The sequence below is a fragment of the Hyperoodon ampullatus genome, assembly GCF_949752795.1.
Source record: "Hyperoodon ampullatus genome assembly, chromosome: 3".
In the NCBI taxonomy this organism is placed as follows: Eukaryota; Metazoa; Chordata; class Mammalia; order Artiodactyla; family Ziphiidae; genus Hyperoodon; species Hyperoodon ampullatus.
Genome location: NC_136916.1, coordinates 25,962,992 through 26,035,080, shown reverse-complemented (window position 1 = coordinate 26,035,080; position 72,089 = coordinate 25,962,992). Strand labels below are relative to the sequence as shown.

The following is a 72,089-nucleotide window of genomic DNA, read 5'->3' as shown; positions in this document are numbered from 1 at the left end:
TTTGCTATTGTTTCCTTCATTTCTTTTTCATTTATTTCTGATCTGATCTTTGTGATTTCTTTCCTTCTGTTAACTTTGGGGTTTTTTTGTTCTTCTTTCTCTAACTGCTTTAGGTGTAAGGTTAGGTTGTTTTTTTGAGATGTTTCTTGTTTCTTGAGGTAGAATTGTATTGTTATAAACTTCTCTCTTAGAACTGCTTTTGCTGCATCCCATAGGTTTTGGGTCGTCATGTTTACATTGTCATTTGTTTCCAGGTATTTTTTTGATTTCCTCTTTGATTTCTTCAGGGATCTCTTGGTTATTTAGTAGTGTATTGTTTAGCCTCCATGTGTTCATATTTTTTACAGGTTTTTTCCTGTAATTGCTATCTAGTCTCATCGCATTGTGGTCAGAAAGGATACTTGATACGATTTCAATTTTCTTAAATTTACCAAAGCTTGATTTGTGACCCAAGATATGATCTATCCTGGAGAATGTTCCATGAGCACTTGAGAAGAAAGGGTAATCTTTTTTTTTGGATGGAATGTCCTATATATATCAATTAAGTCTATCTTGTTTAATGTATCATTTAAAGCTTGTGTTTCCTTATTTAGTTTCATTTTGGATGATCTGTCCATTGGTGAAAGTGGGGTATTAAAGTCCCCTACTCTGATTGTATTACTGTCAATTTCCCCTTTTATGGCTGTTAGCATTTGCCTTAAGTATTGAAAAGATCCTATGTTGGATGCATAAATATTTATAATTTTTATATCTTCTTGGATTGATCCCTTGATCATTATGTATTGTCTTTCTTTGTCTTTTGTAATAGTCTTTATCTTAAAGTCTATTTTGTCTGATATGAGAATTGCTACTCCAGCTTTCTTTTGATTTCCATTTGCATGGAATATCTTTTTCCATCCCCTCACTTTCAGTCTGTATGTGTCCCTAGGTCTGAAGTGGGTCTCTTTGTAGACAGCATATATACAGGTCTTGTTTTTTTATCCATTCAGCCAGTCTCTGTCTTTTGTTGGAGCATTTAATCCATTTACATTTAAGGTAATTATCGATATGTATGTTCCTATTACCATTTTCTTAACTGTTTTGGGTTTGTTAGTGTAGGTCTTTTCCTTCTCTTGTGTTTCCTGCCTGGAGAAGTTCCTTTAGCATTTGTTGTAAAGTTGGTTTGGTGGTGCTGAATTCTCTTAGCTTTTGCTTGTCTGTAAAGGTTTTAATTTCTCCATCAAATCTGAATGAGATCCTTGCTGGTTAGAGTAATCTTGGTTGTAGGTTTTTCCTTTTCATCACTTTAAATGTGTCCTGCCACTCCCTTCTGGTTTGCAGAGTTTCTGCTGACAGATCAGCTGTTAACCTGATCGGGATTCCCTTATGTTATTTGTAGTTTTTCCCTTGCTGCTTTTAATATTTTTTCTTTGTATTTAATTTTTGATAGTTGGATTAATATGTGTCTTGGCATGTTTCTCCTTGGATTTATCCTGTATGGGACTCTCTGTGCTTCCTGGGCTTGATTAACTATTTCCTTTCCCATATTAGGGAAGTTTTCAACTATAATCTCTTCAAATATTTTCTCAGTCCCCTTCTCTTTCTCTTCTTCTTCTTCTGGGACCCCTATAATTCAAATGTTGGTGTGTTTAATGTTGTCCCAGAGGTCTCTAAGACTTTCCTCAATGCTTTTCATTCTTTTTTCTTTATTCTGCTCTGCAGTAGTTACCTCCACTATTTTATCTTCCAGGTCACTTATCCATTCTTCTGCCTCAGTTATTCTGCTATTGATTCCTTCTAAAGAATTTTTAATTTCATTTATTGTGTTGTTCATCATTGTTTGTTTGCTCTTTAGTTCTTCTAGTTCCTTGTAAAACGTTTCTTGTATTTTCTCCATTCTATTTCCAAGATTTTGGATCATCTTTACTATCATTACTCTGAATTCTTTTTCAGGGAGACTGCCTATTTCCTCTTCATTTGTTAGGTCTGGTGGGTTTTTACCTTGCTCCTCCATCTGCTGTGTGTTTCTCTGTCTTCTCATTTTGCTTAACTTACTGTGCTTGGGGTCTCCTTTTCTCAGGCTGCAGGTTCGTAGTTCCTGTTGTTTTTGGTGTCTGCCCCCAGTGGGTAAGGTTGGTTCAGTGGGTTGTGTAGGCTTCCTGGTGGAGGGGACTAGTGCCTGTGTTCTGGTGGATGAGGCTGGATCTTGTCTTTCTGGTGAGCAGGACTGCGTCTGATGGTGTGTTTTAGGGTGTCTGTGACCTTATTATGATTTTAGGCATCCTCTCTGCTAATGAGTGTGGTTGTGTTCCTGTCTTGCTAGTTGTTTGGCATAGGGTGTCCAGCACTGTAGCTTGCTGGTCATTGAGTGGAGCTGGGTCTTACCACTGAGATGGAGATCTCTGGGAGACCTTTTTCTACTTGATATTACATGGAGCCGGGAGGTCTCTGGCGGCCCAATGTGCTGAACTCGGCTCTCCCACCTCAGAGGCACAGGCCTGACACCCTGCCGTAGCACCAAGACCCTGTCAGCCACACGGCTTGAGCATCAGGTTCCTCCTCCAGCTGACCTGGGAGTAGAGATTTTACTGCACAAAGCTCTGATTCCTAACCATACATTTTAATCCAATCCAAAAGTTGTTGAATTCAAGCACAGGATATGGATCTTAAAGGTAAGAAATAATTAATAATTTATAAGGATCATCTTTTACTAAAAATTCTTGGTGTTTCTTTACTGTTTAAAGTTAACATATTTTGTTGATTTTAAAGATATTGATATATTTTATTTAAGAACAACTGTGGTGTTAGCAATTTAAAAATACAGTTTTCAGCTCAAAATATTACTTTTATACTTAGGGTAGATATTCAAATATGTTTCTTTTTTCCTGAGCTATTTAACAAAAATATAAACATCATGTAAATTTTCAAATAGTGTGTCACAATCAGTTTCACTCCTAAGAAGTACTGTGGTTGCATAAAACAGATAGTAGTGAGTATATGTCCAAGGTATGTTTAACCCTTGAAACTGGAAACATAATTTTAAGCCATAGAAATTTGGAATAAAAAATTCTATAAGAGTATTTGTGGAACTTCAAAAATACCCAGTATTCTACTCATCTGAAAGACTATTTACAGGGAACACTTTGGTCAGTATTTTACTACATTTCCATTGCTGAATAAAGTCCAGTTTTTATTCAGGCTGGAAAATGCCATGTCATGTTATCACATGAAAGGCGCTTAATTGTAAATCAACATCTTTGTTTCCAAGCATTTGCCCTTTTGATCATCAAAATAAAGCTTGTATACAAAGACACTATCAGAGGTCAAGGTTGACTTGTCCAAGACTCTCCCGTTCGATCTGGCATCTCAAAGAGAAGCCTGGCCTCCCACAGACCTCTGCTGATTGTGGGTTACAGCCCAGGGTCTAAGGCAGTAAATTCTGATCCACCCTAAAAGAATGCCATCAGGGCTGATGCCTTCCCAAACACGAACACTGATGGGCACTCCTCCTGCAAGTTTGCCATGTCATACAACCACAATAGCAAGACTTGGACCCCAGCCCCCAAGTGCCTCCTCACCAGTCACACCAGGTGAGGGTCCTGGGCCCTCTCCACTCACTGAAGCTTAGCTGGCAGGCTTGGACAGGAGTCAAGGCTCTGGGAGGTGTCTGTGCTTCTCCATCCACATTTTAAATGCTTTGTAGCCCGAGGACGTAGATTATTGTCCAGTTTTCCCCAGTGATGCTCCCTCAGCAGGCCTGGTGGGGGCACTGCCTGTCCAGGTGTCAATGTGACACCTTCTCTTCATAGTCTCAGTGTTGCTCCTGCTGAGTAAGGATGGCAGTCTCTCCTGATAAGTGGGCTCTGCAGGTCCACTTGGACCACAGATTGAGCTGCCCTGAGGGAAGATAAGGATATTCTACTTCTTTGAAGACCATCCCCCAGTTCTCTATTCAGGACTCCCCTAAGGAAATTCTAGCTATGTCATATAGTCCAACCCCCAAACCTCACCTTTCCAGCGTATGACAGTCCTTCATCAGTGTTACTTTTCTGGGATAGGACGCCATCTTTTTAAGCTCTCTCCCTGCATCCCTTTAAGAGTGGAATGTGGAAGTCTCTGTTCGCCATATGGCCTATATTCTAAGACAGATCATTCCAAACATACTCTACATAGTTGGTGGAAATATGCCAATTTTTCAATGATTTGATTCCAAACAAACTAAAATTTGTGAGCTTTACTGATTTCTCTTATCTTTTCTATTTGCTTTGTCCTTGGGGCTGGTTTTAAGAATACAAATGTAACACGGTCCCACAAGGCTCAGGTTCTAGAATTAGAAAACTTGAGTTAGGATCTTCTTTCTGTTTTACATCCTAGTCTATGTGAGCTTGGGAGCATTCTTCTATCTGTTTATATAAAGCACACACATATGTTTTATTTATATTTATATAACTAATATATACATATATAAAATAATGTTTAAACAAATAAAATTTATTTTAACTGTTAAAAAGTTATTTTAATAATAACAAAACCTATCACCATTGACTAAGGTCTCTCCTCTCTTGTTTTCCTGGACTGAATAAGACATTTATAATGCAAAGGATGACAGGGAATCTTAAAAATGACAGAAAAAATGATAGCACTATAAATTTTATATAGGAAGAATCAAAATAGGGTGGGTTAATTATGGCTGTTATTTAATTAAAGGGATTCTAAAAGGTCAGTCTTATACCAAATATTCCATATCCATATTGTGTCATAAATCTTCTGCACTATTATTAAAGCAGTATATCTGAGCAGGTCACTGTTAAATTGTATGTTACCTGGAGGCAAAATGCCATCTGCATCTATTATTATATTCATACAAACCACTTCCTTGCATCAGTTGCCTGAGTCACTTCTCAGAGCTGTGCTCAGATCATATGAGCTTTTTTTTATTGGATGGGATCAGGGAAGAGCCACAGAACAGAGTACTGTTAGAGCAGGCCGTTTTTGAATGGAGCATCTCAAGAGCATTGAATTCATGATGGATTTGCATGGGGGTTCAGGTTGAAAATGAAGTTGAAAAAGGGAAGTAAGATAGGCCAAAGAGAAGGAAAGTTATGAAGCAAGACAAAAAAGAACTCGGACCATTTTACAATTGCTAGAACTGCAAAGGGGTTTTGCTGTGGCCAAAAAAGCAATCTGGAAGGACAATGAAATGCAAATTTCCTAAAATCTTAGAGCTCATAACTTCTGGCAGATGGAGAAGGGGATTGGGGGAGAGAGAGAGAGAGAAGTCTTTTCTCTTTCCAGTTCTCCCATTTTATGGTTGATTTTCTATCTTTCCCAATCACTGAGTCATCACCAAAGTCTGGCTAGAATTCCGTCCTGTTGTCATGGAATACATTTTGATCTTTTGACTTAGATCATTAATTCCTTCAGTCACAGCAGAGCAAAGTGGTCCTGATATTGAGGGGAAAGCAGGGCTAGATATTCCACAGGCATGGACCAATTCCAAGTAAGAAATGTATCATCCTCAGTTCAGAGATAAAATGATGTTTCAGTTCACCAGCAGTGTTGATTTTAGTTACCTTTATTATCATTTTTGGCAAAAAGAATAGCATTTTTGATGTCATATACATTTTGCAGATTTTTATATACAACCTACTTATTTGTCAATGTGTTTCCAAGTGGTCTTAAGTTATTCAAATGCTTTAAATTTTCTTTATATTTTTAAGCCAGCACCCTTCAAAGGAGGTTCCTAATATTTATCAAAGAACAATCACTCTGAATGCCAAAATAAAATAAATTAAAATGTATGCTGTTGTTTATTATTTCTTTTTTATTGAAAAAATAGATTTGAAAAAATTTAAGTTGCTTCAACAAATAGTTATTGAGAACAAATTTGGAAATTAATCCTGTTGAATAGATCAGAAAACTAAGTGAGCTGCTTACACACTAATAGGATTTTTAAAAAATTAACTCCAGATGTTACTGACATGTTTTACAAGCAACCCTTTATATGGATGTGTAGATTTTTGTTAATCCACACATTACACTTTTCAGTTGTCTATATCCATGTGCCCAATAGAAATAAAATGAGGGCACATAGGTAATTTTAAATTGTCTAGGAGCCACATTAAAAAAATAAAAACAGGCTATATTAACTTTACTATTTATTATTTAAACCAATATATTCATGAAGTATCACTTCAATGTGCAATCAATATAAAAATTATGAATGAAATATGTTGCATTCTTTTATTCCTACTATGTCCTTGAAATCTGGTGTGTATTTTACTTTTGAAGTGTATCTCAAATAGGATTAGCCACATTGTAAGTGCTCAGAGTCACAGGAAGCTAGTGGCTACCATATTGGGCGGCCAAAGTCTAAATCACAATCATTATTCAGTTCAAGTTCAGTATGACTCAGCGTCTGTCCTAAAAGCATTAAGATTTACTTCCTTACTTTCTGTATTTTTCGCATTGCTTATTGCTTATAAATGCTGATCCCACTAATCGATCTGTACAGGAATGAGAGGAATAATTGAGTCATTTGGCCAATAGTGCCAGGAAATTACTTCAAGTGTACTGATTGTTAAAATTGCTTCTAATGGCATAACCAACTGATATTGTTTCTCAGTTTTGTACTTCTTTAGGTGATTTAGAGATATTTCAGATTTTTCTTAAGTACTGGTTTGAAGTTTCCATTGTACATGCTATTACAAAGCTCATATGTCGCAGGAATAGTGAAAAAATTATTTATCAACTTAGGGAATTTAAAAAAATATGATGTCTGCCTTCATGAAACTAACTGACCAATAGATCACAATATTAAGTGTCTTAAATGGATTGACCTTGACTGTATTTTTATAAACCATATGGATCAATATTGAAAATAGAAGTGATAAAATATCCGCAGTACAATATTATTGTAAAGACAGTGTAATTTTTTTTTTTTTTTTCGGTACACGGGCCTCTCACTGTTGTGGCCTCTCCCGTTGCGGAGCACAGGCGCCGGACGCACAGGCTCAGCGGCCGTGGCTCACGGGCCCAGCCGCTCCGCGGCATGTGGGATCCTCCCGGACCGGGGCACGAACCCGTGTCCCCTGCATCGGCAGGCGGACTCTCAACCACTGCACCATCAGGGAAGCCCGACAGTGTAATTTTGAACACTAAAATAATTTTGAGGGAATGCTTCCTTGTACCCATTAATAAGAATCAGTACTAAATACAGATACAATTCAGGAGCTGCCCTGTCCTGACAGTGGCAAATGGCATTGTTCAGGGTTAGACTTTCATGACACAAAAACAGTATACTTAATAGACATAAGTTTATTTGGTTGCCCCTGTATGTCAGTACCTTGCAAAGTCAATGGCACTTAGATGACAGTCAGTAAATATTTGCTTAAACAAATGGAAAAATAGCCGTTTGAAGATGCTTATTATTTTCTCAGCCCTGTAAGTAACAGCACACATCTTTGGACACAAAATTACATGCTAAGGTTGTCCTGGAATGTTAGAAAGAAGAACAATCTATTTTGTTTCTTTGCTATCTTTGGAGTAACAGTCTATATTTAAAAGCATTTTTGTTTATTAACCATAATTATAGACTAAATGTTATTACTAGATCAATACTGTTGTGGAGATATTTGATATCTTTTCAGGGATGTAGATTTCCAATTAGGGTGTAGTTAGTGTATAACTGTGTAGTTGGTATACCTGTGTAGTTGGTATATAACAATATGAGAAAAAAAATTTTTAAGTTTAGATTAATAGGTGGATGTTTTAAAATTTTTAATTAGAAGTGGTTTCGCAAGGGAAAAAAATTAGTATCACGGCATGATACTCAAACTTTTAAAGTCTGCACATAAACATACTTTTGCCATTTGGAAAGATAAAAGGAAAGAAAAATCAGTCATTTTTCATATATAACGAGTCTTCCAGATAATCATAAAACAAAGTGAAAGTGTAAAACACGAGAAGTACTTCACATTTTAAACCCACATGAATTTTTTTTTATGTTTAAGGGAGAAATTTCAACAATTGTCTTGCCTTTGCTGTATATAATCATAAATTTAAATCTTTATTACAGTCACAATATTAGCAATCATAGCATGACTACCACATCCTGGCATGAGTCAGCTTGTTGAGATTTCTTAGAGTTGCTGTGTTTTTTTAGAGTGATATCAATATTTACGTATTAATGATATAAGTGAACAGTTTGTATTAAGTATTAGAAAGAAAAACACTTTTTTATTGAAATAAAACCATGTCCACATAATTAAAGGATTTTGGAAAATTTTATGCCAATCATTTTGAAGAATGACAGGCTTATCACACAAATATTTGGGATTTCTTTCATTTGGGTTGAAAAAAACTAAATAAGATATTCCAGAGTAAAAATGACAACACTGGGATTCAAATATTATATTCTCACCAAAAAAGACTAATAGTGCCTCAGGACGGATTGAACCACTAAGTATATCATGGGGCCTGTTGACCTCTATACTTTATAACAATGGTTCTGAAACTTAGACTCAGGATTCCTTTACAGTTTTATGAATTTTAGAGAATCCCAAAGACCTTTGGATTGTGTGGGTTATATCTATAAATCTTTAGCATACTCAAAATTAAAATTTTGAGTATGCTAAAGGTGGAAGAGGAGAGGACCCCTTCCTGCTACGTGTACCTTATAAACCACGTGAAAAATGTTGCATCCCATTCCCATGATGCAGGGCTCAGTGGGTTTGCAGGTCCGAGTGACAGAGGGCACAACTCTTATCTAATGACCCTTTTCTACATGAGCCTGTTTCTGGGCTGCAGCAAACCACCTTTAGGTCCGAGGGTGGTGAGAACTTCCTGAGATTCTTAGCCTCTGCATGTTTCTACATCTCTTGTTTGCTTCCCTCAACTTTGCCTAGACCTTTGCAAGGTTTCCATTTACTGACAGCTTTTCAGTCACTTTGTGAGGGTGACACCACATGATGCCAAGTACAGGTTGTGAGGATGATGATACTATTTAAAGAGCAGGGAAAACAGTGCATTGTGTCTGCAGTGTTTCTGATATCTTTGAATGACATTTTACTACTAAATAATGGAAAGTTACTGTTTCCAGATAGAATTATGTTCTATCTATGGACTTTAAAAGGTTATTGTATTTCTGGATTTTTTTTTGTCACTGTCATAAATATTGTGGCTGTAAGTATTATGGACTTTCACCTAACGTACTCTTGTTCACAGTATTAGTGCCAAATTTAAAACTTCTTTTACTTCCTTTCTTGACTCACCGATCATAAATATACACTTTCCTTCAGAAATCACCTTGATGTTTTCTAAATTTCATTTTCTTTAGAAAATAACACCCAAGATAAAGACTATTCTATTAACTTCTGTGGCCCCAACCACCTAACTTTGTACCTAAAAACCATTCATATAAATAAATGGATTAATAAATGAAGTGACTCCCATAGCTGAAGTTCATGGCTTTAAATTTTAGCACAGTCTGTGGGTCTCTGAGTCCTTTGATCTGTTTGGACTTCCCTCTTTAATATCGCGCATGCATGCACACACACATGCATACCTGCATCAACCTCAAAATAATATGGAAAATCCAATATAGACTATCATGAATATAATCATGGTCATCTTTGTCTCCATTGATTTTTGTTGTTGTTGTTGTTAATTTCTTATATTGTGGCCCATCACACCCCTTTGTAACAAGTAAACCCAAACATAAGATACAGCAACTTATTATAATTTCCCACAAACCAAAAACATGAGGCTGTTGCATGCTGCATAATTTTACTAAAATTTGTATCATAAAACGGCTTACTCCATGGCACAACTGTCAACTTAAACTTGTTTATTATTTGGCCCCGTACCTAAACTCTTAGGTCATTTCACAGCATTTCTTGCTGATGAACTTTCTTCCTCAGGAAGCAAAGCCTTTTCTCTATTTGGGGGCCCTTCACTCCTTACTATTCCTCAAATGTCATCTTTCAACTTTTACACCCCTCCATCCCTTCTTCTGACGTGGCTACAATAACTGAAATTTTTCTCTTGCTTTATTATTATTTAAAGTAATTTAGGAGGCAGGTGGTCGGATAAAATTCCAAAATCAAAAGTAGAAAATTTTCCAACAAAAAGCCACCTTCCGTATAGAAATTGTGACCTTACTCTGGTCATCAAAATCAGCTGAAATCAGTTTTTGTTCAAAATAACATTTTTTCCTGGGATACAAATAGTTTTGAACATCGTTTTGTATGGCATACTATCTTGAACTTCCTTCCTCTCCTCCATTTCTGCCAAGGACTGCGGTGGGGAAGACAAAGGATACATTTGAATCATGGTCTCGGATCAGGAGCCGAGACAGAAGAGGGGGTGTCCCGGGCTTGAACGTCTGCAGTGTGTCTGCAGGACACGTGTGCATGTGTGTTGTATGTATGCATGTTAAGTAAGAAAGATACTTCAAGTGGATAGTAGGGCATCTTCAAACAGTTGTGTCTCAGTCACATTGTAATGTGTAATGCCCTTAAATATTTGCTTTCTTCTCCTCCACCTTTCTCTGATTTATCTATGACCTTCCATTCAGAAAATGCTATTCACCGCTACTATCACCTTATAATCTTAAATTCAGTCAGGTTCACTACTGACAGTATTTCCTGGCTAAGCAAGCAGTAAAAACATGCATTGGGCTGTGATGCTTTCGGGATGAATTCTAACCAGTAACGTGAGATTGATACACTTCAGAAAATGATGTAAGGTCATATAGATGCAGCTACTGTGTGTTTGCCGATTTTCTTTGCATAAAAGTTTTACTTTTTCATGATCCGATTTAACCTGTTACTAAAAATTGCTAGTTTGTATGAGCCACACACATATATATAATAGAGATTTGGAATGGCACCATGAAATCTGTTTTCTATGGGAAACTGAAAATAGCCACAGCACCTGAGTTTTTGATTCAGTTCATGAAGATACTTATTTTGTTAGTGAATTGGTATAAGGACCTAAATCTGTGAATTGGAGAGAATCATATCTCTATCTATGTGGAAAGGTCGTTATAAGCATTAGTAAAAATACATGTGTATTATCAGTATATATCCTTATAATAAATATGGTTTCATACTACCTGACTATAATAATGATTAACTGTAATTGTATCAACATATTAGTCATTCTGATATATGAATGAAGATATCTATAACCATTCAATCAAGATAGAGTCAGTGTTGACCACGTGCTCCTGGGGTTTTTATTGCTTAAATTTGGTTTGAGTTTGAGTTTCCCTTTTTGCCAGGACATCTCACTGGTTTAAAACCTAAACTGCCTCCTGATAGGAATCTTGATATAACAGCCCTCCCGGCCTGTGTGCATAACCAAGTCAGATTAAAGATCTCGTTTTATTTTAAGAGGGTCCCATGACTCTCATTCAAATAAAGTGTTTGATTAGAAAAGATTAAATATGACTAATGAAATAAAAACTATTAACTATAATTTATAACCCAGAATAGGTCTTCATAATGATGCAAATATATACAAGTCATTCCAGATGTACTCTGTGTTTTTCTAAGAAAAAGTTCCCTTGGAACAAATTAAGAACTGCATGTGTGGCTTATTTTGCTGTTTGTTTTTTTTGTTGTTGTTGTTGTTTTTAATGAAATAAGAAAGCTTTCTGGGTCTATATACAGATTATACAATTACTTCTTTTTTAGTAGAATTTTAAGTTAAATTTAAATTAAAAATAAAATTGAGTTAAAATATTTACACACACAGGTTTTTATTTGCCTGTATTATTCTTCCCTCTGCCCTGCTTATCCTAAGACTGCCTACCTCCTAAATTTATTTCCAAGTAATCATCTTTATCTTGTTTTTTTGAACAAAGAAATATGCATATGATATTTCCAAGCTAAGTGTAGCATCACAGCCTTCTACTCTATTTTTAAATAAAGAGCAATTGTTCTATAAGTGACATTTATTTTGCTCACATGTTCTTACCTCTTCCTTCTTAGTAATAATAAGCCCACTCATGGATTGAGCTCTGTAAAAAGACTAGACTGACTCCTCATTCAGAAATATTTCAGTTTAAAACTCAACTTAAAGGAAAGCAAATTCCTCTCCTCCTTCTCTTTCTTTTTCTCACCCTCCTTCTCCTCAAAACTTCAATCATACTGATCTTTTCTCTCTTAACAATACATAATGAACAATTTTCCATAAATTCAATATTTTCTACAATCATATTTTCACTGGTATGTCATATTCTACTACATGAATGAATCTAATTTATTTAACTCTTTCCAATTTTTAAATCTGCCCTTCAGTTTTCAAAGATGATGAGGTTGAATTTATCTAGATGAATAGTGGAACTAAAAATTAGACATTTTTCCCATAGTTGCTACATTTATGTTATCCTTAGAGCTACCATGAGCTTATTTCAAAATGTCTGCTTCTATTTGATATCACCATGAACTTCAGAAAAGCTTTGCATTAAAAGCCACACCATTTTTTGATTGATGTGTTATGAATATATATCTCTGCCGCTGTTCCATCAGCATCTCACAATTATGCTTTATGGCTACATAGACCTACTCAGTTATTCAAATGCAGGGATGGTTTCATCACTAGTCACACCCAAACTCATGCATATGCAGACACTATATACTGGTCTATGGATTTTCTTCTGCCTTCTAGTCTTACTATTCAGTCATCAAAGTTTACAGAGTACTCGTATGACCAACACTGTGCAAGGCATGATGCCAAAGATATGATATGAAGTCCCTGGAATTAAGGGTACCAATAACAATAACAATAAAATACTAATGATGATAGGGAACGTTATATAACACACATATCAGAAACTGTCCTACATGAGGAAACAACCTAAACGTCCATCAACGGGAGAATGGATAAAGAAGATGTGGTACATATATACAATGGAATACTACTCAGCCATTAAAAAGAATGAAATAATGCCATTTGCAGCAACATGGATAGACCTAGAGATGGTCAAACTAAGTGAAGTAAGTCAGAAAGAGAAAGATAAATGCCATGTGATGTCACTTATATATAGAATCTAAAATGCGACACAAATGGACTTATCTATGAAACAGAAACAGACTCACAGACATGGAGAGCAGACTTGTGGTTGCCAAGTGGGAAGGGGTGGGGGAGGGAAGGATTGGGAGTTTGGGATTAGCAGATGCAAACTATTATATATAGGATGGATAAGCAACAAGGTCCTATTGTATAGCACAGGGAATTATGTTCAATATCTTATGATAAAACATAATGGAAAAGAAAATGAAAAAGAATGTATACATATGTATAACTGAATCACTTTTCTATACAGCAGAAATGAACATAACATTGTAAATCAACAATACTTGAATAAAATAAAAAAAAGAAACTGTCCTACATATTTTTTGTACATTTATTATTTAATCCTCACAACAGCCTATAAGCTGTACTGTTTATCATTGTTCCCACTTTGCATGAAGAAAACTGAGGCACGAAAATGTCTAAGTGATTTTCCCAAGGTTACCAACACTTTTAAGTGAAAGACCCAAGATTGGATCTCAGGCAGTTTGGAATATGGACTTAATCTTTATAATATGATTGGCGGGGATAAGTAGCATATTCAAGAAAATTTAGAGAACAAAATAGTTCATTATCAAGTGTTAAATTACAAGGTAAAAATAATTGGTACATTAGCTACCGTATAAAGAAGTGTTAATTGTATGGCATGGAAAAAGGAGCTTGAAAATTAGGTCTTCTTAGATAAGAGTGATTAAGGAATTCTCCACGGAGAGGCGGTAGGTATGTGAAGACAGACAAAGCCTTCCTCAGATTGGGGGTGAAGGAGAAGGACAAATCCATTCCTCCTATCACCAAGGTCAGTCTTATATTTTTGCATTGCCAATGAGTAACCAGTTTGGGTGTTGATATTGTGTATTTGGCAGGGGAAGAATGTGAAAAAAACAAAGTGTGGTATTTTGTATGTGATCATTTTAAGTCAGTTTGTAAGAATGAGTTCTCATTGAAATTTGCTTTGCTTAAGACTTGCCAGTAATGGTGAAAATTTACATAACAGTAAGTATTTCCAGGATGCTTGTTTTTCACTTGCACAATGTGCTATTTGGAAAACTTGAACAGACTGAAGATTCCACTTTAGAAAAATGATTCTAGCTCATTATTTAGTACATTAGTAATTTATCACTAATTGTAGCAATTTAACAAGAAAAATGAACAACAAAATCTTATGTGTTGTGTATCCAACCCTATGACCTTGAGTTATTTATGGCCATATCTACTAGTATAATTAATTTTTGGAAAGTGTTATAACTATAATTCATGTTTGCTAGAAAAAATGGAAAATCTTGTATAGAGATGAATCTTTAGTAGTTTTGAATAACTGTGATAAAACTATTTTTTTAAAGGCCTTGCTAAAGGCATCAGCATCCCTTTCAAAGCAAGGTCAGATGTGCACTTTCTAATAGAGAGTGAGGAAAGTTCATGTCTTCTGACCTTCCCAAATAAAACAACACATTCAAATCTGGCCTTAGCAAAGGTAAGTTCTGACTGTGTTCAATACATGCTCCCATTCCCCCTCCATTCTAAATAGAAACTCCTTAATGGATCCAGACCACATTTCAATTGGTTTATAGTAATATCTTCACTCAGTTAATGCAAGGGCTTGCTTTTTGAATTTTTGGAAACATCTACAATTGAATTCATTTTTATTTTGGTAAAACAGTTAAGGAGTAAATAGGACATATTTATCACTGTTAATTTATTGATTTCCCCTGTGCTTTGATGATCAGCTATCTAATTTCATTAATGCTTTCATATTGGTCATATATACCACTGTTTTTGCCATGGGTTTGTTCTAAATGCTAATGTTTGCTTCTAGATCAGCTTGGGTAGGCTGGACACCTTCCACATTTTCCTGTAGAATGGAAGATGTCTCTCTTCCAGAGATGGATGGTACTTCTACAAACCTGTCAGATCCCACCTGTCTTTTCAGTTTTTCATGCATGCATATAATGACTAGCTCTTAATTTAAGAACTTCATTATAATAATTAAGTATGAATCATTGCTCTTCCCGTTATTCTGGATGCAATTCTTGTTATGCTTCTCTCTCAACAAGATAAAGCTGCTGATTTAAGTGTTGGCATATGAGTAAAACTCCTGCAATGACTCCAGCTGGAAGAGAAGAAGGAAGAAAAACATAATGTCTGTTTGGCTTTAATATTTGCACTTACAAAATTACAGAGCCAGGGTGGACAGAAATATTGTAACTTGAAAGTGTAGGAAATCCATAAGGTCCGTAAATAGTCTAGTGATTATGTTTTAAGTGTTTAGTACCACATATAACAGTTAATCAATGGAATTCTACGGTCCTGCCAATTTGTCAGTATGTCACTGCCCCTCTGCTAGCAGTGAATGGATTTCCTGAAATGTGCAAAGGAATAAGTCCCAATCCACAAGGATGCTTCCTGCCAGGGAAGAAAGCCGTTCTTCCAGTAGGACCACAGAATGACTGGGAAGACACCCGAAGTCCTGATTCCAATTGTCCTGCAGAGGAATAGAATTATTTTTTGCTTCCCTTTCTTCTCTGCCTCTTACTTTATCCCTGACTATAATTCCATTCCATCCTTGCTTCTGGTGACTCCCCATTTCATGGGAAGAAATTTATTTTTTCTCGGTCATTAAATATATATTCAGGGAATATCTCACACAGTTATATTTACATTATAAAGGTCTCATCTGAAATGCCAGAGGCAATTGAAATATTTCATTTTAAAGAAATATGAAAAATCATGGATTTTTATTCTGATAATAATTTCAGTGTAATTAAGGAGAACAGATTAGTACCACAAATGTACAAGCTCGAGTATTAAGAAGGGCAGTAAGATTCCTGAAGCAACCTCATGTTTTGCCTTCAGCTAAGGTATGTTTTTCTAAGCAGGTCAGTTATGAGGACCCTGGAAGTCAGCTTGTCTATTTTCATGAGCATCACATGGATGCTTGGATACCTGAGGGTTACATTATGCAGGCTCTTATGGACTTATCCACTGGACTGAGAGCTTCCCACTCCTGGAAAGCATTTCTCAGTCATTCACGCAGTCATCAGAGGGCGGCGGAGGAAAGCAGAAATCCTTCTGTCTCCTTTTCCTTCAATGAGACCAACAGCAAGGAGATGTGAGTCTAAAGCTTGAGATGTAGGCATCACCTGTCCTGATGAGGACATGTGGTTTGTGAGCAGAGAAGGACATTTGTAATCCCCCCCTTTCTTTTTTTAGTTTACTGTACTTCTTTCCCAGCTTATGCCAGCCCAAATTATCTCCTGCTTTTGTTTTTCTGGTGATGTTTCCTCTTCCATTGCTAATAATTCTTTTTTCACCACGGATCACCACAAAAGACTTGATTAGATTGACTATCTCTAGAAAACAAGAAAAGAAAGCATCACCGAATTTATAGTCAAAAGACAGTTTGGGTCATCTAGTTTAGTGGAAATTTTTGCCTACTTAACACCCAGAAGAATCTTGAAAAACTATATATCCTTTCACACAATGTTAGGTGGTCACTAAAAAATTTTGTCATAAGTTGATATAGTTGTAAAGAGTATAATTTCCAGATCAACAAATTTTGGAGTTTTAAAAATAAGTCAACTAGAATTTAGATACATGTTTGTAAATTTACCTAATGAAATCTAAAAAATGTAATGATTTTATATCTTGGATCAGCCATGGAAAGGTACACATGAACAAGCTCAAGTAACAGTTGGCTATTTTACATGACTTTTCTTTCTTGAATGTAAATTTCACTCCATTTCTCCCTTTGAGTTTTGTTAGTGTAAATGTTTTTATTCCTGAAAATGCTTTGTTGATCATCATATTTTTTCACTCTGATAAAAATGTGGGCAAAAATTTCTGTGCCCATAAGACTCTAGAGGTTAAAATTTTCTTCCAGATGGATTTTTCATTATGATTATTCATTGATACAGAAAGAATCGAGCAACATAAATTCATAAATACAGAATTTTTTATCAAGCAATAGAAATACAAGTGCAGCATAAATACCAGAATTAATCAAACAGCAGAAATACTAATGTATGGGACCTCTGAACCTGGGGTCGTCCATGACCCTTCAGAGATGTCCCCCGTGGACACAGGGCTGCTTTATTTGGCCACGGGCAATTCCTGGAGACAGACTCGGCAGTGTTCCGTCAAAATCCATACTCTTGACAATCGTGTAAATGAGTGTCACAGTCCTAGAGGGAGAATTTGACAGTGGGGCACAGATTACTACATATAACAGTTCTTCAGTTAATGCATAAAAGCATTTAGGACAGTGCTCAACGTACCACATTTGATAAATTATTAAGAAATTATTATACCATTTATAAGCTCTGTGTTTTGATAAAATATTATTCACATTTCTAAACTAAATAGAATATTTTATTAAATTACAAGTAAGACCTCTAGCATTAGTAAAGTCTAAAGATTACAATATTGGACACATAGGGAAAAAAGAACCTAAATATTTGCCAAATGCATTTGAATAGCCAAAATAATATTCTTCTGCTCTCGAAAAAATAAAAATCAATTTCCTAGGTTTCATTATTTGTTAATTATTTGAGTAATTGCACACGTTCTGTAAAAGAACTTTTTTTTTCAATTTGGGAGTAAAGTTAAGATCACTTCTCTTCCCGAGAGAGCACTTTTGTGTCTCTCACTAAATGGTCGCTTCCCTCCAAGTTCTACATTCCCTCACTTTTATTCTGCTCCTCTCCAAAAACACAGATCCTATGAGTTTCAATTTCATTTAAGCCAAAGCATATGAGAAAAGTCTTTCCAAATTCTACTTAACCATTCCTAATATTTATGTAAAAAGACATGAAAATGGCAAACATACTCTTTAGATGAGTACATATGAGTTGTTAAGGAAAGTATTTCATATTAAAATTTTTGTCTTTGAATTACATGGAATCTCTCTTGAAAATGAGTCAAAGATGTTGAAATCCACTATTGTTTGTTAAATGTGTTTGCATAAATCTGCCTTTTACTCTGAGAAGATAAATATAGGATTTGAATGATTGAACTGTTGCTTGTATAAAGTAAATAGCATACCTTATTTTAAACACATTTTTAAACATATTTCAGAACTGCTGGCTTATACTATAAAAACTACCAGTACAAAGAAAAAAATGTTATCTGAGCTAAGAGGCATTTTTCAGCTAGCCTAAGAATAAGTCTTAGTCTAAGAAGATTATGTGGAAACAACAAGAAATCTATCTCAGAATAATAATTACATAAAATTTCTTTTCTTAGAAGGGGAAGGTATAAATACTAATGGAGATAGCTAATTTTTTAGAAATATTTAAGCATTAGTAAAATAGTCATACAATTTACTTCTAAACTCTACAGATTGGTTTAGAACTTTTATTTTCAGCAGGAGTTGTAAAACTCAACTGGACTTGACATTTCTAATTTAAAATATTCAGGATATAAAGAAATGGAGAGTATAAATTACTATTTTCTAAACACTTGAAAATCTAAGGTATGATTTCTGTATTTTAAGGAACAAAGCTAAATCTACTTCCCACATTTTATTATGTGCAAATATATCAAGTTCATTTTGGTATTCTAATTTTGAAATAAATTTTAAAATAAAGACCTTAAATAAAAATAAAATAAAATAAAATAAAGGCCTTAGTGTTTAAACTACAACTATCTTCCCTTTCAAAAAAATTTTAAATAAGAACTACTCCATACCCTCCTCTACCAAAATTATTCTAAGTCCTGAAAAAGGATTAAAAGAGTAAAACCAATCTTACTGATCTGTTCACAGATGTTCACATTTTAGTGTACTGGATCAGGTTTCCCTGACTAATTAATGGAATTGGCATTAATTGGTATTTCCCAAAGCCTTACTTGGTCAGTTTTCAAGATGTCATTCCTTCCAGGTTTCAAGTTGTTGATCAAACAGCTGCATTGAAGAGAGACAACCCTGAGTTCTCTACCTTTCCAACATAGAAACAAAGTGAAGAGGATTAAACACCTTGTGAGGGAGGAAGTATTATTTTCCTTTTGCAGATAAGGAAAGTGACATTATGCTAGGAATCCTGCCCAAGGTCACCATCTATGGAAGCATGAGCATCATGTCTTCCCAGCATCGCTCAGCTGCAGGTGGGAGCCCCCCTACTCCCTCCTCTGATCACGAGATCAAAGCGACAGGAAGGAAGTACCATTTGGGACCCTGTATGTATGTGAGTCCTGGGATAGAAGCCAAGGTATAGGAATAACATTTTTGCCAGTGATTTCCTTGGAGCTGGAGGTGGTGAAGTTCACGCCCAAGGGTGAAGCAATGTTGGCCATTCCCCAGGGCATATTATTTATAAGACAGATCTTTTTAAGTTGGGGGTAAACCCTTGTTTCAGCTCGCTGGCTCTCTTTTTGGGAGTGTCTCATAGACATTTCAACATAAGAGGCAATTTTGTGTCAAGAGTGATCTCCCTGGGTAGGTGTGTATATAACTTGCTGCTTACTGAAATCAGGAGCAGTAAAAAGAGCTGAATATAGCCAAGAGGGGAGTAACCCTGGTGGATATGAGAAGCTGTATATATTTTGCAGAGTGGATAAACTGTTAGTGGTTCAATGATTTTTGAAAACGACTTGCCAAGCTGCTGCAGGGGACGGATAAGTAAATGTTGATTGATTCATTGCAGGGTGCAGGCCCCCCAGCTGCAGTCAATGACTGGAAATATGCACTCTGGAGCTCTCTTTCTTGTTGCACACCTAATTTGCTGCTCCCGAGGCGAGCTCTTTCAATTCAACATGGCTCCGATTCCTCCCTATATGGATTTCACCTCATTTTTCTTTAAATGTAGATTTGCAGACCCTGCTCAGACCTATTGAATCAAATCTCTGGAAGGAGGGGCCTGGGCTTTGTTTCTTAATAAGTCTATCAGGTGATTCCCCCTCCTTCATATTGTTAAATGTTATTTGATACCTATAAATATTATATGTGAGATATATATATATATATATATATATGCATGTAGTGATATGTCTTTTCAAAAATAAAGCACAATAAAGTGTACCTTCATGAACCTATCACCCAGCCCAAAAGCTGGATCATTAACAATAATTTGTTTATTTTTATATTTATCTATGTGCTTCTCTCTTATGCCTTCCCTCTGCCTCCCTACGAGAGGTAACATTTTACATTTTGGATTTCACCTCATTTGTTAGTGAGGTTGAAGCTGGCTTGAAGCACAGCCTACACCAGAACAAGGTGATATTGGAAAGTGGGCGGACAATTTTGACAAAAATTTCAAGTGAACAACAACGATAAAGGCTGGAGGTGTGTCGCCTGAACTGCTCTGATTTGCAGATTTATAGCCATCGCTGCTCTCTGAAAGCCACATTCATGTTCACAGCCATGAAAGTCTGAGTGTCTGTGGGAAGACCTTCCTCCAGGATCAAGGTCCTTCTCACCCTGATGATCCATGAATAAACATTTTCAGAGGGCAGCCCTCTTCTTTTATTTTATTAGGAGAAGATCACAAAGGTCAAGTTTTAGTATCCTGATCAGCAGAATCAAATTTCTTCTCACTAAAGCACCATATGCTTATCTGGGGTCTGAGTCAGATTTTGGATAGTTTATTCCTCTCTTATTCACTTTCTCAGGGTTCCTAAGTTGTCAGGGGAAGATGTAACTTCAAAGGATGTGAATAACCTGGACAATAGGATATGATAAACAACTTGAAGTGAAAATAACAATGACAAATTTATACTTAAGAATATATTTCATGAAACATATTCTACTCAGTCCTTTGAAATACAGACAGATTCTCTTTGCTAATATTTTATTTAGAGTTACTGCTTTTATCATAATAAGCCAAACTGGCTTGCAGTTTTGTATTTTGCTTCTATTTTTATCAAATCTGGGCATGAAAATTATGTTGACATCATTGAGGAGCTTTATATATATTTCAATGGCTTATCTTAAACAATATGGGAATTTTCTCTTCTTTAGAGTCCAGGTAAAACTCAGTTGTGAAGCCATATGGTCCTGTTGTCTTTTTAAATGATAGATTCTTGACCGTCTTATGGATTATTGGGTAGCTGATTGATTAAAATTGTCTACTTCTTGTTTTTTTTAAACATGAATCCAAGAATAATAGAGTGCTTAATATCAGGAAATGTATCCATTTAATCCAGTATAGCAAAAATAGTGAAAGATAAAAGCCCAAGTTGATTATAAAAGGCATTTGAAAAAATTCAATAGTCAGTCCTAATTAAAAATAGCACTAGAAAGAAACTATTTAAATCAATAAAAATAATTTTCCAAAAACTAGCAGCAAATTCTAAAATCAGAACCAAAGATAATCCATTTCACGTTAATTTTAACACTGTTACAGGTATTATAGTAAATACTAAAAGAAAATGAAATAACTGGCAAAAAACATGGGAAAAAAGAAAAACTATTACTTTTGCTGATTACATGACTGTACACTAGTATACAAAGAAAACTCAAGACATTCTAATACAAAAAACTCTAAAACTAATAAAATAATTTATTCTAATTTCTGGATAATTTATTCTAATTTCTAATTTTTGGAAGGAAATTCTGGCATAGGATATAACATTAGTAAACCTGGAAGATCTTATGCTACGTGAAATAAGCCAGACACAAAAGGACAAATACTATATGATTCCAAGTATGTGAGGTACTTTGAAAAGTCAATTCATAGACTGAAAGTAGAATAGTGGTAACCAGGGGCTGGGGGATGAGGGAATGAGGAATTGTTGTTTAATGGGTTCAGAGTTTCCGTTGGGGAAGATGAAAAGAGCTATGGAGATGGATGGTGGTGATGGTGTCACAACAATATGAATGTACTTAATGCCACTGAACTGGACACCCAAGAATGGTTAAAATGTTACATTTTGTGTTATGTCTATTTTACCACAACAATAAAAATAGAAAAGAAAATTTTATTTATTTCTTTATTTCAGACAACGTAAACTTCCTAAGACTACATATAAAGCAAAGATTCAACTACTGTATGGAGAAAACACAAGTTAGGAAAGAAGTTTATAAAATTTTTTTAGGTATACTTATCCAAATTCTCGGTCCTGCCGCAAGGAAAATGTGAAACAAATTTTTACATGAAAGTGACTTAACTAGAGCTTTATGTAAGCTTCAAGACATTTCTGTCTCTTCCTGACTTGGGGTGAAGAAGAAAGGAGACAGAATGGCAGAGTGGTAGGACTTTCTACTGTCTCTCAGAGGTCGTCCCCACACATGGGTTTTTCTGTGTGTTTTATCTAAAGTCATAAGAATTCATCCAGTATAAACAAAGTCATTTTCTTTCTTTTTTTTTTAAATTTATTTATTTATTTATGGCTGCGTTGGGTCTTCGTTGCTGCACATGGGCTTTCTCTAGTTGCGGTGAGCGGGGGCTACTCCTCTTTGCTGTGTGCAGGCTTCTCGTTGCAGTGGCTTCTCTTGTTGCGGAGCATGGGCTCTACGCATGTGGGCTTCAGTATTTGTGGCGTGCAGGCTCAGTAGTTGTGGCTCACGGGCTCTAGAGCACAGGCTCAGTATTTATGGCTTGAGGGCTCTAGAGCGCAGGCTCAGTAGCTGTGGTGCACGGGCTTAGTTGCTCTGCGGCATGTGGGATCTTCCTGGACCAGGGCTCGAACCCGTGTCCCCTGCATTGTCAGGTGGATTCTTAACCACTGCGCCACCAGGGAAGTCCTAAACAAAGTCATTTTCGGTGTTCAGTACATTTGACTGCAGCAAGCAGTGAACGGTCACATTTGTTGAGAACCCTTTGGGGGGTATGTGTTGTATGCCCAATTTATCAGATTGTCCCTGATGGTTCCTACAGACACTGAAAGTCAGAGATAACTCATTCCTGTTCTCAGGAACCAGGGAGTTCTAGAAGGTGAACATGCATGAATGTCCAAGGACACGAACTCCTGAATGCCACTAGTCATACAAAGTACATTAAAACAATACATTTTCCTAATGAAAATTAGGAGTCATCAACAAAGATAAGAGAAAAGAAAAAAAGGATGGTTTGGTATATTCAGACTGGAGGAGAAGTGAACAAAATAAGAGAGGTTGAGAAAAAGGAGAAAAAAGAAAAGCAGTTCAAAGATGAGGATGTAGACATAGGGGCACAGGCCAGAAAAGGCTCAGACATAGGGATCTCGGAGGGCGCTGTGGTTTGCAAGCTCTCCTGCAGCATGGATGCTGGCACTGCTTGGGATTTATGATGGTGGAAAACTTAGAACAGGTTGTTGAAGAAGGTGGTGGACCACAGAGGGCATAGACCAGGACAAGACTTTGCCACGTTGGATTAATGAACTATTCATTACCAGCAACCAGCGTAAGAAGAAAGTGATGATCCAAACAAAATTCCGCTTAAAAGTCCTTAGAGACATAAAAGTGTAAAACGTCTGTCCTCGGATGTGTCTATTTAGACTAAAAGATTGGTAAATATTTAGTAATTCTCTACTCATCATTTAGAGAATCCTTTGAATGCAGAGGGTTGTCTGAGTTCAAAGCACCTTATGATTGTATGAAGGTATCTTAAGATGAGATTAGGGGTGGAGCTGAAGTCTCCTGGTCCCCAAGGAAAGCTGAAGACCACACCCACCCACCCAACTAGCTGAAGAAGAAGAAGGAGAGAGTCTCAGACTTCTGTGTCTCTGCTGGATACTGTCACCCAAGCCTCCACCCTATCTGATCCTATAAAAGGCCAAATTCAATGGATGGGGTTGAGCAGAATTCTCAGTAAGGAAGAATGTGGAGCCACTGGAGCATTTCAGTGCCTTGTTGATGTCTCATCTACCTCTGAATGTACAGTAGGAATTAAAGTGTCACATGCCTGTGCTCCCAACCCCATAAGGGCCAAGGGGCTTTTCCCCATCAGGAAGAGCTCCAGGTAGAGAAGCACCACTGGGCTAAACTCCCCAGTCATTTGCTACCAGACAGTATGTATATCCTCTGAGCTGCTGTGGCTGTTCCAGCTCAGCTCCACCCAAACAGAGGTTATGATGTTTGTGGTCACTGCTCAGTGGGCTGAACACAAAGCCATTCTCATAGCTGTGTCCAAAACTCCTGTTGATGTGCCTTGTTAATCTCTTCTGCCCCTTGGGCTGTTGCCAGCGGTCCCACTGTTTGTCTCAGGTGAGGGAGGCCACTGTGCAGGGGGTATGGCCCCTGCTGCTCCTGGCAGATTGACTATATCCGATGCCGAAGCTCCTTTCAGGCTATCACTTGTGTCTCATCGCACTTGACATTTCATCAGATGCAGTCCAATCAGCCGACTCTGGCCACACCACTGGGGCCTTGAACGTAATCTGGGCCATGGTTTCCATTTGCGATCTGACAGTGGTGTGCCTTCTACAGCAAAAACCACCCAACCATGGGCTGATAGTCAAGATGGCCCCTCCGTGCTGCCTACCAACCACAGTCATTCGGTATCATTGAATGTTAGAACAGCCTCCTGAAAAAAATGACTCAAAAATTTTCTAACTCTACCTCCCTCACCTCTTTCTGGTCTTCAGCCTTAGCAAGGTACTTTGGTCACTGAACACCACTGTTCCAAAAAGGGACCATCCCTTCTTGCCCATCTCCTCAGTAATGATCAGGATGAAAGAGGTGGCAAAGACTTAACCTGAATATCTAAGATTCTACTCTGAGAATTCCTGGCATGATGTGTCTTTCTCTCCTACACTGGACCAGTCTGGTTGGTACACCTTTGGGTGGTAGCCTGGCCAAAAGGGGCCTGGGGAATTCAAACTTGCTTCTGGCTAGCCATCTGGATTCTCTGGATGGATTGGCATGTCCTATGGACTGCGGTCCTGTTGGTAGAAGCCTAAATTAAACGTCATGGGAGACAAGTTGAACAGACTGCTGCTGCTTCTGTTGGTCAGATTAATCATAGTGCCCAACAGAGTGTGTACTCCTGGGAAATCTCACCATATTATTGAAAGATCATTCTCCATGTGTCTCTGGGATTTGGGTACATCTTTCCAGCAGAGGGAAATCTGAACAGCAAATAGGGTATTTGAATGGCAATCAGCATGGAAGATACAGTGTCTCCTTCTAGAACAAAGGGAAGACATTCTTACTGTTCTTAGATCAGGCTCTCCAAATTCAAGGTTCCTGTCCACTGCGCACACACACACCTCCCTGTGGGATTTGGGGGACAAGCAGTGCAAACTCAGCAAATGTTTGCTCAAGCTGCCTGCTGCACCATGAGTCATAAAGTCCTTGTCTCTGACCCGGGAGTCTCATGTCTTCTGATTACCATCCATGAAACTGGCAACCTAACTTGTTGTTTCCAAGTTGGGTGAAATCTTAAGTGCTTCACAACTCTTGACAGTTCCGATAGGAAGCTACGCTGTATCTGTGTCTTCAGAGCAGTCACATAGCTGGATATAAATCAAACTGAAATTAACCATGGGCTTTGGGAACCTCAGAGGAACATCTTTATAAAAATGTAAAATGATATTATGCATTTAGGTGCTGTGTATATTAGAAATTCTTCATTTTAAAAATCAGTTATCGGGCTTCCCTGGTGGCGCAGTGGTTGAGAGTCCGCCTGCCGATGCAGGGGACACGGGTTCGTGCCCTGGTCCGGGAGGATCCCACATGCCGCGGAGCTGCTGGGCCCGTGGGCCATGGCCGCTGGGCCTGCGCATCCGGAGCCTGTGCTCCGCAACAGGAGAGGCCACAACAGTGAGAGGCCCGCATACCGCAAAAAAAGAAAAATTAGTTATCTACATGTTCTAAATGAAAAATCACCCTAATGACCCAAAAGGCACTTCAGGGAGTATTCAAAATATGGGAATAATATTCACATCATAATTTTGTTTTATTGTGATATGTGATATAGATATTAATAATCCATGGATGGGAGAGAGAGAATATATATATTCTGAATAGAGGAAGTTGACAGCAGGGCAAGAGCAGGCCATTAACTTTAGTCACTGCAGAGATTTTCTTTCCTTTCAATAACCTCAAATGCAGTTATTCTTCCATTTAATATCATTATTTTGATTCTGAGAGGACTGTTCATCTTATAAATCAATTAGTTTGACTAATGGTTAATTTTCATAGCTAGTATTTGATTTTGTTCAAGTGACTCAGAAGTTCATGGGCCTATCTCTCTTTTCAATCTTTCTATTCTTTCACCTTTCTTCCTATTCATCATTTTCTCAGTAACTTCCCTGGGACCTGCTAAGCAAATTATCTGCTTAACGTACTTCATTAGAGCAGAACTTTGCATGGAAAGGGAATGTTTTCTTTAAGATTTGAACTTCGTGTTTGTTCCTAGAGCCGATTTTGCTGTTTGACTGCAGCAAGAAAGTTAACGTTAGCTGCTTGATGAAATGAAAGGAACCTAACGCAGTAAGGCACCCACCCTACGCAGCATGTCCTGATTCCAAAGCCACTCCAATAAAGGAATAATCTAAGGAAAGCCCAGGAGTTTCCTATGCAAATGCAGCTTCGTTACAAGTCTCCTGGACTCTCCATCCATAAAGTTATCCTTTTAAATCTCTCCCTTCTAGAAATTCTGGAACTACCACTGGAACTCCCTCCTACTGGAGACTGAATGGAGAAAAGGACAGCAGCTAGACTGTCTATGACAGCAGAACTCCGACCTACAACCACAGCAGCAGCCAGACGGGGAAGCCAAACCACAGCCCCTGAAGCCATTGGCCCCAAATGGCCAGGACTAGGTCAGTAACTGCCAGCTTCTCTCATGTTGGCCCCTGCCCTCCTTTCTAACACAACTGACCAGAGGAAGTCTCCTAGGAGCCCCATGGTAATGTTAGCCTGCCTACAGCTTTCCCCGAGCTGACAGCCTCCACCTGGGCACCCCTGAAGCCTTCCCTTTTGTCCATGATGAAGCTTTCCAACTCCCCTGACTGCCTTGGAGTCTCCTGCCAAAAGCAAGTGAGGATGGCTGACTGCCTTCGCTCTAGCAAGCTCAGAATAAATAGCCTTTGCCTGTTCTCATTTGGATGGTCTTCATTTATCTCCAGGTAATGTAGTAAGAAGAGTCTGTGAAATGCCAATGGTTCCATGATAAAATCCTTCAATTCCTGAATTGCAAAATTACTAAAAGTTAGGGTTTTTTTTTTTTTCAGTTAATTTGTATGTTTGTGTTGCCACCAAAAAAAAAGCACAAAAGTAAAGATAGTGAAATTTATATGGAAGGAAGGAAATAAATACCGATGGAAATGTCCCACCCTCACCCCAAGCACACGCCCTCCCAAGCGTGGAGACGCGTGTCTCTCACATCTTATCTCTTCCCCTGCTGCTGCGGGAAGAGTTAGCGCAAGTTTTATGCTCTCTGTGTTTGTATTTAATTAGTAGGCTTCACATGTGTCCAGGTTCACAATATCTTAACTGCAATTCAAAATCCAAAATGCAGTAAAAAACAAACAAACAAACTTCATAATTCCTCTAATCTCAACAAGTGGCCTGAGTGGAGGAGAAGTTATTTACAGTCCCTACAGTGTTTACCTCCAGAATCCTTAATATGCTTGCTGTGTGGAGCTGCCCCAGAGCTTGATGGGGAGACTGTATAATGCACTGTATTCGCCATGTATTTCCTTTCTAAAATCCAAAAGGAAAAACCAAATCTGAATTTTGAAACACATCAGACCCAGGGTATTTGGGGTAAGGCCCTGGGACCCTGCCCCACTGGCTGCTTGGACACTGGACTTTTTCACCATCCCTATGAGCTCCAGCAGGACCACTCTACATCTAGACCTGGGAAAAGAGCCCACCTCTCGTTCATCCCAACTCCTTCTGTGCTGAATGGGGAAACTAAGGCCCAAGGTGGTTCACACAACTAGCTTTCACATATGTTTATGTATCTCAATCCATAAATTTGAAAATTTTGGCAACATTTAGCAAGGGCCGGTACTAAAAGAAAAAAGATAATAATTAGAAAGCAATATTTTGTCATAGTTACTACTAGGTTCAAATTACTTTCTTGGTTCATATAATGAAAATCATCAGTAGATTTTCTACTTGTTAAGCTTCTATTCACTTAAAAAGAAAAAAGGCTAAGTTAAACATTAACCTAAGGAAAACAGGTGATATGCAAAATAGTATAAATTTGTATATGAAGGTATCCAAATTGTCAGAACTTTTAAATAATGCAGACCTTGCTCCCAAGAGAATATTTTGCCAGCATTGAGTCCAGGATATTTTCTAATGAATAAGCATCGGGGAAGTCATGTCCTCAGAGATCATCTCCAATTCAAATAGGTATTACAAATAAAATGTCTTTTACCAAATTTTCCCATAACATTGTCAAGTTATTATACACAGCTGTTCATACAGAGCTCTCACAGTAAAATCAGAGAGGTTTCCTTGTCTCCTTTATTTGGAATAAGATGGTAAAAATCACCAAATGTTAAACCTTGGAAGTCTCCAAAACAACATCTGATTAGGCCATTTACTTTTATAAGTAAAAGGACATTCAGTTCGTTGCTAAAAAGCCTTCTGCTCAAAAGTTGCTTATGCTGAAAATTGGATGGTCATTTTGCTGCATTGTAATGGAAATTTTAAAAAAAATTGTAACAAGTTATTTCAGCCAGGCAAAGGGCAAAGTGCTTTATCTGCATTTACTCATTTAATCTTGCTTCTAAAATATATGTTCCAATGGAGAACCTTTGTCAAATTGAAACTTAGTCAAATGTGTAATGATCTGGGCGATTTGATTTTCAGATACTTTCAAAAGGAAACCATATTTTTAAATAATATTTTGAAGAATTCTGTAAAGCCTTCCAATCAGATATTTGATTGAAGTTTTAGTTACCTTGTATTGTCTATAACACATTGAAAATCATTTTATTGTTAAAGTACTATCACATTTTCAATGGTTGAGAGAAAGTATTACCTGTTGATAAAAAAAATATATATATATATATATGGACAGACCTTGTAGTATATCTTGCTTTTCCAAAAATTCTGTCTTTCCTCACCTTTTCAACAAAAGTCTCTAATATATAATTTTCAACATCAATCATATATGGTCCTTCAGACAGTTTTCAAGCCCCTTGGCAATATGAACAAGAAGAAATAATGTAAATTACAAAATAAATTTTCAAAATATTAAAGTCCACGACTGTCATATCAATTTTCTGTCCTTTTCATTTTCAGGTCAGATGATTATTTGGGGAGCATTGTGTTCTTTTTGAACTCAAGCTTTCATTACTCTCCTTCTTCTGGAGTTAACAATGCAGCTTTATGTCAACTTCCACTTTTTGAATAGCAGCATCATTTCCATGAGAATCCTGGCAACAGAACCTAAGCCAGGTCTCCTTACTCATTCCTGTTACATGATATTTGTTGATGCTGTAGGAAGTATCTTCTCGGAATAAACCAAATGTGTGAAAAATCCCTTCCCTTCTATTGCAGAAAGAGCCAGAGGCTGGAGAGGCAGCATTTGGTAAAATGGCATTGCTGGGTCACAGATGGAAACAGAGGTGCTTTAGAAAATGCTATAAAGGTGACAGGATGGCAGGTTCTCCCTGAAAATGCCATTTCTCTGAATATATGAATGTTCTTACAAAAGAATTGAGGAGACTTTACAGATAAACATCAGCTGAAAAATATTCTTAACTTCAGTGATCCCATATCCCTCCCCACTCCCCCATCTGTGGTTATTGGGCTAAAAATGCTATTTGGCTGAGGAACAGTGTTGCTGAATCAGAGTCCTGGACCCAGTGATGCGACCAGAATTCTCATCAAAACTCTCCCCTTGAATTTTAACTTCAAAATTAAGAACCTCAGTCTCCCTGGCCTTAAACAGAGAAATTGAACCCAAAAGGTCTAGGGTCCCTTTTAGTTCCAAAAGTCAGATATTATGTATAATAATCCTATCATTACTCTTATACAATTATTACAGCTTCTGTGGTTTTAGTTCCAAATGTCATTGTCAATAAAGTCATTATAGGACTTCCCTCATGGCGCAATAGTTAAGAATCCGCCTGCCAATGCAGGGAACACGGGTTCCAGCCCTGGTCCGGGAAGATCCCACATGCCACGGAGCAACTAAGCCCGTGCGCCACAACTACTGAGCCTGCGCTCTAGAGCCTGCAAGCCACAACTACTGAGTCCGCGCCTAGAGCCCGTGCTCCACAGCAAGAGCAGTGAGAAGCCCGCGCACCGCAACAAAGAGTAGCACCCGCTTACGGCAGCTAGAGAAAGCCCACGCACAGCAACAAAGACCCAACGCAGCCCAAAATAAAATATAAATAAATTTATATAAATAAACAAATAAAGTCATTATATTTTTAGTACACTAAGAATTAATAAGCAAAGAGAGAAAATACCATTTTAGGTTGTTTTCTGATCACGAAATTCTTCCTACTGATTATACAATAGGCTGTTGTGCCCTCTGCTGGTAGTTCTGAGGTTGCCTCTCAGGTGACTGCAATGCCTTTGCTGTTTTAGGGGTACCTGTCCTTTCTGCCCCTGTTGCCCCTAAAAGCCTTCAAAATTGTTTTCTGATTTTCACATAAGGTAAATAGAAACGCCAAGATAGTTATGATGGTCTGAAAGTAAAGTTGTGAGCATTTAGCCATACATTTTTACATGTTTCTCCAAAGAAGCACTGATATGTACATTTTTAAATGAGATGTCTAGATTGAATTTGCTAAGTGGAACATTTGAACTCTAACAACCTAGTGTTTTAAGTCAAATTCCCTCCTCATTTCTGGACTCCCCCCAGGAAGCTAAAGGTTGCGAAATAAAGTGGGCTCTGTGGCTACACAACCTAACTGTTTCTTCCCACACGTAGAGTAAAAGGACTTTCCTAAAATGACACTGTGAGATGTCACACATATGCATGACCCCACTGTGCCCAGGAAAGTGAAATAGCACGGGCAGCTCTGGAAAGGGGTAATTGGATTCCAAGTTATGATGAATAACGATTTGTTAATGAACAAAGAACAAAGAAAATGTCTTCTTGGGGAGAAAATGCAATTTAGGTAGAATTATCAAAGGAATAAATAAAGGAATCCTCTATTATTCATCACTTGAAAGTTCCCGAAATTATATCTCTTTCAGCAGCCTAGAGGGCCTTTGAAGATGTTCTAATTAAGTTTCTAGAGAGGGCTGAATATTTGATCCTTTTAGCATAAACAAAAAGTAATATTGTTTCAGTGACTTTTTTATGGTTCTTGTATTCAGAAAATAAACTGTGTTCTTCCATCACCCTTCATATAAGGCGGGCTTGCAGAACCTCTTCTAGAAAAGTCTCCCGTTTAGGTGGATTATAGAAACTACACAAGTGCTACCCCAGGACCTGTCAGTCCTGTCAGCACACACTGAGGGTGATAAGCGAGAAGGATTTTTTAAATCCTGAAATAACTCTTTGAATGGAGGACGGGATGGATTCCAAATTTTATAAATGTTGTATGATCATATTGTAGCGCTTGAAAGTGAGCAAGCAGCTAATTACTGGAATCACTGATAATTATGATTGTACTAAGAGCACATGACGTGCAAAACAAGAGTGTTTTTAAATGGAATCCACGTTTAGTTTAGCTCATGAAGGGCCGGTAATATTGACGTCCGTGGCTGAGTTCTGCTGAAAGATTCAGGGGCTTCCACTGGAACACCAGCCTCACTGCCCTGAACTTTTCAAATCCGTGACAGTCTGTGATTTAATCACAACACAGGTGAGGTAGAATGTACTCAGGAAATGCAAGCTAATTTTTTCATGTGCCTGTAAAACATTATCAGTCAGGTTATGCAATTCGGATTGGCTACATCAAGATTTTCTGTGATTTGCTTTATCTTTTCCTTCATTCCTTCCACCTCACCTCTGCCTGGGGACAGTGGGCAAACTGCAACAAGGCTATGTCAACTGAAAAAAATATGTACAACTAAAAGTTGAGAGAGATGTTTTATTCGGTGAACAAAACTGAGGACTTGAGCCCGGGAGGCAGCCTCTCAGATAGCTCTGACGGACTGTTCCAAAGAGGTAGGGAAGGAGCCAGGGTATATAGGAGTTTTTGCAACAAAGACCAGGTAGTTGGAACATCAAAAGATTACTGTTAATGAAAGAAAATCAGACATCTCAAGTTAAGGAATTTAGTGCTTTTCTATGTAGGGGAAGATTCAAGAATCAGGGCTCGCTGAAATCATTCCTTTGATATGCACCTCAGCTATCTGAGGCCAGTATACTGTGTTTTCTCACCCTGAGTTTCCTCAGGGTGCATTTTTGGGGGTGGCTGCAGTGTGATGTCTTGATGGCTACAATATCCTTTGTTTACTATTATGGCAGGCAACATTTTTTCACTGACAGCTATGCAACTAAGAGATAGATCAAGAAAAGAGAGAAATTCATCAAGGGGTCCCTTAGGCTCAAAGTGGCTTCCTTCCTAGAACTGCCTTCCATGCTTCCTGAATGAATAAAAGACACTTATAGGACTTCCCTGGTGAGGCAGTGGTTAAGAATCCACCTGCCAGTGCAGGGGACATGGGTTCGAGCCCTGGTCGGGGAAGATCCCACATGCCGTGAAGCAACTAAGCCCGTGTGCCACAATTACTGAGGTCGCATGCCATAACTACTTAAGCCCACATGCCTAGAGTCCATGCTCCGCAACAAAAGAAGCCACTACAGTGAGAAGCCCGCTCGCCGCAACTAGAGAAAGCCCGTGCGCAGCAACAAAGACCCAACGCAGCCAAAAATAAATAAATAAATAAATAAAATTTATTTTTAAAAAAAGACACTTCTATGACTGAACAATCAAGTAAAATCTGCATTTCTTTGTCTCAATCTATAGTTGAGTCAGCAGATTTGAATGTGTCTTTCTTGATTGTTTGGGGGCTTTAATAAATTTTATGGGAGAATATTTGGTTGACTTTGATATAGCCAAGGTGGTGGGGTCTGGAGCAGGGGTAGGGGGAACAAATATTTAAATCTGATCCGCAGTGATGCTTTCAAAGGAAAATTATCCTGGTGCCAGACCTCATCTTGCCTGACATATTAGGCCTGGGCAGTCAAATGAATGAAAATGTCAGGAAGGGACATAATTGAATCCAACTAGTGACTGCACAAGCCAAGCCTTATTAAATAAGGTAACAGCCAAGAGGACCCTGGAAACCCATTACCCTAACTCAGTTACTCCTTTTGCTCTCAGAAAGGCCTAAGCCAGGGGAGAATTGGAAACAACAGATCTGAGCGTGACCAATGAAAACACCTAGCCTGTAAGAAGGTATATTCAAATTATTTTCCCCTTTTTTTTAGAAATTATCTTTTTTTCAGCTTTATTGAGATGTAATTGACATATAACATTGTATAAGTCAAAGGCATACAATGTGATGACTTGGTACACTTGTAGATTGCAAAATGATTACTTCCTTCACATCACATAGTTACCATTGTGTGTGTGTGTGAGTGTGTGTGTGTGTTTATGGTGAGAACATTTAAGATTTATTCTCTTAGCAACTTTCAAGTACACAATACAGTATGAGTAACTATCATCGCCATGCTGTACATTGGATCCCAGAACTTATCTTTTAACTGGAAATGTGTACCCTTTGACCAATATCTCCCCATTTCTTCCACCCCTGTGTCCCCCACGGCAAGTCCCTGGTATCCATTTTAAAACGTAAATATACTATTGCTATCTATGCAAAGATAATGTCTTCAACGATCTTTACAAATCTCTGTCAATCGGCATGCTTTCAATGTTTTGGAATCCAGTCTAATACTTACAAGTTAAGAATCTTTCCGTAAACTGTTTAGCACATAAAATAAACTTGAATTTCTCCATCCTATGGAATTTCAGTTCCATCCTCAAGACAGTGGGCTGACAGCATTCTCACAGGGAAAAATAGAACTAGAGTTGCTAGCAGTTTGTTTTTTTATAGAGAAAGCAGCAACTCAAAGTTAACATCTTTTTTAATTAGTGGATCGTATACTTATTCATGCACAAGCCTGAGTCAACAGACAAGACTTTATTGCCTCCACCATACAATTCTCTCTCACCATTAGGGAAATCGGCTTATTCCTGGATGTCTCAAAAGCTTCCTAAACACAGGGAACTTAGACAATTACAAAAGGTTTTTGTAATGGATTCCCTTTTGCAACTCAATATTAAATTGATATATAATCACATAGGAAGGGGGCACAGACCGGAAAGCCATTTGTTTTAATGGAGTTTTAAGAAAAATGCATAAAAAAAGAATATGCCTTTCATATCCTCCTAATAAATCAAAACAAGGGATAGCTTGTATAACAGTAAATGTGACTTTGAGAAAATTATATTATTTTTTAAAGGAATAAACCTGGATGTTGTTTTGAGAATCACTAATTTCATAATTCACCTCTTTAGTATCAACATTTCTTTTCTTTAATCCTCTAAACTCTGCAAACTATAGTAAATGATACATCTGAATGCTCACCAATACATGAAACTGAGTATTCCAATATTTTGAGAATTATTTCTCAACTCACATATTAGTGAAATTAACCCAATCTGCAAATTCACATATTAATCCCCCCAAAAGAAATATGTTTAATTATTGAAAATGTCATAGCTTTAGAGAATTAAAAGGTACACAAGGGTGGTAAAGTTTCTAACATGCAGTTTAAAAATGTGGAGAATGAAATTTACCTGGCTATCAGCATCTTCCTGAAATTCAAAATAATTACTATGTCTTAAGCTCAAGATAATATTTTAGGTTACAATTAAAATCGTTTGTTCATTTTTATTCTGCCTCTGACTTATCCTAGCTACAAATTTGGGAGCTACTAGGAAAGAATAGTAAAACATCTTAAAAACTTTTTGAAGCATTCTTTTTTTCTTATTTCAAAAAGTAAAATGTATTCAATGCACTGCTGGGTAAATCAAAAAGCATCTAAGACATAGGAAAATTCATTTAATCAAAATATTTCCTATATTTATATTTAAAACTCTTTAAATATTATTTGGCTTTTTCCTTTCCTTTCAAGGTATAAAGTTTCTCTCCCTGGTTTTGGAATTGATGAACGAATACAGTGCTATGAACTTGGTAGGGACACAATCAGATCCTTTTTTTTTTCTGTTTCCTTCTTTAAGTTGCCTGTTGGCCTGACACATTGTGTTCTCACATCCCTTAGAAACCATGTGGGGAAGTAATAAAGTGCATCTTTCTGTCCACAGGTACGCAATGTTTATTAACTGATTGAAAAAAATACTGAGAGGTCATTGCAACTTGTTATATATGATCATTCAATCACACACAGCAAGGGATGAGACCAGTACACAGGAAACAGCCGTGGGAACGGACAATGCATAATGGGCAGTTTAATTTTTCACAAAACACAGAAATAAAAAATAGTAGCAACATGCTGCCATTGCTATTTAAGACAAGCTCCCTGCAAAGACAAGGAACCGGGCACAGGACTTGTGACTCAAAGAAGTGTTTTTTCTTTAGCACCAAATCTTTCACATTGTAGCACTACCTACAGTAAAAAGACTGAAGAGCCTTCAGACATTAATATCATCTTCCAAAGATTTCCTTCCCAGAAACTTGGAAGATGTGCAAACACAGAACATATGCTTAAGGATTTAGCTCCATCTACAGGAAGCAGGAAGTGAAACCGATTCTTTGTAAACAAAGTTCTCTCTGCCCACACCATAATATTGACAGTTTTTGCTTCTGATAACTGATGTTTTTCCACTGAGGACGTTCAAGAGAAGAAAGGAAAGTAAAAAGAGAAGCAATATGCATTACTGAGGTGTTGACTTGACTTTTTTTCTTTTTTTCTCTCTTCTTTGTAAATTAAAAAAAAAAAAAAAAAAAAAAAAAAGGTGTCAGTGTAGGTTCATCCTTGGTTAAAAGAGAAAAAAAACAAAGGACCGCTCTGGTGGGGATGGTGATCGTGGGGGAAGCTATGCATTTGTGGAGCAGAGGGTTTATGGGAAATCTCTGTACCTTCTTCTCAATTGAGTTGTAAACCTAAAACTGCTCTTAAAAAATAGAATCTTTTAAGACAAAAAAACCTCAGGTAGAGTCCACTCAGAGCCGGAAGTATCGATGTCCTCTCAACTCTTTATGCTGGATCCTGACTATCCCCCCTGCTCTCAATGTGGCAGGATATACACTGCTGCCTCTTCTTCCTAGATCTCCTCTCTCCCAGGTCCAATCGGCTCTGAGGCTCCCGGGGCTACAGCTAGGTAAGGACAGGCTCCTGACTTCACATGCAGACACACAGAGCCACCTTCTCAGTTCTCACACTCCAGGGAGATGGTGGCTGGTCTGGAAGGGTTCAGCCATACCCTCATCCTGGAATCTGTTCTTCAGGTGGACAACCAAAGTCCAGGAGTGAGGACCAGAAAATTGAGCCAAACTTTCCCTTTCTAACAAGCGCCTCCTTCTTTCAAGGGCTGTCCCTGTGTCCTTTCCTCTAAGTCCCCCTGAGCTCAGCAGACACGATTTAGTATATTTGTGCTCAAAGAAAATGTCTCTAAGCAAAAGGGGATCCAAGCTTTGTGGGCTCTGGAGTTGACATAATATGGGGGAATCCTCGTTAAGAAAAAGAATCCAAAAATATGTATAAAATAGATGTTTGTTTGAAATGAGAATACACATCCCCACAAATTACAAATTTTTGAAAAGCTAATAAATGCCATGCACATCACATTTAGAATGATTTTTTTAAATTAATTTGCTGCCCAGCATACCTTTCTACTGCTTCTCCCTACATCTCTGACTCTTCTCTTTGAGCATCTCTCCATTTGGCAATCATTTTGTAACATAATTTTTTATATTAGAAAAGCCAAAAATATAATTTAGTCAAGTATTCTTGTGCAGTGACTAATCATAAATGCTCTGAATTAACAACATTTATTTTCTATCATAGGTAACATTTGAGAACTCTGAAAAACAGAAAAAGTAAAGAAAAAGAATTCAAAATTATGGTATCCACAAAAGCAAACCAGCTCTTTGGGGCCGGTCTCGTGGCTGGAAGTTATGGTGGCCTCAGTCTGGTCCAAGCGAGGCCAGCAACCTCAGACCTTTGGCAGCGGCCTTTGACATCTGCAGAGACGGTGAGAAGCCGACATGCACGTTGAAGCTTAAAACTAACGAATGGAACCTTGAAATGAGTAAGAATGGATGCAGGCAAGACCTGGCTGGGCACCAGAAATGAGAAAGATTAAAGATGTTGGTTGTGGACTTGGAAAAAGTCACATGAAAACCATCATCCAAAGATATTGAGTGTAAGGATCTTCGTGATGAAATTTCTATAAATGGTACAATCTCAGCCTCAGTTTGAGGCTGAAAAGGATGCTCCAGAACAAGACACTAACTAGCAGCAGTGCTGTTTCAGCTGCCCTGGACCCAAGGCAGAATTTCTCTCCTGTGTGTAATAGAGAAGACCTTTGGAAACAGGCTTGGGTGGAGTGTTCTTTTTGCTTTCCCTGTCCTGGCCTTTGAGTTGTGCTAAGTGTCAGGGAGACTTTGACATAGGTTTGTTTTCTTTGCTAGGTGTCTGCAGTGAGTGAGACAGAACTGAACTGCTTTGCCTGAAGCAAGTGAAATGATGATTCCTCTCTTGTTATTTGTAAGCTTTCTGTTTCCATCTTACATGTTCCGAGCCTATGATGGTTAGTTATCCCTGTCTGAAAATATCTACTAAGGGAAGACAATCTGTTCTGAGGCTTAAGGGGCTGACCCTGTGCTCTTAAAAGAAGTTCAGTCTTTATAAGGGATCGAATTGAATGGACTCCAAAGGGAACTGTGCATACCCTGCCGAGACCCGAGTCCTAGTGCATCATCCCTCTGCAACTTGAAAACCAGTGGTGTGGCTGCCCTATCACACTTTAGGCCCCTTGATTAATGGCTCTGAGGGCATAGGCTATAAGAGATGGTAGAAATGGGCAAGTGGCCCAGATTTGGTTTATACTCTTATTGTGGAATGCTTGTCACATATTTCAAGAAAATGAATGTGCTCTTTGAAACAGACAGGAATGGCAGATGTATGCCAGCTGTGGCAGTGAGAACATTCAGGACTATCTGACCTCTTGTCTTTGCACCATATCCTGACATTCAGGAAAGAAGGGGTACAATGGCACTAGCAGAGCAACTTGGTTTCCAGGTGCTTTGTTAACACCAGGGAGCTCTCCTGGCATTAGCTCAGCTCTGTCTGAATGGCATGGCTGGCATGTGAGCAAGAGAGTAGCAAAGTGGTGCTGGGCTTTGTTCCCATTTAAATGCCAGGCTTGAAGTGGACACAGATTGCCTTTCTTTTCTGTTGAAGTTGGGAGGTGTGTGCAGCTCTTTATTTGTAAGGTCACATATTTGTTTGGTCACCAAGGAAGCTATATTTGGAATGAGATTTAAAGAGCCTGAAAACTGGTCCAAGCAGCTTCTAGCTGGAAGTAAAACAAAGCGAAAGGATGTGTTAACAAGTGGGAAAGTCTACCTGCTGGGTTATAGTCAGCTTCTGAGCGGACCTGACTACTCTGTGGAACCCAAGTGAACCTGTAGGTTTGTTTCTGTTTTTGTTTTTTTTTAAGCTGCGCTGCACAGCTTGTGGGATCTTAGTTCCTCAACCAGGGATTGAACCCTGGCCCTTGGCAATGAGAGTGATGAGTCCTAACCACTGGACCGCCAGGGAATTCCCGAACCTGCCGGTTTCACTCCAGAGGGGGGTTGAATATAAATGTCGCCGGCACTTCACGGCTGCTCTTTACTGGTACCGGCCACTTGCCAGATTCTGTTCCCTCAGAGCACTGTCTTCCAAAAAGGAGAGTCATCTGGGACCTACCAGGCTGCACTGAATCGATCTGGTTGTGCCTTACACACAACACACACACACAAACAGGCATAATGATCGATTGCCTAGAATGAGTTCCTCTAGGATTACCTTTTTTTCTCTAAATTAGTTTTTTCTTTAAATTTAACCTTCAGTTTTGAGTCACTTAGTTGGCTGCTGCATCAAATGATTCTTCGGTTTTATAGGTTCTCTCCCAGTGATGCCAGATGGGATCAGCACAGCCCCCGGTGCTAGTTTCTAATGCCTATAAAATACCACCTACCCTCCCAACAAAGGAGAATCATTTAAGAGTTCTTTGGACTTCATCTTAAAAGTAGCCAAAGAATTCAAGTGACAGATTATAGCAGAAAATCTTTTGCCGTTAGTGAAATTAGGGTATAACTAAGAACATTCAGAATACTACACACACAGTTTAGGTGATCTTGGTATAGTGGTGGAACAGCAGTGATTATAAAATGAAAGTAATTAACATGTACATGCTCTGCTGGGGGAGACTAAAGGGAAAGAGGTGTTCAGCCTAGAAAAACATTTCTCAGTGGATTTCCTATGAGTCAATGTGTCTTGGGTTTAACTTTGAAACAAATTAAAAAACTGAAAATAAAAAAGCAAACCAAATGTTGTATTGAGGTGCGAATCATGTAATTGTGTAATCAGGCTGGTCTTGCATCCTCACAGCGTCACTGGGATGCTTGTTTTTATAGGACATTGTGCACACTGCTTAGTCTGTGCTGTGGACTGAATGTGTCTCTAAAAAATTTATACATTGAAGCCTAGATCCTCAATGTGCTGATGTCAGGAGGTGGGGCCTTTGGGGGTGATTAGTTCATGAGGGTGGTGCCCCCATGAATGGGATTAGTACCCTTATAAAAAGAGACATAAGGGAAGGTCTAAGGAGAAGATAACTCTCTGAGGACACCTTGATCTGGGACTCCCAGGCTCCGGAACTGTGAGAAGTAAATGTCTGCTGTTTAATCCAGCCAGTCTGTGGTATCCATTATAGCAGCCCGAGCAAACGAATAAGGTCTGGAATTATGAGACTTTGTGATGACAAGATGCCTAATTGGACAGTTTGGGACTTAGCTGAAGCTGGACAAGGAAGTGGCAAGGAAGATTCTAATCGGTAACGTACTATTGCAGGAGGGAAGAGGATCTGATGTAAACTGAGCTCAACTTCAATTAGTACAGAGGTGACTGGTTTAAAGGGAGGATGAGGGATTAGGGGACCTCTGTAGAGCCAGGGAAGTGAAAACTCAGAAAGGATTGGCAAAGGTAAAGGCGATTGGGCCAGCTGTGTCTGCTGGCTGGTAACAACAACAACAAAAAAGTTAGGATTCTACCTCACAGAGATGGGAGACAGAGTGTCCAACCCTCCTGTTGATCATGTTTTAAAGAAATGGGTTTCAGATCTTTGAAAAAGACACTCCTAGCAGCCCTTTCCACATGGAAATGTTAGAAAGTGACTGTGAATTTCATAAATATCTCTCACTAAGTCCAAACTCAGTGAATCCTGACTCACCTTCCCCTTAGATCCTCAACATTTCCGTGGTTTCTCCACCTACAGAGAGTGTGACGGGGGAAGGGGGGACATCAGAATGGTCTCTTACTTTTGCAAATTTTATAGGACATATTGCCTTGTGGGAGGGCAGGTATTGATGGAGCGTCTTCCAAGATTTTGGATGGGTCTGTGCCAACAAGATTCCCTGAGTGCTAAAGTTGCAGGTAATTATATCTGTGGGTATGAATGAGTTTCAATCCTCTTCTTCCCAGTAAACATCAAATCCTCTGAATATTGCCCACCCCACATAACAATGCTTGATGAGCTAGATAGATCCTGATATGGGGGAAGAGGGTGGAGAATAACTGCTAATATCCTTTCTCAAAACAATGCCAGGAATCTAGGTATTGACTTTGTTCCCACAGAAGGTTAATTGACAGTGAAGATATTTATTTACTTCAGGAGAGCAGAGGTATTCAGAGATGGTCTGTTCACCAGAAACTACAAATGAGATGATCCACTTTCCCCAAAGTCATATTTTATTCATTCTTAAACACCCCCTTGAAGAACTAATAGTTAGAGATGTTCTCAGCTAAACCAGATCCTTGTCATAGAATTTCCTCTGAAGAGCTTTGAGTAGAGGTGATGCTGACACATCCTTCTACCAGCTGAATGACCCTAGATTTCTGGAATCAAATGTCTAATTTTTCATCATTGAGGAGTCTAACTCCAAAATTAGGTTTAAAATGTTCTAATCATACAGGGATACTGCCTTGTTAATATATCTAATTTCCATTTCTAAATGAAAGCACAACATCTCAAAATGAAGAAACTGCATTTGGGCTAATCTCCTGTGCTAACAAAGATGATTAGGTACCAACCTCAACTCTGCATGAGTTTATACGGGCATTATACCATGTATGTGAAATTAAACTCACCAAATCATTTTATCCCAGAGCAAGGAGAGGATTCACCACAAAGAGAAATACCAATCTCTACTCTGGGGATGATAAGCTTCTCAAATTCCATAAATTAGACATTTTTCAGCTTCAAACATTTTTCAGAACTAACCTCCTTCAGGTTTCCATTACTTATGCATGAATGATAAAGTTGTAAAACATAGGTTCTGCTCTACTAAATAGTGCACTTTGTCTGTCATAGGACTTAGAAATAAGCTTGAGGGGACTTCCCTGGCAGTCCAGTGGTTTAGACTCCACGCTTCCATCTCAGAGGGTGAGGGTTCGATACCTGGTTGGGGAACTAAAATCCCACATGCCATGTGGTTCAGCAAAAATAATAATAATAAGTTTGATAACATGTCTAAGCAAATAAATTGCAGAAATTCTGGTTAAATATAATAGATTAGGGCTTCCCTGGTGGCACAGTGGTTGAGAGTCTGCCTGCCAATGCAGGGGACGTGGGTTCATGCCCCGGTCCAGGAAGATCCCACATGCCGCGGAGCGGCTGGGCCCGTGAGCCATGGCCATTGAGCCTGCGCGTCCGGAGCCTGTGCTCCGCAATGGGAGACACCACAACAGTGAGAGGCCCGCGTACCGCAAAAAAAAAATATATATATATATATATAATAGATTAAACACATGGTGGTCTAGGTCTTCTCCTTCTGGAAGTCCTACTAAAATGATAGAAAAGAAGCATAAACTCACAAAGTGAATGAAAGAAGAGGCATCAATGGGCGAGAGACTAACAAATATTCGAAAGAGAGAAAGCAGAGAGACAGTGGACACGGACTTAGGACAGAGGAAGCTGAATCCTGAGTGGATTTTTCACTAAGGAACCTGGGAAAAATGGAGAATCAGAAGCACAAATTACAGCAAGGAGAGTAAGTGAAGGGGGTTCCAAACTAGGAGAGGGGTGGCAGCTTGAACACAGAATGATTAAGTGAGTGAAATTCCTTCTTCACTCTTTGCAGTCTAATGAGTCCACCTCTCCCATCCAGAAAGAAAGTGATCTCAGAGATCCCCCACTGGGGCAGGGAAAGCACAGTAGAGGGTGGCTGTTTGGTCATTAAAGTAAAACTAAGGAAATTAAATTAAAGTTTATAAGCTCAATGGGGAAATCTTTCCCTTTTGCCCCTGCTCAACTCCTACAAAATTGGAAGTTGATGATATAGCCTGTGGGCAGAAGACAGGACATTTTGTCTCTGGAAAAAAATTCATCTCAGAGGAAAACTAAAAAAGACCTACAATTTTACATATTTTAGGCTCCAGCAAGAAAATGAATGGATTCATATCCAATCACATGCCAACTCCACTGTGAACACATAGCTCTTAATCATCTTTTTAGGGACCCATTTTTAAACATCGACAGATAGTTAAAGATTGCCAGATATTTCCAGAAAACCTCTTAGAAGAAAGCAATGGGCACAAAAGATTTTGAAAATAAAGAAATTCAGTAAAGTAGATGAAAACTTCTAAAAAGTTTAATGAACATCTTCAAGAAAATAAGAGAACATAGTGAATCTTGTTTTTAAACAAGAATCTTGATATTAATTGCAAATAAGTTGGAACTTTGAAATATCATCAATATAAAATATTTTGTATGATATAATCAAAGAAATATTCATAATGACATACAGATTGAACGACATGGAACTGCCATTTTTGTAAATTTTAAAAAGTGATCACATATTTATAATTTCATATAATTCATTTTAAGAGGGAAAAAACATGACAAAATTGTAGGGAAAATTAAGAATATCAGAGGGTCTATCACAGAGGTCCAATATTCAACTAATAGTAGTTCCAGAAAGAGTAAAGAAACACACACACACACACACATGCACGTGCAGGAGAGATATTATTAAAGAAATAATATCAAAAAATCTCGGGGGGGGGCAATATAAGGGTGGGGGAATAAAAGGTTATTATGGGATTATATGAAATCATGTGTGTGAAACTTTTGAAAATTGTAAAGCACTGTAGAATTTAAAGAATCTTCCATTCAAAAAAGAAATCTCAGAGAACTATATTGCAAGATTTTCTATCTTACAAGGGACTAGCCAGGGTTCAGTGTATTGACTGCAAAATGGCCTGCACCAAAACATGCCGATATGAAGTTTCAAAACACTAGGTATACAAAGAAGACTCTAAAAGTTTCCAGAAAGATATAGACAAACACTGGCCACTACAAAAAACAATAACAAAAGCAGGAATTAGGATGACATCAGACACCTCAACATCTCAACAACGGCCTGTAGTATAGAAGACAATGGCAGAATTGCCTAAAAAATCACTTTCCCCTTAATTCAATATTGGAGCAAATTAGTGAGGCATTCAAAACTACAGAAGTTCTCAAAAAAGTTCCTATATGTACCCTTTCTCAGGTTGAGGATGGTGTTACTAAAATAACAGGGTAAAGAGGAAAGTCTGCAATCCCTAAAACAGAGGTTCCAGTAAAGGAGAGAGGGGGTGAAGACTATGAGTAGATGATGAACAGGACAAATGAGGGTGATGAATAAATGAATAGCACAGCAGTTGTGGATGGGACAGGTAGAGGACCGTGTGTCTGGAGCAGCTGGAGGACGGCTGTAAAAGGGAGATTTCAATGAGAAGGAAAGAAATTGATTCATCTGACCACGTGGAAATAGTTTTCCGATAAGAGGGAATTTACTACTTTATTGGAGTATTTTGAAGAATTATTTAGAGGTGTATAGAAAAAGAAAGCAGATGGCAAACAAAATCAAAATGAAAGAATTACAAATTCCAAGGAAAAATAAAAGTTGTCTAAGAAGAAAATGAAAGTGAAGCATCTTTTTTTTTGCTTCTTCTTCTTCTTTTTTTTTTTTTTTGGCTAAGCAGTTACATAGTCATAGCACTGCAGACACTGAAAAATTACTTAGCACACAGTGGAGATATTACTAGGTAGAATTCATAGAGGAGAAGGGAGCTGGCTATGGAAAATAGGTAAAGTTGATCATTTGAATATTATTTGGAAATGTGGAGGTAACTAACAAGAATAAACACTGGGAGAATTATAAGCTGTTGCCTCTTAGTGAATGTGACCAGGACAGGAAGATGCAGGACAGATCACCAGTGTCTTGCTGTCTTAACCACAAGGTCTTATCTGATCTTTAAAAAACGTGTGTTTTACTTTGATGAGAATTTATTATGTTTCACTCTTTGAATTCAGAATACACAGACACAGTGAAGTTGCTTCATAACATTTTAAGTATCAAAAATACTTTCCTTACAAAATATAAACTTTTCAAAGCAAAGATCAACAAATCCATGTTTGTTGATTAATATTGTTTTGAGAAAATGTCACACTAATGATGAATACAAAGAAGGATCTCCAGAGGATTTCCATATGGAAAAATATAGTCTGAGACTTCCTTTGCCTTAGTAAGTCAGTAAAGAGTTGGCTTCATGTTTTTATGGATGAATTGAATCTGATGTGGGAAGAACAGCCAGGAAAATACCAGGACACATTAATTAAGCTATTTGATGACAAAAAAATTATACTTGCTGGTTTTAGTCAATCAATAATTAAACATAAGTGACTGTTTCAGAAGGCCAAAGCAATGGCCTTAATCTTCTTATTCAAGAACTTCATTAATCCTTAAAAGAATGAGTACCGGGACTTCCCTGGTGGCACAGTGGTTAAGAGTCCGCCTGCCAATGCAGGGGACATGCGTTCGAGCCCTGGGCCAGGAAGATCCCACATGCCACGGAGCAACTAAGCCCATGCGCCACAACTACTGAGCCTGCGCTCTAGAGCCCACGAGCCACAACTACTGAGCCCATGTTCCACAACTACTGAAGCCCTCAGGCCTAGAGCCTGTGCTCTGCAACAAGAGAAGCCACCACAATGAGAAGCCCGCGCACCGCAACAAAGAGTAGCCCCCGCTCACAGCAACTAGAAAAAGCCCACATGGAGCAACAAAGACCCAACACAGCCAAAAATAAATAAATAAATAAATTTAATAAATAAATTTAAAAAAAAAGAATGAGTACCTATGAAGGCAGTTTAAGGGGTTAAAATAGTTATTGTTAGAAAAGAGCTCTGCAGTTAGACTTAATCACAGTTTTTAAGTATTAAGGAGACCAGGAGAAGTTAGTTAAAGTAGTTGTGTCTTGAAGTCATTTTCGAATATGAGAGCTTTGGTCTTTACTTATTCTTTTTATTGTACAAGCTTATGATCAACAATGTTAAAATCTTATATCAATCTTTTACAGCTCTTTTGCAAATAGGTTCCTTTCTCTAAAAAATAATCTCCAGGGGCTAAATGGAGAAAATCATGAAAGAGTCCCAGAATGCCACGCTCAAGAATGTAAATTGGTACAGCCACCATGGAAGACAGGATGGAGGTTCCTCAAAAAACTAAAACTAGAACTACCATATGATCCAGCAATTCCACTCCTGGGTATATATCCCAAAAACATGAAAACACTAATTTGAAAAGTACATGAACCCCAGTGCTCATAGCAGCATTATTTACAATAGCCAAGATATGGAAGCAACCTAAGTGTCCATCAACAGATGAATGGATAAAGAAGATGTGGTAAATAGGTACAATGGAATAGTACTCAGCCAGAAAAAGGGATGAAATTCTGCCATTTGCAACAACATAGAAGGATCTAGAGGGTATTATGCTAAGTGAAATGAGCCAAACAGAGACAGACTAATACTCTATGTTATCACTTATATGTGGAATCTAAAAACTAAAACAAACTAATGTATATAACAAAATAGAAGCAGATTCACAGATATAGAGACTAAAATAGTGGTTACCAGTGGGGAGAGGGAAGGGAGGAGGAGCAAGATAGGGGCAGGGGATTAAGAGGTACAAACTACTGTGTATAAAATACATAAGCTACAAGGATATATTGTACAGCACAGGGATATATAGTCAATATTTTATAATAACTTTAAATGGAGTATATTCTATAAAAATATTGAATCTCTATGTTGTACACCTGAAAGTAACGTAAAATTGTAAATCAACTATACTTCACGTTTTTAAAGAAGACTCTATGGAGGAAAAGTACCTCTGGAGCTGGGTGCTTGACACTTGCTTGGCAGAACACAGACTAAGCTCAGCTGCTCGACCTGAGCAGGCATAGCACTCGGCTACAGACGCTGCCTCCTAAAACATAGTGTGGAGCAGGCAACAGCCAAGGGAAATAAACTCAGATGCCAGTGGCCATAGAGTAGGAATCCTATTAGACAGTCTTAAGACTGGAAAATGGGGACATTGTGCATCCAGAGAAAATATTCTGACTCTTCCAGTTTCCTCTTCAGGGGCATTTGACATCACTTTCTGATGTTTGATGGTTCATGTTCACTCCTTGTACACATACTCCTGTCCTCAGGCCCTGCCAGACCCCTGTCAACAGAAAGTCTCAGCCATTTGTACATGATTGTGTATCTGACAACCGCCACCCCCGACACACACACACACACACACAGTACTTGTATGTATAATCAGGAGTATAAAGTGAGGGGCCTTGACTCCCCAATAAAGGGTTGGCTTCAGAAAACAGAGCAAACATTGAGGGAGAGAAGGAAAGATGCAGAAGGTGTTGGCAGTATCCCCAAAATCCCAGTTGAGCCCGTGTGTACACCAGCGCTGAGCAGCATTGACTAAGTTTATCAACAAAGAAACTTTAACAGTGGCAGAGGAGTCGGAGGATTGTACACAGTTTGACATGATGTATTAGCCAGAGCAGGAAAACTGCGTGTGTGTGCTTGACCTTTGACATTCTAAATAAACTTGTGAGAGCAACGTATTCTTTCGGTAATCTGTTTGGCACGTGATTTTAATCCATTTATTATACAAACCTACCTGATTGTGCTTTCACAAGGCTTCCCTTCAAATATGTGAGGACCGCTGGAATGTTCCAACCCGCCCTTCATGAATTTTCTTTGCACCTGGATAAACATCCCAAGGTGTTTAAACCATTAGTCATGTAAAATAATGTGTCTCCATGGTCCTGAAATCACTCCTGTAGGCATTTGCTACTTGGTCATTGTTGCAGGCAAACCTGTCTTCTTTTTAAGGTAAAGGAGTTTTGGAGAAGATCAGTTTGGAGAAACTGATGCCTGACTTCTCGTTTCAGCTTTGATGTGTAAAGAGTTTAGAAGCTGTCACTCCCATTTTTACAACAAAAAATCTAGGCAAACTGAAAATAAATGACTTTCTCGGACCCATCAGAGAATTGAGGCTGTGAGGCAAGTTGCCACTCTGAAATCTGGAGACCACTGAGTCCAGAAAAGACTTTACTGGCCTTACCTCAGCTGGGGGAGGGTCTTCCTTCCACTCCCTCTAATATTTATGTCTCACTCAAGAGGATAAAACAATAACACAAGAGTAGTCAGGAGGTTAGAGCCTTAAGGAAATAGATAGGCAACTCTCTAGTCAAGAAGGGAGAGGTGGATGAGGGAAGAAAACTATACCATGGGAAAAACACTCGTGAAGGTCACAGCTTAGAGATGCAGGCCTGCAAGACACTGAGATTTAGTCCTGAGATTATAGAATGCTTGTCCTTCCCTGTGTTACCACCAAAACATAGGGTTCCTGTATAATAACAGTGCATTATACCTGAAAGAGCTGGAAGACAGAGACTCTCTCTGGGGATTAATTAGGGAACCCCAAAATCACAATGGAGACAAAAACAAGGGCACTGGAGGACCTTGGGTCCTCAAGCACATTCCGCTACAGCTACCCTTAGCTGGATGACCATAAATCCTCCAACTAAAAGCCTATTTACTTCAGTACCTGTTAGTCAATGTGTGTCCAGCTTTCAACAAAAAATCAGAAAGCATAAAAGACAAGAAAAAATACAGTGTGAAGAGACAAAGTGAGCATCAGTATCAGACAGATGTGACACACATGTTGGAATTATCAGTTAGAGAATTTGAAATAACTGTGATTAGTAGGTCAAGGGCGCTAATGGGAAAAGTTAACAGCATGTAAGTTTACACGGGTAATGTAAGCAGAGAGACAGAAGCTCTAAGAATCAAAAAGAAATGCTAGAAATAAAAAACATAGTAACAGACATGAAGAATGCCTTCAAAGAGATCATCAGTAGACCGGACACAGCTGAGGAAAGAGTCAGTGAGCTTGATATATAAATAGAAACTTCCTAGACTGAAATTCAAGGAGGAAAAAAAAAGAGAAAGAAATAACAGGACATTCAAGAACTGTGAGACAATTTAAAAGTATGTAACATATGTGTCATTGGAATATCCGGAGAATAAAGATAGGATGGAGGAAAAGAAATATTTGAAGAAATAATGGTCAAGAACTTTGCAAAATTATTGACTGACACTAAACCACAAATCCAGGAAGCTCATAGACCATCAGGAAGAATAAATATTTATTTTAAAAATCACACCTTCATATATTTTTATATTTTAAAATATTTATTTTAAATATCACAGACTATATTCAAACTACAGAAGCCAAGACAGTGTGGTATTTGCAAAACAATAGACACATAGATCAATGAGCAGGATACAGAGCTCAAAATTAGACCCAAACAAATTAAGTCAGCTGATTTTTGATAGGGGTTCAAGGGCAATTCAGTGGAGAAAGAATAGTCTTTTAAACAAATTGTGCTAGAATTGTGTATATCCATATGCAAAAAAAAAAAGTGTAGACACAGACCATACACTTTTTACAAAAATTAACTCAAAATGGGCCATAGACCCAAGTGTTAAATACTAAACTATAAAATTTCTAGAAGAAAATGTAGGAGAAAATCTATTTGACCTTCAGTTTGGTGATGAATTTTTACATACAGCACCAGAAACATGATCCATTTAAAAAACTGATAGAGTGAGCATTATTAAAATTAAAAGTGTCTGTTTTGTGAAAGATGCTGTTAGCCTCGGAATGAGAGAAGACATTTGCAAAACACTTATCTGATAAAAGTCTTGTCTCTAAAAAATACACAGAACTCTTCAGACTCAACAATAAGAAAGCAAAGGACCCAAGTAAGAAATGGTAAAAAGATCTGAATAGACATCTCACCAAAAAGGAAAATTGTCACATGAAAAGATGAAGATGCCCAATGGTACATGTTTTCAGAGAAATGCAAATTAAACCAGTGATGAAAACCATTACACACCTATCAGTATTCTTAACCGTAAAGACCCATAAACACCAAGCATGCTACAGGAACTCTCATTCATTGCTCAAGGGAATGCAAAATGGTACAGCCATTTTGGAAGACAGTTTGGCAGTTCCTTACAAAACTAAGCATAGTCTTTCAAATGATTTAGCAATCAGTCCCATAAGGTATTTACCCAACTGATTGGAAAATGTACATTTACACAAAAACCTGCAAGCAAGTGTTATAGTAGCTTTATTCATAATTGCCCCAAACTGGAAGTAATCAATATATCCTTCAATATTTGAGTGAATAAACATACTGTGGTACATCCACACCTTAGAATGCTATTCAAAGATAAAAAGGAATGAGTTATGAAGACTCATAAAGACACAGATGAATAATATATTAATTGTTATTTGAATCACATCTCTCAATTTTGTCAGACTAAAAAAGAACTCATGATCCAAATATATATTTCTAAAATCAAATTCCAATAACTCAGATGAAACTTAAATTCAACATCTAATATATCTTATTCCAGTCTTTCCCATATGGCTGTATAAGATGTCTCTGTAAAATAAGTAGTTAAAGGGACTCTTGTGCTTTGTTTTAAGCTTTCCTTAGCAGGCAGTGTGATCTTGGATGTCTCGAGATTTTGTGCCTCTATTCTTCATTTTATAAATAAGAATAAAAACAACTGATATTTCACAAACATTTTGATTCTAATAAATCTATTTAAAAAGAAATTTGTTAAGAAGCATTTAAATAATAAGTGAATGTATAGTTTGTAAGAGTATTGCTTTTTATTTTTTTTATTATTATTATTTTTTTGCGGTACGCGGGCCTCTCACCGTTGTGGTCTTTCCCGTTGCGGAGCACATGCTCCGGACGCGCAGGCTCAGGAGCCATGGCTCATGGGCTTAGTCATTCCGCGGCATGTGGGATCTTCGCGGACCAGGGCATGAACCCGTGTCCCCTGAATCGGCAAGCAGACTCTCAACCACTGAGCCACCAGAGAAGCCCAGAGTATTACTTTCTGTACAATCTTTTGAGCCTGGGACCTGGGAGAAAGGTCAGTGCACCAATAACAATGTTCTCGCTTTGGAAAAAAAAAGTAGTATTGAGATAACATCTAAGAATTTAGTTTTCTAAATGTCTTGGCATTTGGACTTGAGTTTTAACCTGGCACAAACATCAGTATTACAACTGAATATGCACTTGCTCCATTCAGCATCTTATTTGCTAAAAGTAAGAATAAATAGTAATAAATTGTAATATTTCAAAATCCTTATTGTAAATCTTCTTTGATAAATATACAATATCATTTCCTCTTCTATCCAACAAAGCAAAATAAAAAAGAAATATCCTGAATAATTTTAAGATTATACTTTTCTTCTCAATTTATATTTGCCATTATTTTCTTCTCTCTTTTCTTTTTTTATCTACAATTATAGTTTTCATTTAGGAAACCTCTTTGAGCTAAGTAGAAATGATGTATTATGAGACTAAGCCAATGTTGAGAATTCAAAGAAAACAGGTAGCAGACAAAGGATTTGAATTTAGCTGGCTAACTCATATTTTGGGAAACTACAGCTACTGGAATTACTTGCCTAAATACACCTTTATTTTCTAAAACTGGAATTACGCTTTCAAATGAAATTAAAATATTCTATTTGCATGTGTGTATTCTACACATTGCTTGTCAAAATGTGGTCCATGGATCAGCACCACATGGAGCTCCACGAGAATGCACAATCTTACTCCCTACCTGAGATGTATGGAATCGGAATCTGCATTTAACAGGATTTCCGGGTGATAGGCATGCACATTAAAGTTCTATATAACTACCAATAATAGGAACAATATTTTCACCAGAATGTGCTATATAAAATTCAAATTAAAATTTATTTCTGAATTTGTTGCCACTGCTTTTGTTGCTCATTTGTTTCACATTCTTTTTCCAAAATATGAATATAATATTAATATAAGTGCTTTAACAGATAAAAGCAACTGAGTCCTCCAAGGTGAAAGTTCATTCTCGCCTTTCATCTCCAAATAAAATAGCGTCAAATGAAGTATCGCTCCCTCCATGCCATCCTAATCTTACAATCTACTTCCCCTACCAGCATTTCAAAGGTCAGCTTCTACTAATTGAGGTAACAGAAAGGGATTTGATCTCATATCTGCCCCTGAATGATTTCACATTAGACACTGCAGGTTAATTCTTCTGGCTTTTACCGGTCTGGAGAGACGAGGTTATCCTTATGCTATGGTAACAAATAACTCCCAATCTGAAAGGCTTAAAATAGCAAGGTTTAGCTCTCATTCACCCTGTGTGTGTGTGTGTGTGTGTGTGTGTGTGTACCATGCTTTTGGTGCTATATGTAGAAATTCAAACTGAAGGTCAAATAAGTTTTCTCCAAATTTATCATCTTATAGTGTTAGAAGTCAAAAAGTCCAAAATAGGTCTTCCTGAGCTAAAATCAGGTCAGCAGGCCTGTGTTCCTTCTGAAGGCTTTAGGAAGCCTCGGTATTCTTGCCTTTTCCAGCTTCTAGAGGCTGCCTGCATTATTGGCTCACGGCACCTTCCTCCATCTTCCAATTTTTCTCTGACTCTGAATTTCTCTTTTGTCTCTCTCTTATACTTTAAAGGACCCTTGAAATTACATTGGGCCCAGTGGGATAATCTAGGAGACTCTCCTTATTATTTTCATTTACAACCTTAATTCTCCCTTGCCATGTAACATAACACATTAGCAGGTTCTGGAGATTCAGATGCAGACATCTTTAGAGTGGTGGTGGGGGGTGGGGGACACATCCTGCTAACCACATCTTCATTATGGAAAAGAATGGATTGTCCTAGCAACTGAGAGTCAAGTTAAACCACGTCAATAGATCACAAAAGACACCAAGTGCTCAATAACTTCAGAGATTAATTTTTCTAACATGGTTTCCAATATATATGAAAAGTATGTTTGTTTACAATGGTCTTAGGATGTAGACCTTAATTAATATGTATGTTTTAGACCAATATTTTTTCCAACTGAGGTAGTCATTAAAATATCTGAGGTGCTTATTAAAAATATAGATTCTGAGGTGCCACATTCCAGACCTCCAGATGAGAGATTTAGGAATCACTGTGTTGAACAAGTGCCCAGGAAATTCTGCTGATGAGCCCAGTTGGGAAAAGACAGAACTCCAGAAAAGATGTGGAAAGTCATCAAGATACATTGATGACAATTACAGAAAGAAGCATTGTACATACGGATTAAATTCTGCATCATTGGGTGGCAAGTAAAATACCAGTTAGTCAAACATTACGACGTTTTTCAGGACTACAAATACTTTATCTTCAATTGGCTTTAACAGCTTGTATGGGGAGCCCCAGGACCAAAGAAAGTTTTAAGATAACAGCAAATACTCACTGAGCACTTATTTAGTCACCTTTCAGAGTGATTTGTGTATATTAACACCTTTAATCCCATGAGAACTAAACAAGGCAGGTATTATTATTATCTCAATTTTACATATGAAAATACTGAGGAATATAGAGATTAAGTTACTTCCCCAAAGTCACAAAGCCTCTAAAGGCATAGAGACAGGATTTCAACCCAGGAAGTTTATTCCAGAGCCCATGACCTCAAACCCCACAGGATATTTTGACTCTCAGCAAAGACCATATAATATTTCAGTGTTTCAGACTAAACCAAACATGTTTGATATAAAACTGTAGTCACAAATCTAATTTTATAGAGTATTATTTATACCCTGATAGAGTTAAGGTCACCCAAGTATAATCAAGGCTAAGAAACAGCTGCCAACTATTCCATTTAGAGATTCAGTCATTGTAAGACTGAATTGATGACCCTCCAAGTAAGCCTCATCATCAAGAATCAAATGCAGTTTTGTCAGGAAGTATTATGGAAAATACAAGGCATTAATTTATGTAAATCAAAACATGAGCTTGCAAATGGTATAATATTTATTATTAAAAACACAGCAACTTTGAAAGCATTGTACATTTCTCATCTATAAAGTCCATATTTAAATGATATTTTATTTAAAAAGCTATAAAGATACTGGAATACTGAAATGGAGGAAAATGGGTCTGAGAACAATTTTCAGTCTGCTTTTAATTGTCCCAGATACGCAGACAGTAATATGGCTGTTACAGTTACTGGAGCATTGCCAGGCTATCTTGCACACGTGGATGCGAAGTTTGGATGCCCTTGCCAGGGAACTGAGAAGCCTGAATTGTATGGCACTTAATGTTTCCTAGCACTTAATGTTCCCTCCCAGACCCATAGAGAATAGAATTGAGATTAGGAGGGAAAGGAAGATGTGACACTGGGAGAAAAAAACATCTTATGTAAATTTCAGTTAAAATATGCCCCTTTGAGCTGGACTTAAATCACCCAGATCCTAGCTTCTGGGTGGTCCTTTAAGCATCCAGTCATCTATTAAATATTTCAAGATTATGGGATCTTAACTAGACCTTTGTCCTTTATTTTTACCCAATCCCCAAATTACCATAGATATTATCAAATCTAGCTACCAGTCATATTTCTCCCTCCTTCCTTCCTTCATTAATTTTTTGTTGTTCTTTTCTCTTTGCACTTTACTTTGGAAAGTTTCAGTTGATATACCTTCAAGCTCAGTGATTCTTTCCCTTTCTGCGTCTCATCTACTCATGAGCCCATCAGATAGTTTCCACCTCTCTGCTTCCATTATTCATCTCTCTTTTTTTTTTACATTCATCACATTGATTTATCTAGTTTTAATGACACCACTCAACATCCACAGTGGAAAATAAGATCATTTAGGAGCACATACAATTTTCCATCAGAGACCCAGTTGGCATCAAGAAACTCAAGCAGTCTGTTTGGTTGCCCTGAAAAAAGGAAGGGAAGGGATGGAGGCAGGGAATCCACAGGTGCTCTGTAGTTGTGTTGATAAAAAATCATATTCATCTCTTCTTGTGTGCTGTCTACCTTTTCCATTAGAGCTTAATCATAGTTATTTCAAAACATTCCAAAATCTGTGCCATATCTAAGTATCTTTCTGATGCTCGTTTTGTCTTTCCACACTGTAATTTTCCTGCCTTTTAGCACGCCTTGTGATTTTTTACTGAAATCCAGACATGACATGCTGGGTAAGAGGAACTGAGGTAAACAGACCTTTCATGTGCAGTTCAGGCTGTTTAATGTTTGTTATAGTTGTACACGCCAGAGGCTTCAAATTCCTCTAGTTCCATTGGTTTCATCTCCCCTGACGTCTTTGGGGCTTCCCTACGAATCCTCCTCAGAGTCTGAATCCCATACAATCTGCTGTTATTATACGGGAGCCCTGCTGATGTAGTTGTGGGGTGGGGGAGAGGAGAATTGCTCTTTTATCTTTTGATTAAACCCCAGTCTCTTGGTGGGCCTGTGTCCCTGAGCTGTGACCTTCACACATGCTACTTAGCTTCAGGAAGTCTAGAGGGGGCTGGAGTCAGGGCAGTGGTCTTCCCCCAGGTGGAATAAGGTGATGGTACAATCTGCTCCCCACAGAGTAGGATTCTGTTATGGAGAACACTTGGGTGTCTTTCTCAAAGATTACTCTCCTTCTCCCCTGCCAGACCCGCAAGGGGCTCTTCCTTGGCTCTTCACAGAATTCCTGGAGGTAAAGCCCTTTTCAGTGGTCTCCACCAACTTCTTACTCTCAAGCTAGACCATACTCTGCTTCCAGCAATTCAACAAAATTACCCTTTAAGTGTTGCTACCAGTTTATGGCTCCAGTGGGTTCTGTTCCAGGAAAGCAGGTCTTGGCTCTGACTTTCCAGATTCACGTTTCTCTCCAGAATTTGGAGTGGTACCTAGACCTGAGACTTCATTGATTATTTTTCAGTTAGTTCATCTTTTTTCCTGTTGTGAGGATGGTAATGACAACTTCCAAGCTCTTCACATGTCTGAGTTGAAGCTGTAAGTCTCCACCTATTTCCTGATGTGTCTTTCTGCAGACTCTCTGCACCTTGAGAGTTGCACCTACAGAGCTAGCAGGAATCTGCCCTTGTAATTGGCCTCTGATTTCTTCATGTGACATCCCAGCCCTGAGAGGCCACTGTTATTGAGAAAAGCTAGGAGGTAGAGAATTGTATCATTGATATCTGTATCATTTAAGTAAACAGTTAATAAATAATTTTCTGTGATAAAAAAAACCAAACCATTATCCAACAACTCTGGCAAGATTTCCAAAACTTATTTTGTAGGTAAGTTAAAAGTATTCAAGGGTATAGAGAGTCTGAAACCACCAGATAAAAAGATCTGGAAAATCTTTTTATCTTTTTAAAAAATCACAATTTTAAAAAAACAAAGCAAAATAACTTGTATTTTGACATTGAGCTCCAATAAAGGAGATTATGAATGTATATATGCATGTGCATTTTAGAAGCCCTTATTAAGATTTTAATTTGCTATCAAATTAAAATGTCACATGAAGAAACTATTTTATGATTCATTTGCCAAGTGTGACTGTGACAGCTGAGATTAATTTAACCTGGGCTTTTATACATTAGTATTCAAAAGGAATCTAACGCAGAGAAAAGTGCTTGGTTTTGTTTTATTTTTATAATGAAGGAAATGTGTGTTCTCTGTTTTGCTTATTACAATGAGCGGATGGATTAAATGGTTTTGTAGTTAAACACAAATACGGATTAGGAATGAAAGCTACTTCCAAGATGCATTTCCACCCTTTAGACAAGTGCTTGAATGACACAGGGTCATGAAAAGCAGGGGCTGTAACATTTACTCTGGAAAATAAATGTTTACCTCAAGCAGCAATTGACATTTCTAGCTTATTACGTGAATGTCAAGCACTGTTTCAAATCACTTTCCCCACATTGGTCCCAGCTTTGGGCCCTAGGCCAATATCAGATCACCTTGATTGGTGGTTTACCTTTACTTCCTAGAATTCATATTCGTGTCAGTAACATGACCTCCAAATTCATAACAAGCAAGACGTGTTCAGAGCTGAAATAAGTCCACAGGAACCATGGAAACGAAGAAAGAGCTTCAGACGTGGGCGGCCCCATTGCTCTGCACCCAATCAAGAGTGGTGTTCTGTGAGTTTCGAGCCATCCCGCTGAGACCACGAGGCCTCCAGTACCACAAAGCGCTGTTCAAAGTCTACATCTTCAGCCCTAACCTCTGACCCTGACTGAGCACGTTATCACCACTATGCACGATGGTTACTGTTGCTATTGGTGACGGACGCAGCCCAGAGACATCCACTAACACAGAAGCCCCTGCGATTCCCATCAGTTGGTTCCTCTTTTCCTGTTTCTTTTTTGCCAATCACACATAATCCACCACCATAGCAAGAAAAACCCCTGAATCCTCTCCTTTTCTTTCCATTTTAGTGGTGGGATTCTCATAATCTCTTGTCTTAATTGCTGCAACAATAGCACTAAAAAAATCCTCATTCTGATGTTTCTACCCATTCTTGTTTCTTTCTCTCAGTGCAAGTCTATGGAGCCAAATTACACACACTCTCACAAACACACTTTTTTTTTTCTTACTACTAACTGTAATTATTATTACTGAAAGTTTATCATATGCCAAGCATTCCATGAGCTTGGTGAACTTTTAATTTTAGTCAGCCCCAGCAACTCTCGATTAACTAGTCTGTGCCATAAATCAGGCATGTCGATGATATTTCAGTATTATTATTGTATGTAAATACATACATTCTGACTCCTCAACTAAACTTAAGCTGCTTAAAGTTCATGATTGTGTCTTGCTCTCTGTAACAGGCCCTCGCTAAATCAGAGCATCAAGCTTGTTTTGAGACATTTTGTGAACAATGAGCTCATCCTACTCCACATGCTAAGTTTGAGATGTTTGGTTAAATGGGATAATTAAAGGCATTCATAGAACTTGCGCTGTGGCATGCACCTAATAAGTGAACAGAATTCATAAATGTATTTAAACTCAAGTTTCCTACCTTATAGCTACTTTTGAGGAGCTAGGACTCTTGAAACTGGCTCGAAGGGAGTTAAAAATGTCACAGGAAATGAAATATTCTGTCCAAAGCCCACTAAGAAATTTGAGAGAACATGCTATTTTTGGAGTAGATTGACCATTTCTTAGTATGTCAAAATTTTGGCAGGTGGTTGGTTAGCCATAAATACTATGGAAATATTATTTTAAGGAGGCCAAAGAGTCTATACATAAGGCACACATAGCTTAACATGGAAATATGTATCCAACATATATTTTTAATTAGAAAGAAAATTACAGTTGAGTATAGGACTATATATGTTTAGTGGATTCACATAAAACTGGAAAATACAGACATCTGCTATTTTTACTCAAAGTATACTGAGTGCCCATGACATAATTTGGCAGATACATGTATACCATAATATTTTTAAATGTATTGGAATAAATGAGACTTGGTTATATCAGGAATGGAATGTTTAAATACCCCAATAATCTAGACACCTCTTTGTAGAAAAGATACTTTTTTCTTCTGCTATAATACAATTTTAAAGAAAGCAATCTTTTGTTTCTTCAAAGACACAGATAAATAAATGATTGTTTACAGGAATTTTGTTCAGCATGCATTCCAGTTTTCTAAACCTAAAAATGCCCTATGTGAAAGGAAAGCCACCTGTCTTGCATCTATAAGCAAACACAAAAACATATTATTTTGCATGCTGTCTGGCCTATGGTCTTTAAAATCTTTAAAGTTCAGTTGCTTTGAAAAGGATTTTCTAAATCGCAAAGTCGCAATCCAAATTACAGCTGAAAACTGGGTGCATTCCTGTAATGAAGAGTTCATTGGTACTATCTCCCAGGAGGTGTTTAACCCTTTGAAGGACTCCTGTGTGCTTCTGTCTCTCTGCCAGAGAACTGGTTCCCCTCTAGCATCACTCAGCATTCTGCTACTCCATGACCCAGCCACATGAACATGACTTTCTGCATTTCCTAGGCTTTTGCTCGCAACCACAAACCTTCGTTACGCTCTTCTCTTGGCCTCGAATGCTCTTCCCTGACTTCCACTTGCCTAAACCTTCCCTACTCTGCAGTCTGAAGACAGGTGTGGGTTCCCTGAGGACTCCTTTCTTGACCCGCAGACCTTACCTTCTGTCTGTGCTACAATTGTCTCTTTGCTAGGCTCCCCTTCCTACCCAGACCGGGATGTGTGAGGGCAGAACCTGGCTCTGCTCACCATTCCATCTCCAGGCATTAGCACAGGACTAAGTAAACACACAGGACTTGTTAAATTAATACATCCGTGGGGGTGGGTTGGCAGCTAATTTGCATCTTTCTTTTCCTCTCTTTTCATTCTGTCTTTGCAGCTGTGTTCTGTGAGGTGGGTAGATGTCTTTCCAGGGCTAAAATGTATGCTAATCTCCTTCATGGTTTGTTCCTCAACTTTGGCTCTGGGTTCCAGAGAGGATGCTCCTGTATTCCCTCACTTCACAAAGTGCTCTCAACTGGCTTAGCTTGGCTACTTGCTTGGCTAATTTCACAGTATGTGGAAAACATAATGAAAATGCTCTGTGCTGGGAGAAGTGATTTCCATGACAAAGAGAACTGATTTTTTAATCTTAACTATGTCATTATCCAAGTCTATTAAGTTGGACAATTTCAGTTATTTTTGCTGGTCTCAAGTTTTCTCCTTTATGAAATGAGGGGTTGAACTACATGCTTTTAGAGGTGCCTATAGTGGGCAGTTCTCGGATTAAATTGCCAGGGCGTTCCTTGCATATAGTTAGAGATACGTGATGCTTATGTATGGTTTGGATATCTCGTGCAATCTGTAAGTTCAACCTCATTCACTGATTATATTAGCAAAGGTGACAACAAAAATAATAACCCATAAGCCACAGATCGATTTGGCTAAAATTATAAAGGAAAGTTACGGACACACATAACTGAAAGGTCAGAAGAATTTCAGGCTTCGAAAGCGGTTTCATCACAGCCCCCCTCCTGCTCTTCTCATCCTCTTGGATCCGCCCCCCATGCATGACTGGGCTTCAGATTCAGGCTGACTTGCCTTTTGGTTGCAATCTGCTTGCTGTTGTCCCAAGCCTGCTGCCTAGTTTCTTCCCCAGTCTTTAAAGTCCTGGCATCATTCTGGTGGAGCCAAATAGGAGCAATTGCCCAGACCCCTAAAACAGTCAATTTGACCAGGGCTGGGGTCAGGCAAAGATTGCACTGCCGAGCTTAGGCCTGAGCCCAGGGTTGCAGGGCCATCTAGTTGCTCCTGGAACAAACCAATTTTGAAGGTTGCAGAAATACTGAAACAAAAATCTAGGTTATTGTATTAAAAAAGGGGGAAGGAGAGAGTAAGGAGGCCCAAACAATAGACTGTCACAGTAGGTAGGCTTTGGAAAGCTATTCCTTTAAAAAGAGAGGAATAATAAGTGTTCATTGAGGACACTCAAAACTACATCTTAATTTTTTTTTTTTTTTCGGTACGCGGGCCTCTCACTGTTGTGGCCTCTCCCGTTATGGCGCACAGGCTCCGGACGCGCAGGCTCAGCGGCCGTGGCTCACGGGCCTAGCTGCTCCGCGGCATGTGGGATCTTCCCGGACCGGGGCACGAACCCGTGTCCCCTGCATCGGCAGGTGGACTCTCAACCACTGCACCACCAGGGAAGCCCTACATCTTAATTTTTAACATCTATCTTCAAATTCACACACTAATCTGCAGGTGACTGTTATATGTAATGTGGCTGTCCCACTATCCCCTCAACCCAGCAAATTTCCAGAAGAGCACACAAACCCTCTCCCGCCCACACCAGCCCACAGAACACTGTAGTTCTCTCAGCTGCACTACTGTTCTCCAGGTAACTCAGGCTTGGACACATGGAATCTACTTGGATTATATTTAGGTCATATTTTGAAAAAACCTGAAGTGAACCCAAATGAATTCTCTTTATACAATACAATAAAACGATGAGTAGAAGAAAGATAGTCAAATGCACGGATGACTAAAATATTGAAGAAAAATAAGCAAATGCACAGAAATGTATTCAAGGTACAAATTCTGGAACGATACACTCATCACCAAAGTATACAGGGGGCTGGTGCACGAACTGCCCTACAGCCAGGGCTTAGTCTCTTGAGTTACCCAATCTCATGTCAGGGATATTACAATGCATTATTGCTGTTTTAATGCTTAATTAATAAAATGTCTACACCATTTAAAAATACATGGACTAAATTCCCACGTTATCAATGTGGTCTCCAAAACAAATATAAGGGAGTGGGGGGGCTTGTATATTTATTTCCATTTACAGATAATGAAATCAAGTTTCAAACAAGGATGTATGACTTGGCCTTGATCATGAAGACGAGGAGGTTTCAAAGCCTTAATTCCCACAGTTTTTGACACTAAGCGTTGTGGGTTTGTCATAGTAGTAGTAAGAACGTTGTCACACAACTAAGCTATTTGTCCTTTAGGTAAATAAAGTCCTGGGCATCATTCTGGCAGGGCCAAGTAGCAGCAATTGCCCACAGAATTTGCTTCTGTGGCTGTGAATATTTTAATCTCCATCTACCTTTTGGTTTGTCTGTCTCTCATTTGATTCCAAATGCAGAAGAGGAACAGGGAAGCTTGTATTGAGGGCAACCACCTGGAACAAGCATGTGGCTATTTGAACATAGGAACTCCAAGAAAAGAGCTAATACCTTAGGTATTACTTGAATGTCAACCCCCAAGTTACTCACATTTTATTGATTTATATAGATATATATTTATAAAGGTATTTTAGACTTTGTACTCTTTGGGGAGATACTTCTACAGCTTCTAAATACTTGTATTGTTTTATTTAAATTTTATACCAACCCTTTAATGTTAGTAAGGAATTTGACTAATTTCACACAAGTTCAGGAAGAACCAGGATTAGACATTGTATTTTTCAAACATCCAGCACATTCAAGTTAACCCCTCCTGTCTCCTATTACTTACCAACCAGTTTTCTTCTGAGTTAAATCATCAGTATATTTTCCTTAAACAACAGCATTCTGTGGCAGTTGGTTCACTTAGTGAGGGGGTGGGGCAGTTAAAATCCTTGTCTCCTTCCCATCTGGAAATCCTATTATTCGATTATGGATTCCACTGATTTGATTATTTCCCTATGTAATCAGTATTTATTGCTAATACAGTATATAATAAGTGGAAACAAGTTTTCACAAATTGTACAGACACATGAGCAGACAACTGTACAGATGCCCAGGGCTGCAGCAGCAGTGGTCCCTGGTGCAAGGGGGCATGTGGAGCCGTGGCTCAGACTTGGGATCAGGAAAGTCTGCCAGATGCAACATGCAGTTAACACAGAAGGAGTAAGAGTCGGCCACGCGAAGGCAGAGGGTAGGCAGAATAGAGAAGTTCTTCAGACAGAACAGAGAGGTGAAAACCCAAAGGCAGGGGACAGCATGGTGCCTTAGAAAAACTACAAATTCAGGGTTTCTGTAGCAGAGAGGGCTAGAATTAGTGAAGCTGGTGAGAGGACCTAAGAATCCCCAGAGGCAGAATCAGGAAGGGCCTTGCACTCCATTTAAGGCATCCCTATTTTAACCAGAGAGTAATATGCAGCCTGTTAAGACTAAAAGCTAGGTGTGAGGCATGATCAGATTTGAATTTCAGAAGGATCCATCTGAACGCAGCAGGGAAGACTGGGAAAAATAAAAGACCAGAGTAGGGAGGGCAGGAGGCTGCTGCAGTAATTGATGAGAGCAAAGCAACGCCAAGGGTACACATTCTTCCTGGAACTTGGATTTGGATTTCAGACACTAATCAGCATCCACAGGTGGCCAACTCAGGAGAACAGTCTGGGCAATTCTGACTCATGTACACCAAAATCAGAGCAATTGGTTCACAAGGAAGGAACAGAACAAAGCAGAAAGAAAGAGATAGAGATGAGACACCCCCCTCACCTTGAGTCGTAATGGGTCTGCGGGCACAGCCCCATGAGAACCAACCCCACTCTCACCCTGTACCTTCCTGGAGATGCCCCAAATCTTTAAGATGGCCGGCAATGTTTTGCTTCTACTAGGGCAATGGGGCTTTGTTAATTGCAGTCAAAAAGGCTTGCCTAAGTATTTTAATTTCCATTTCATGGTGGGTGTTAATTAGTAGTTGTCAGATGAATTAATGTAAGAATAAATGAATACATAAATTAAGTCAATGGTTTCAGATGAATTTTGGAAATTTCATTAACAGCATAAGGCTTTCTATGATTTCTTCCAACTAATTATCTACATCTGTTTATTACATTTTCACTCCCAATTCTACCCCCTCCCCCCAAAAAGAGGCAGTTTGTCTTTTATGCACTAGTATGATTACCTTGCTCGAAATATTTGTTTTAAATGAAAAGACTTAATGTGTGTAGCATGGTGGAGGGGTGGGAGAGCAGGGAAGGGGTCCTTCCCTGTGTAAACTCTCAGTCCTTAATTAAAACTATATTTTCTAATGTTAAAAATAACGAATTCTTATTCAGAGTTCTGGCTGTAAGTCTAAAAGGAAAGGCTATGATTTTTTAAAGCTATAAGAAGTATTAAGCGTTTCTCCATTATTACTGATTATTGGATTGTGTATTAAAATTGACAAATGTGCTTCCTAAAATTGTTTTTATTGTTAATAGTTTAATTCATTATTACATTAAAATCTTAAAATATTCTATGGGAATAAAATATATTACAAAGCTATTCTACTATAAATTTCATACTTTAGAGTTTGTGCATATTGTATGTCACATATTTCTTAATTTTCAGGTATTTAAATACATGAACATATGCATAATCTATCCCTGAACTAGAGTTTGATGTGAAAAATCCTGCACATTGTATTTTATTCTTCTTTGGTGTTTATAGCTAGATTTCTGCACTAATTTTATCGTACCTGAATTCCATCATCCATATTTTAAATCATGCATGTTCCTAGTGCTAAAAAGATCTAGGCTTTTGTAGTTCTCATTGCTGTTAAAAGGGAAAAAGAACAAACAGATGTTCCCTAATCACATGGATGGTGTTCTTTCTGATGTTTAGTACAGGATGGGGTAAAAAGACACAGTTCAGACACTAAGGCAACACCAAGTAACTCCAGCCCAGCAGGTGAGAGTGGGGACTGTCAATCACGGAGCCATTCTTGCCAGGCTACAGGGTGTCAGACAACAGACTTCATTGTCTCCATTGAACTGCTAATTATTTGAGGATTCTGTAGGGAAGAGTCCATGTAAAGTTGGCCTGTTCAATTCTCAAACAGCTTGCTCCTGCTAAATTGTGTCCACACACATACTCTCACACCACACCAAACAACAGTGGGTATGTAACCCACAGACATGACTTTCCCACCTTTCTCTCTCTCACTTCCTGCGCTCAGGGTCTCAACCCTCCATATTTACAGCACGCAGACTTTCCCATGTCTATAGTCTCTCTTGCAAGACACTTTCAAAATCAACATTCCGTTGCTGGGCTCAAAAGCCCAGGTGACCTGTTACCTTCAAGTGAATGCACAGACTGAGAACTCAAAGCACTCTCTATGTGGCTTCAATCCACCTTTTCCATTCTTACATTCCACTTCCACTACATTTTTCTTCTGTTACATGTTTATGGCTTCATCTGTCTCTTCCATAAATCTTTCTGGACTGGTCGGGACACTAGTTACCTCTCCCTCCTCTTCACGCATATATTGATATTGTCCTCACAAAGAATGTGTAGTGCCAGCTACTTTGGTATCATCTTATCTTATTCCTAGTTTTGGTTTTAAAAATTATTTTAGAAAATTCACCTTTATATCTTGACTTCATATATATATAAATTCACTGAGTGCAAAAACCCTGTTTCACACTGCTTTGCAGTTCTAACATAACCAGCACTGTGGTTTTGCTAGTAGATGACAATCCATGTAACTTTTATATGATTCCTTGAGGCCAACGTGATAAAATGGCAAATGAGATAGACAGACATTACATTCTCTTAAGATCTCAGAAGATTCGACTTTTGGTGAGGGGAATAATAAAGGAGAATCTAATAGAGGAAATGCAAGCCTTCATTAAGTTCTGAAGAAAAGTGATAATGTATGTAATAGCTAGGCCAAGAGGGGATAGAAAACTCAAGATAAAAGAATAATTTGAACCTAAGCTAGACTCCAAAATGTCCACAAAAATTCTGTGAGAGAGTGAATAAAACAGGTTGGTTAGAGTGAAGTGGGATGGTTAGCTTTTAGAGATGAAAACTAAGACTCTGTGACTTTTTTTTCAGTAAAAGGAAACTAACAGAAATTCTTGCATGTCCCTGAGGGTGCCGTAACAAGTGAAACAGCATGTTGAATCAGGTGGGGAAATACTCTGGTGTCTTCTATAGATGAGCACCCGGATTCTGGAGTCAGATGTCTGAGACCCAAGCCTATCGCCATCATTCACGGGCTCTGTGACTTTGGGTAATTAGCCTTGCTTCTCTGTGTGCCCCAAATTGTCAGCTCCAAAAAAGGAGGTTATAATCCTATCTCAGATGATTGTTCTCATAAATTATGAATATTTTAAAGGGTATATGGGGAGAGGGGGAGGCTGAAGAGGAAGGGCTGTGTAGGTTTGGGGAAAGGGGCACCAGGAAAAGAAGGATGGGGTAAAGGGTATTAGCAGCTTTGGAGAGTTAGTCACCACCTAATCCTTTGGGGAAGTATACACAGCTCAGGGAACTTCTCCTGCATTCATCTACAATTAGGTAGTGCAAAACAGCATCCTTTAATTGAGAGGAATAGTACATTAAACTGAATTTTAACAAAAGCAATAAACCTAAGCCTCTTTGGTGCATCACCAGAATGAGGGCTTTGCTTGGTTAAGGGCTCACTTATAAACCACATTCACCGAAGTGGTGCTTTACCTGTAATTAAGAGAGTGATACTCAAAACCTTAGTGCAGCTTCTCAAATGTCATCTAGTACAACTTGGAAGGTTAATAAGAAAGGACAAAAACAGCATAGCCAATAAACACGATGACAAATCACAGCTCTCTTTGGCCTAAGAATCTGCAACGGTTTTAAGAATGTGTCCTTCTTAGCCTAATGCCCTCTACATGCACCCATGTTTTCATTCTTTTCTTACATTTTTATAGATTTTTACTGAGATATAGAGATAAATACAAATTTTTAAAAATCAACTGTCATTTGACCTCAAAAGAATAGAGACATAATGTCCAATAGTCAGTATGTATATAAGGAGCCCTTGGAGGGGCTGCTCACTTCATGGTGTTGAAAGGCATGGTCGGAGTCAGCTCAAATCCTCAACAGACCGGAAATGCAGGGCCTACTTTAAAAAGCATTATTTTGCCCAAAGAAAACCATTTGATATCATATTTGGTTTTCACGATTGTTTGGCTAAGCTTCTGACATAACCATGACTTGCCTGTGCACCTTTCGACATCATTCGGACTGAAGAAAAAATGTCTTCGGACAGAGATAACCCCAAAACGTGCAACTGAAAATGTTGTTTTGCAGAGTCAGAAAGACTTTTCCTGCTTAGAAAATGTTTTCTCTGTAACACAGATGTGCTTTTCAAAGCCTCAGAGTTTCCTCCTTTGAAAATATGTTGAGCCAACTGAATTTTTAAAGAAAATATTTATACCCTGAATTTAGCTCTGCTGAAAGAGCACGCAAGAATTGCAATCATGTTCTTTGTAAGTGTTTTAAAGTTTTCCTGGAGTTTATCACGTGAGGATGAACTGAAGGACTGAGGTCCCAGGATTAACATAGACCTTGATTTTTAAAAGAATGAGGAAGTGCATAGAGGTGAAAAAATGTGCCAATATGTTCACTATCATTAATCCTCATAATCTGAAAACCTCAGTTTGTAATATTCAACATCCTTATTGGTCATTATTTGTAAAGTGTTTGCTGTTAAAAGATTCCTATTAAAATAAAGATAGAGAGTGGATAAGTATATGGCAATGGTAGGAATGTCCCTTTGGTAGGAATGTCCCTTTACTGTGTTTCAAGTTTGGGGGGATTACAAATACAGCCACTATAAACATTTCCTTTCCACAGCTGGCTACACCACTTGCCTTCCCAGCAGCAATGGATGAGAGTTCCATTTGCTCAGCATTTCTGCCAACACTTACACGGCCAGCCTTTTCTGTTGTTGTTTGTATGCAGTGTATCTCGCTGTGGTTTAATTTTAATTTCTCTAATTATTAAAGATGTTGAGCATCTTTTCATGTGCTTATTTGCTATTCATATACATCTTATTTAGTGAAGTGTCTGTCAAACATTTTGCCTGTTTTTTCTTGCTTTTTCAACATTGAATTTTGAAAATATACATTTTGGATGCTAATGACTTATTAAATATATGTTTTGATAATAGTTTCTTTTAGCATATTGTTTGTATTTTCCATGTCTTAACAGTGTCTTTAAAAACTTAGAAGTTCTTAATTTCAGTTAATTCTATTTCTTCATTTAAGGGTAGTGTTTTGGGGTCTTCCCTGGTGGTGTAGTGGATAAGAATCTGCCTGCCAGTGCAGGGGACGCGGGTTCGAGCCCTGGTCTGGGAAGACCCCACATGCCGCGGAGCAACTAAGCCCATGCACCACAACTATTGAGCCTGTGCTCTAGAGCACGTGAGCCACAACTACTGAAGCCTGCGTGCCTAGAGCCCGTGCTCCACAACAAGAGAAGCCACTGCAATGAGAAACCCGTGCACCGCAAACAAAGAGTAGCCCCTGCTCGCCACAACTAGAGAAAGCCCACCTGCAGCAACGAAGACCCAACATAGCCATAAATTAATTAATTAAAATTTTAAAAAAGGGTAGTGTTTTTGGTGTTACATCTAAGAAATCTTTGCTAAACTCAGTTTTTCTCCTATGTTTACTTCTAGAAATTTGATACGTTTTAACATTTAGGTCTACAATGCATTTTGAGTTAATTTTTATTTACATTGTAAAGTAAGGGCCAAAGTTCAATATTTCTGCATATGGTTGCCCCCAGCACCGTTTGTTGAGAAGACTATTCTTGCTCCATGGAATTACCTTTGCAACTTTGTAGAAAATCAATTGACAATATTTAGCAGGTCAATCTGGGGACTCTTCTCAGCTCCCTTGATTCATGAGCCTGTCCTTTTGGTAAGACCACACTGTCTACGGCAGCTTTATAGGAAGCTTTGGTGTCTGGAAGTGTGAGCCGTCCAACTTTGCTCTCCCTTTTCACAATGGTTTGGACTATTCTGTCCCTTTGAAGTGCCATTAAAATTTTAGAAATAGGGACTTCCCTGGTGGTGCAGTGGTTAAGAATCCGCCTGCCAATGCAGAGGACACGGGTTCAAGCCCTGGTCCGGGAAGATCCCACATGCCACGGAGCAACTAAGCCTGGGCGCCACAACTACTGAGCCTGAGCTCTGGAGCCCGCAAGTCACAACTACTGAAGCCCGCACACCTAGAGCCCATGCTCTGCAACAAGAGAAGCCACCACAATGAGAAGCCCGCGCACCACAAAGAGTAGCCCCCGCTCACCACAACTAGAGAAACCCCACGTGCAGCAAAGAAGGCCCAACACAGCCAGAAATAAATAAATAAATAAATTTAACAACAACAAAAATTTAGAAATAGTTTGCCAATTCTTATGAAAAGGTGTGATTTTGACTCAAATTGTATTAAATCTCTATATTAATTTGGGGAGAACTGACATTATCACTTTCCTGTTCCTGAACAGATCAAACCTCCGTGTTTATGAAAGTGCCCTTTAATCAGTGTTTCATTCATAAGTGTTTTGTGGTTTTGGCATACAGATCACGCACATACTGTTTGATTAGGATTTCAAGTTTTTTTGTGCTACTGAAAATGGTTTATTTTTAAATTTCAACAATTGTTCATTGCTGGCATGTAGACATGCAACTGATTTTTAAATATTAATTTGCTAACCTCATATATCTGTTCTAATGGCTTATTTTGTACATTCCTTTGGATTTTCTACTTAGACAACTAAGTTGTCTGTAAGTAGAGACAGTTTTGTTTTTTATTTGCAGGCTGTATGCCTTTTATTTCTTTGGTCTTCCTTTACTGAATCACTACCTAAAATGACTGATAGAAGGAGTTACAGGGGACATTTCTGTCCTGTTCCTGATTTTAAGAAGACAGCATTCAGTCTTTCACCAATAAATATATGTGAGCTGTAGGTATTTTATAGACCTACTTTATCAGGTTGAGGAAGATTTCTTTCAGTGAATGAATTAATAATGAACTATGTCAAATGTTTTTTTCTGCATCTAGTAGGAATACCTTATGCTTTTCCTTCTTTAATCTATTAATATGGCTTATTACATTGATTTCTAAATATTAAACCAAGATTCCATTTCCAGAATAAATCCGTTTTGTCATTTTTACATATTGCTCGGCTCAGTTTGCTCATTTTTTAAACAATATTTGTGTTTATATTCAGATGGATATTGGTCTATAGTTTTGTGGGGGGTTTGCCATGTCTTTGGTTTGGATTTTTCGGTACTGCTGCCCTCATAAAATGAGCTGGAAAGTATCCCCCAAACCTCTTTACTGTAGAAGAAATTCTATAAATTTTTAAATTATTTCTTCCTGAAATGTTTGGTAGATTTCACTAGTGAAACTTTCTGGGTCTGGAGTTTTCCTTGTTTGTAGAATTTTAACTACAAATTTAAGTATGTACTTTAATAGATACTGTACTATTGTAGTTATCCATTTCTTCTTAAGTGAGCTGGTAGTCTCCTTAATGTCTTAGGAGAATTTCCTCCACAAACATTTTTAGAATAGTTCAAATCCTTTTAATCAGTGCCATTATCTTTTGCCTGAAATACCTATAATGCTGCAGTATTAGTTACTTTCTCTAGTCTTATCCCCACTGGAACCCATCCTCACCATTATCATCTATCCAAAATATATTGTTCATGTCTCATTCTTTTTTTAGCAGCCTTTTAAAGACCGATTTAAATTGTCAAGTATATAAATTTTAGTATTTATTTATTTGGCTGTGCTGGGTCTTAGTTGCAGCATGCAGGATCTTTTGTTGCAGCACACGGGCTTCTCTCTAGTTGTGGCGTGCAGGTTTTTTGGGGTTTTTTTCCTCTCTCTAGTTGTGGCGTGTGGGCTCCAGAGCACGTGGGCTCTGTAGTTTGCAGCATGTGGGCTCTCTCATGGAGGTGCGTCAGCTCAGCAGTTGTGGCATGCGGGATTAGTTGCCCTGCGACGTGTGGGATCTTAGTTGCCTGACCAGGGATCGAACCCGCGTCCCCTGCATTGGAAGGTGGATTCTTTACCTCTGGACCACCAGGGAAGTCCCTTAAGTATATAAATTCTTTAGCATATTAAAAATGGGTCTCTACCATAGGCCTCCAGCTTCATCTCGTCTCACCTTTTCCAGGAAAATCATAGCCTACAAAAGCCAAACTGCTTGTATTTCTGTGAATCTACTGCATTGCTCGCCCTGTATCTTTTACTATAATTTTTCACCATATTCATTATGAAGGTTTTTTTTTTTTTTTTTTTGGCCACACCACTTGGCTTGTGGGATCTTAGTTCCCTGACCAGGGACTAAACCCTGGCCCTCAGCAGTGAAAGCACAGAGTCCCAACCACTGGACCACCAGGGAATTCCCAATATTCTTAATCATCTTTTATGTCCCTACTCACACAACCTGTCATTCAGAAACCCTCTTTGATTCTCTAGGGAGAGACAGCTTTCCCTCATTCATTCATGCTATGTTGTAATAGATAATTCAGATATTTACCATAGGTTATATCATACACAAATATACGAAAGTGAAATTATCTAAGTTTGCCTTCCTAACAAGACCAAGCTCCTAAAAGTTAAGGTAATAGTATATTTCTCTTTCTGTCCCTTACTCCTAGCCCAGTGTCTGCCCTACCATAAGTACCCAATAATGTTTGTTGAACTATTCTGGGTTACATAGCACTGGAGTGGGTAGATTCTTGAGGTAAGATATGATTGTAATTTGTATTTCATTATCCAGCATCCTATCATTGAACTATGCACTGGCATTAGCCAAGAGGAAGTAGATGGGGATCCTCTTCTACTTTAATTGTTCATAATACCCTTTTGGCTCACAGGTCACCTTAAACACATGATCAATGTAGAGAATGCTTTACCAAATACAGTTATCTATGCACATACACACCAGATTTTGTGTGAAATTCCAGGAAGTTCATAGAACTCTTTATCTCCATCCACTTCCCAGTTTGTATACAGGCTGTCCATTCTGAGTTGTTCAGTAGGATTACACCACCATCCAATAAGACCAAGTGAACCAGGATGGAATAAGAGAAGGAACAGAAGAGACCTGAAAGAAGGCTTAGAGTAGATCCAGAGGGTCCTTGTTCAATTTTTGGTGGAGATAGTTAGAATACGGTAAAAGAAGAACTGAAAGGTTGCTTACTTGATTGTCTCCATCAGTGTTCGTCAGAGGCCTGGGTGCTCCAGATTATCATGAGACGTTCAGGGACCCTCCACAGTTATCCTCCACTGACCAGACTTAATGGTGCTGATTTGGGTGGAGAATTAATAGGGGCAAAAGCCCTAAGCCTTTAAGAAAAAAACAGTGTTTTGAAGAGGAGTATTTAAGAGCTGTTACATGACAACCCTGTGGTGCAGATTAATCAGTGCCATTATCTTTTGTGCAGTTACTAGATGGAACCAAGTTGGGAGAAAAAAATGACTGGAGAGAGACCCTAAACAACTCTATATTCATATGACCGTTTAAGGGATGAGTACTAGAAACAGAAAATGTGCTTCATTTGTGCAGATTTCTGAGGACAGAAGGCCATCCTCTAACCCTGCTTTTGGAGCCATTCCTTTCTGCTTTCCTGTTCCACTGATTAAATCCCCATCAAGTATCCCTCTCTTAGTGAATCTTTCCCCTCAGCATATAAATATACTCAGATACCCCACTAACAAACATGCCACAAGAAAGAAAAAAACAAAAACAATTAAAATAACAATAGCAAAATAATATAAACTCCAAAACAGACTATCTTGACTATGACCTTCCTTTCACCCACCTTTTAATTCCCAAAATTCTGTAAATAATAACATGAAGTGTAAACTCCCACACCTTAACCTTCTCACTCCCCATTCACCCCCAGATCTACTGCAATTTATCTTGCTTTCATATGAATTTCACTGAAACTACTCATGTGAAAGTCACTGATGAACTTTCAGCTGACCTATTTTATCCCTGTTTTAAGATATTTTTCAGTTGGGTGTCTATGATGCCACTCTATAAAAACTGAGCTCTCTTTAGCTTTAAATTTCAGAAAACTCAAGTGCAAATGAAGTAATCTATAAGAAAATTTTATTACTTCACAGAACTTAGTCACACCCCTTAAGAGGTCCCAATATATGGAATCTGCATAGTTGATTAATCATTGGTTCATAGATCACCAAGGGCACTCTTTTCAACTTTACCATGTTCAGACTTTATGCTAATCAAGGGTGTGTGTGTGTGTGTGTGTGTGTGTGTGTGTGTGTGTGTGTGTGTGTTTGGCAAGAGCAAAATCATATGCCAATGTCCATCCAAAGTAGGGAGAGTTTCTCCCCATGCATCTTTCTTTTAGTGGTCCCACCTATAAATGACTCAAAACCATGGGAGAAAGGACCCTCACTTTCCCATGGGTTACTCAACAGAAGATCCTCCTTGGCTTTAGGCCCCACGCCCACCTACAAATGAATCCATCTCACAGGGAAATAGACCACCGTGATAGGCC

The 72,089-nt window shown here is 38.4% G+C and overlaps 1 long non-coding RNA gene across 1 annotated transcript; it reads right to left on the bottom strand.

Moving 5' to 3' along the window:
• Positions 1 to 16,998: 16,998 nt before the first annotated feature.
• Positions 16,999 to 70,844, bottom strand: LOC307050776. Its single transcript, XR_013810808.1, has 3 exons — positions 70,763 to 70,844; positions 18,901 to 18,989; positions 16,999 to 17,237 (listed from the first exon to the last, which is right to left on the bottom strand). It is a non-coding gene; the product is annotated as an uncharacterized lncRNA (long non-coding RNA).
• Between the last annotated feature and the right edge of the window lie 1,245 nt (positions 70,845 to 72,089).